The sequence below is a fragment of the Loxodonta africana genome, chromosome 5 (assembly GCF_030014295.1).
Source record: "Loxodonta africana isolate mLoxAfr1 chromosome 5, mLoxAfr1.hap2, whole genome shotgun sequence".
Classification (NCBI taxonomy): domain Eukaryota; kingdom Metazoa; phylum Chordata; class Mammalia; order Proboscidea; family Elephantidae; genus Loxodonta; species Loxodonta africana.
In genome coordinates, this window is record NC_087346.1 from 88,077,839 (window position 1) to 88,149,927 (window position 72,089).

Here is a 72,089-nt window from a genome sequence, read left to right on the forward strand (position 1 = left end):
ACTAATGTTGCCCTATTTTTTCTCCCATGATCTTTGTTGTTTCAGATTTTCAATTTAGGTCTTTGAATCATTCTGAGTTTGTTTGGTGCATGGTGTGAGGTATGGGTCTTGTTTCATTTTTTTGCAGATGGATATCCAGTTATGCTAGCACCATTTGTTAAAAAAGACTGTCTTTTCCCCCATTTAATTGGCTTGGGGCCTTAGTCAAATGTCATCTGCTCATATGTGGATGGATTTTGTCTGGATTCTCAGTTCTGTTCCGTTGGTGTGTGTATCCGTGGTTGCACCAGTACTAGCCTGTTTTGAATACTGTGGCGGTATAACAGATTCTAAAATCAGGTAGAAGGCCACCTCCCACTTTGTTCTTTTTCAGTAATGCTTTACTTATCTGGGGCCTCTTTCCCTTCTATATGGTTATTTGTTTCTCCGTCTCATTAAAGAATGTCACCGGAATTTGGATCAGAATTGCATTAAAACTAAAGATTACTTTTGGTAGAATAGATCTTTTTACAACGTTAAGTCTTCCTATCCATGAGCAAGGTATGTTTTTCCACTTACTTAGGTCTCTTTTGGTCTCTTGAAGAAGTGTTCTGTAATTTTCTTTGTATAAGTCCTTTCCATCTCTGGTAAGATTTATTCCTAAGTATTTTTATCTTCTTGAGGGCTACAGTAAATGGTATTGATTTAGTGATTTCCTCTTCGATGTTCTTTTTATTGGTGTAGAGGAATCCCACTGATTTTTGTATGTTTATATTGTATCCTGATACTCTGCTGAACTATTAGCTTCAGTAGTTTTCTTGAGGATCCCTTACGGTTTTCTGTGTATAAGATCATGTTGTCTGCAAATAGAGATACTTTTACTTCTTCCTTGCCAATCTGGATGCCTTTTCTTTTTCTAGCCAATTGCTCTGGCTAGGACCTCTAGCACAATGTGGAGTAAGAATGGTCATAAAGGGCATCATTGTCTAGTTCCCAATCTCAAGGGGAATGCTTTCAGACTCTCTTCATTTAGGATGATGCTGGCTATCGGCTTTGTATAAATGCCCTTTATTATGTTGAGGAATTTTCCTTCTATTCCTATTGTGCTGAGAGTTTTTATCATGAATGGGTGTTGAACTTTGTTGAATGCCTTTTCTGCATCAACTGATATAATCATGTGATTCTTGTCTTTTATTTATATGATGAATTACATTGTTTTTCTAATGTTGAACCATCCCTGCATACCTGGTATAAATCCCAGTTGGTCATGGTGGGTTATTTTTTTGATATGTTGTTGAATTCTATTGGCTAGAATTTTGTTGAGGATTTTTGCATCTAAGTTCATGAGGGATATAGGTTTGTAATTTTCTTTTTGTGGAGTCTTTACCTGGTTTTGGTATCAGGGGTATGGTGGCTTCATAGAATTGAGTTTGAGAGTATTCCATCCTTTACTATGCTCTGAAATACTTTTAGTAGAAGTGGTGTTAACTCTTCTCTGAAAGTTTGGTAGAACTCTGCAGTGAAGCCATCTGGGCCAGAACTTTTTTTGTTGGGAGTTTTTGATTACCTTTTCAATCTCTTCTTTTGTTATGGGTCTATTTAGTTGTTCTACCTCTGTTTGTGTTAGTTTTGGTAGGTAGTGTGTTTCTAGGAATTCATTCATTTCTTCTAGGTTTTCAAATTTGTTAGAGTACAATTTTTCATAGTAATCTGACATGATTCTTTTAGTTTCAGTTGTGTCTGTTGTAATATTGCCCATCTCATTTTTATTTAGGTTATTTGCATCCTCTCCTGTTTTTCTTTTGTCACTTTGGCCAGTTGTTTATCAATTTTGTTGTTTTTTTTCAAAGAACCAGCTTTTGGTCTTGCTAATTCAATTGTTTTTCTGTTTTCTATTTCATTTACTTCTGCTCTAATTTTTATTATTTGTTTTCTTCTGGTGCCTGAGGGTTTCTTTTGTTGCTCTCTATTTGATCAAGTTGTAGTGATCTTTGTTTTGGCTCTTTCTTCTTTTTGGGTGTGTGCATTTATTGATATAAATTGGGTCTCTGAGCTCTGCTTTTGCTGTGTCCCAAGGGTTCTGGTAGGAAGTGTTTTCATTCTCATTGGATTCTATGAATTTCTTTATTCCATCTTTAATGTCTTGTATAATCCAGGCTTTTTTGAGCAGGGTATTTTTCAGTTTCCAAGTGTTTTCTTTCTTTTCCCTGTTTTTCTGTCATTGATTTCTACTTTTATGGCCTTATGGTCAGAGAAGATGCTTTGTAATATTTCAATGTTTTGGATTCTGCTAAGGCCTGCTTTATGACCTAATATTTGGCCTATTCTAGAGAATGTTCCGTGTGCACTAGAAATTATACTTGGGTGCTTTAGGTGGAGTGTTCTGTACATGTCTGTGCGGTCAATTTCGTTGATTTTGGGATTTAGATCTTGTGTCTTTATTGAGCTTCTATCTGGATGTCCTGTCCTTCACCGAAAGTGGTGTGTTGAAGTCTCCTGTTATTACTGTGGAGCTGTCTATCTCACTTTTCAGTGCTGTTAGTTTATGTATCTTGCAGCCCTGTCACTGGCTGCATATTTAGTATGGTTATATCCCCCTGGTAAATTGTCCCTTGAATCATTAAATGTGTCCTTCCTATATTTTATGGTGGATTTAACTTCAACATCTATTTTGTCAGAAATTAATATTGCCATTCCTGGTCCTTTTTGGTTGTTGTGTATTTTTTCCACCCTTTTGAGTTTTAGTTGATCTGTGTCTTTAAGTCTAAGGTGTGTCTCTTTTAGGCAGCATATACATGAATCGTGTTTTCCAATCCATTCTGCCACCCTCTGTCTCTTTATTGGTGCATTTAGTCCATTTACATTCAGCATAATTATGGACAGGTATGAATTTAATGCTACCATTTTGATGTCTTTTTTTGTGTGGTGTTGAGTTTCTTTCTCCCACTTAATTTTTTTTACTTAGTTTATGTATTCTTTTCCTCATATTCGTTGCTTTTGTTTCTGCTGAGTCTCTGTTTTTTTTATTTTGATGCGTAGAATCATTTGTCTCCTTTGTGGTTACCTTAATATTTACCCCTACTTTTGTAAATTTAAACCTTTTATGTCTTTGTATCGCCTTGTCTTCCTCTGCATATGAAAGATTTATTATTACATTTCTTAGTCCCTCTTTCTTGTTTTAATATTGCCTTCTTTTACATAATAACATCGTTGTTTCCCTGTTTATTTTTTTGCCTCGATTTGTTTTTGCTACTTCCCTGTCGGGGTTGACATCTGATTGTTCTGTCCAGTGTTTTCGTCTTGGGTTGATACCTGATATTATTGATTTTCTAACCAAGAACTCCCTATAGTATTTCTTATAGTTTTGGTTTGGTTTTTATGAATTCCCTAAACTTCTGTTTATCTGGAAATGTCCTAATTTCACCTTCATATTTTGGAGACCGTTTTGCTGGATATATGATTCTTGGCTGGCAATTTTTTTCCTTCAATCCTTTATATAAGGCATCCCATTGCCTTCTTGCCTACATGGTTTCTGCTGAGTAGTCCAAGCTTATTTTTATTGACTTTCCTTTGTAGGTGACTTTTCATTTATCCCTAGCTGCTCTTAAAATTCTCTCTTCATCTTTGGTTTTGGCGAGTTTGATTTATGTGTTTTGGTGACTTTCTTTTAACGTCTTCCTTATGTGGAGTTCAATAAGCATCTTGGGCTAGGTATCTACTCATCTTTCGCAGTATCAGGGAAGTTTTCTGCCAACAAATCTTCAACAATTCTCTCTGTATTTTCTGTCATCCCTCCCTGTTCTGGTACTCCAATCACTCATACGTTATTTCTCTTGTTAGAGTCCCACATGATCCTGAAGTCTTCATTTTTATGAATTCTTTTGTCTTATTTTCTTCCCATATACTGGTGCCAAGTGTTGTCTTCGAGTTGACAAATTCTGACTTCCACTTGCTCAATTCTGCTCCTGTGACTTTCTCTTGTCCACTTATGTAATTTTATTGGTAATCTTCTGAATTTCTGATTGCTACCTATGGACTTTTCCAGCTTATTTTTGATTTTGTTCCTGAATAACCTTTTTAATTCCTTCAACTGCTTTATCTCTGTGTTCCTTGGCTTGTTCTGTGTATTGCCTGATTTCCTTCCTGGTGTCTTGAAGGGATCTGTATATTAATCTTTTGTATTCTGCATCTGGTAATTCCAGAAAGGCACTTTCATCCAGAAGATCCTTTGATTCTTTGAGAGCTTGTTGAGGCAATCATGGTTTATATGTGACTTGATAACTGACTGTTGTCTCCTAGCGATCTATAATTTATTGGATTAGCTTATTTTATACTTTGTTACTGTATCATAGCTTCTTGCTTTGTCTTGTTCTGATATGCCCAAATGGGTTGAGTGAGCTAGATTATTTTCACCTTTCGAGCTCTGCCTCCAGATGGCTAGTGCTGTTATCAGGTAAATCAGTCTAGGAGTCCATTCACTTTTCTTGTTGAATTCACCTCAGGTGTCCTGGTGGCTGATCATCGTGTGGTACAGGTTCTGTCCTATAGTCTTAGAGGGGCGGAGTGATTGATGTAGGTACCAGTATCTGGTTCCAGCAGGTGGTCACACTCTGAACAAGGCGGGGGAATGAGAATCATCTCCCAAGTGTCTCTGTGGAAAGCGTTTCTCTCTTCCCTAGAGTGTACAGGTGGGTGGGTTCCGCAGACAGACTGTGGGCACCTAATGTTTTTGGTTGTAAGGACTGGGAGGTACCAGTTATCCTTGGACCCCTATCATGGGTGGCTGAGTGACCTGAGTGGAGCCAACAGCTCTTAGGCCCCTGACATGGGTAGGTGAGGACCGTTTAATAGGCAGTGGTAAACATCAAACACCAACATCTTCCCTGCACAGCTGAAACAGTTTAGTCTGCCAACAAGGGCCTATTCTCCTGAAATAGGCCCACACAGGTTCATGCGGGAGGAATGGTACTCAAAGTCCACGGACCGTTTATGCCTGAACAGGAGCTGCTTCTGTCTTCAGCTCCCTCGTTTAGTGGAGCTGGCAAATTACCTTTTCCCGCAATTGCAAATTTATTTCTTCTCCAAGGCCAGAGCGATAGCTCTAGGAGCTCAACAGGGCCTATGTGAGGCCCAGGGAAATCAACAGCTTGTGAAGCAGGCTTGGGGGCGGGGGGGGGGGGGGGGCGGTAAAACATTCGGAAGTACTTAGCTTTTGTCAAGTGCCATTGTTCCCTGGTTCCGGAGGTGAGAGTAAGCTGTGTGGCTGTCTGCTTCTCCCTGAGCAAAGTGCAGCCAAATGCTAGTACCAGCCTGCCACAGCCACTCACAGGAATGGTGCCTGAGGGCTCCCAGCATTTTCAGTCCGGTAACTCCTCTCCACTTCTGAACCGTCTCTACCTCCTCCTGCCACTCAGTTCATTTTCTAACTTTGCCTTTAATGTTCAGGGATCCTAGCTTGTCATAAATACACTCATTTCATTTGCTTTTTCGCATCTTTAAGAGGGCTCTCTGGAAGCATTTATTCTGCAGTCCTGGCCCTGCCTTTCAAGTCTCAAGGCTGTTTTTTAAGATTAACTGGGTATTTATCTTAATACCCAGAATACAAAGCATAAGTTGCTGTTTAAGTAACTGGACCCCTTAGGAGAACTCTCCACTTAATGAAGAATCTAGAAGGGTATGTGAATGTTTAAAATTCCCACAGTAAAATTTAGTGCTATTTTAATGTATATTCTATTTTTTCCAACTCATAGCGACCCTATAGGACAGGGTAGAACTGCCCCATAGAGTTTCCAAGGAGTGTCTGGCAGATTCGAACTGCTGGCTTTGGTTAGCAGCCATAGCACTTAACCACTACGCCACCAGGGCACTGGGTTTGGTTTTTTTTTTTTTTTTTTTGGCTTCTATTTTCTCTTCCCCCAAAAAGATAAAGTGGCTTCTTAGGAAAAAGCAAATTGAACATTATTAAATGAAATCTGCATTTTCATTTGCTATTCTAGAATAAACACTAAAGCACACAACCTGGTGTTTTCACAATTATGGACAAGGATGATTATATCTCAGTTCCCCTCTATGGTTCCTGATTAATCTTGAGACATCTTATTAACTCTATAGCCCTCTGTATAAGTGGGTTCCACATCCACAGATTCAACCAAAGCTGGATTGAGAACATTCGGGAAAAAAGTTGCAAAAACCAGAACCTAAATTTGCCACAGACCAAACACTAGAATGATGTGTAGACATCCCCTGCCACAGCCTCCTGCCATTTCAGATCCTCATTTCGCTCATTTATGCACTGTTTGCCTTGCATTTTGCTCACTACTTTTGTTGTGTGCACCCTGTTTCTGTGAAGAAGTGATTCCTAAAAAGCAATTAAGTGGTCAAAGCAATCTCTAAAAGGCTAAGTGTGAGAGTGCTGAAGACAGCGAGAGGAAGGAGTTGAAGGCTTGTAGGGGCTGGCTGGCTAGCTATGTAATGCTTTACAGACTCATGAACTTCAAAATTACAGAACTGGCACTGGCTGATGCCCACGCAGTATCAGTGTTCAGAAAAGAGCTCAAGAAACTCAGAGAAAGACTACCTTCTGGAGTAAGTCAACTGCAATGAAACAACTCTTCGCATGGTATTTACCTTGTATTAGGTTTAAGTAATCTACAGATGATTTAAAGTGCACCAGAAGACGTGCATTAGTTATAAGCAAATACCATGCCATTTTACATAAGCAACTTCAGCATCCATGGATTTTGGTATCCCATGAAGCTCCTGGAACCAATCCCTGTGGATGAGGGATGACTGTAACTGAATGAACAAACAGGATGTTGCATATAGTACAATGGTTTAGTGGAGCTGTTAAGACATCCTAGCTTGAATCTTGGGTGCTACAACTTCAGTATTTGCAATCTTGGGCAAGTTCCTAGCCTTTATGGGCCTCATTCCCCATCTATAAAAACAGGGATGATTGGGATTATATGAGGATGAAGGAAGTCAGTACATGGAAATGCAAGTCCTTGTTATGTACTAAGTACACAACATAATTTATAACTTTACCATTATTTCCAGAAAACAACTTTAATATTACCAAGTTTTATGTAACTGGTCATTTCTTAATAACATTTTTAGTGATTCTTTGTAAACCTTAGATATACTTCAGTTTAACAACTTGAAAAGAACCTTAGATATTAACTTGTCTAACTTATGTATACAAACAAAATGTCAGCAAAAAGACATTTCTATCATCAACTGTTTTTAGTTTGATTAAAGGCAATACTGAAATTAGAACCCAGGTTTTATAACATCCAGTTTAATGCTCTCTCTTCTCTATCAGACTGCATACATCCTCAGGATTTTTTTCTAAAATAGGTAAAAACGAACAAAAAAAAACTATTCATTGGGAATACATGAAAATGCCAAGAGTGCGAAGCCAGTCAAAATATAGTTTAAATATCTTTCAAGAGCAGTGTTCCTGTGTTCCTCATATAGTCCCATAAATATAGATCAAATGTTAAACTGTATGTATCAAGATTTGGTGCTGAGTAAAACTGTAAATATGACATTGTATAGAAACATACACTGTTAAGAGCAGGCAGTCATTCAGATTCTCCCAAATGTTTACAGATTCAACTATATAAAGGCCAAAATTTCAGATATAATTCAAGAAAATGAAAAACAATTCTTTTATCAGCTATGTTTTCTTGGGTGACTCTACTTCTATGCTATAGTTTATCAGGAAGAATTGACAGTTAACTTTAAAATACAGAAACTGACTATAAGAGGGTTGATTTTCTAAGTTTACTACTACTCCCTCCCCCCCACTAGGTATTTTCACAGGTGCTGCTATACCAATTTTTTTAATATGTTGCTGTAAAAAAATTAGTGTAGCACACTTGCAAAAATTATTTGCTGGGAAGGGCGGAACGAAGAGCTTGGTAAGTAAACATAGAAGGTGTATGTTATTTGTGTAAAAATACAGTAATTCTACTGTATTTCATCAGTTCTTACAATAAAAATAGAAATAAGCTTTTAATATCATTAGCTTAGGTTGCCTTAGGACAAAAAGCAAATGGGATTCTTAACATTAACATTCACTTGTCTACTAACACCTAATAAACAAATTTGTAACAAGGCAAAAAAAAATACAACAAAAAGTATCTATCTTTACCAATTTATTTTATACAAAACAGTAGCAATGTAGAATATGGGAATCTTCCGCTGCCACGCACGCAAGTTGTGAATATTCCAAGCCAATGTACAGTTTTTGGAGGGGAAGGCTAAACAATAGCATCAACCATGCTACTGAACTTAAGAATTTTTTATTTTTCAAAAAGGTTTAAAATTAGATAGCAATGTCTTCTTCATATTGCTCTCATCATTGAAGATGGAAGAAAAATAAAAAGTGACGTTATAAGTTTAAAAAAGGGGGAAAGGAAGGGAAAAACCAAGAGGCTGCTACAACACTGCCATATAGTCAAACCATCATACTTCAATATTTGCATACTTGATAGCAGCATTATTTTACTGAACCGTGTGCAACTACATGTAGAAACACATCAAAGCAAAATGTCATGGCAGTTATCAATCAAGATTCAAAAGAAAGAAAACAAACAATAACCTTAGGATGAACACACTATAAGTAGATGAACATATGAAGAATGAATCAATATCTACATTCTTGGACTGTTCCATTCTGCTCCGTGTGTGTCAACTCAATTGTCAACTGTGCATTTTTGGCGGATTTGAGTTTTTCCAGTTCTTAGTAAACTGCATGCTTGGAACAAAGAGGGTCATAATAAATCCTTCTACACAATGAACTTTAAGTAGACAGCTGAAAATAAATTTACTACTTGTAAACACACACCAAAAACAAAAAACAAAAAAAAAGATTTTTTTTTTTTATCTTTAAACAATCAGTGCTTCCAAAAGCGCATTATCTTCGATATCGACCTCTCTCCCCTCGGTCTCTGTCCCGATCACATAATCGCTCTCTTTCTCTTTCTCTATCTCGCCCTCTATCTCGCTCTCTGTCTCTTCTATTATCTCTGGGGCGATCTCGCTCTCGTTCCCGATCTCTTTCACGGGGTCTACTTCTCCGGCCACTGACAACCGCTTGGGTGCGACGAAGGAAATCATCCACCCTCATGTCATAATCATGCTAGAAAAGGGAAGAAACAGTTTGGGCATGTCAAAATTTCCACTGAAATTTGAGTCCCTATACTGTAGTTTTTATTTGACAGACAAATCTAAAGAAATATAGTTATTAATTCACAGAATTATAATTTAGGCACTGCTCAGAAAAAGGATTTTTAATGTCTCAGTAATCAAATACCTATAACAACAGGGCTATTCAAACCTCATAAAAACCATTTCAAGCATAAGGTTTCCTATTTAACTTTTCCATACAGTCCTTTTAACAAGATTATTGTATTAATGCTTTTCTGTAACAGGCTAAACCAACTTTTTTCCATCCTACAATTCTACAAACTAATCTCAATCAACTCTGCCCTCTTAAGGTGAAATTAGGAATTTTTATGTTCAAAATTTTCTTTCAACCTAAACTGCTGTTGATAAATGATTTATGGAATTAGATCGAAATATGAGAAAACAGGAAATCCCGATGGCATAGTGATTAAGTACTGTGGCTACTAACCAAAAAGGCTGGCAGTTCAAATCTACCAGGCACTCCTTGGAAACTCTACGGGGCAGTTCTACTCTGTCCCATAGGGTTGCTATGAGTTGGAACTGACTCAACGGCAACGGGTTTTTTTTTTTTTTTTTTTGGTAAGAAAATATTACTTCAGTAAAAATGCCAAGTCATTTCCACAAAGAGCCAACAATGCATAAAAGACTGAAGAAGACAACGAAGGGAAAGATGAGCAACTGTGAACATGAGTGCAAAGGAAAAGCTAACAATCCCTGCTCCAGTTTAAGCTTTCTATCCTAGGTTCACAACTTTACTTAACTGAATATACTCCTTTTTCAAGTCAGCTTAAATAACTGCAGACATAAGGCTCCGAAACACAATTACATACAATTATATATCACTATTACTTATAATGAATCTATGCATTTTACATAAGCATGAAATACATATACCCAGAAACCTAGTGCCGTCGAGTCAATTCCGAAATATATATACAAACCAAAAAAATTACTATACGAAGGTCCAAGAAATGGTACAGCTTGTCAAAAAGGGTATGCTTAGTAAAAGAATCGTGAAATGAATTCTTATTTTGAAAATCCTATCATTCAAAAAGGCATTTTTAAAAAGCATGGTAACCACTTAGTGAATAGACATCATCACAAACTCTGCATCTCCTTCTTGTGTGACTAACTGGGAAAAGCTAATTTGTAATTACTCAGTTCAGAAGAAAGGCCTGGCGATCCACTTCCAATAAATCAGCCACTGAAACGCTACGGAGCACTGTTCTACTCACACACACGTAGTTCACCATCAGTCAATTCAGTTCTGGTTCACTGACACCTTACGTGTCAGAGTAAAACTGCTCCACATGGTTTCCAATGGAAATAGATCATGAGGACTTTCTACCTAGGCACCTCTGGCTGGACTCAAGCCACCATAATTTTGGTTAGCAGCCCAACAGGTTAACCATTTGCACCACCCAGGGACTGCATCAATCACTTAAAAACCAAAAAAAAAAAAAAAAAAAACCAATGCCATTGAGTCAATTCCGACTCACAAAGACCCTATAAGACAGAACAGAACTGCCCCATAGGTTTACAAGGCTGTAATCTTTACAGAAGTAGACAGCCATATCTTCTCTTGCAGAGCAGCTGGTGGGTCAATCTGCTGAGTCAGCAGCTGAGCAATTAACCAGCGTACCACCAGGGCTCCTTACTAGTCAGTTAAAAACCAAAAACCCATTGCCGTTGAGTTGATTCCAACTCACAGAAGCCCTGTAGGACAGAACAGAACTGCCCCATAAGATTTCTAAGGAGTTGCTGGTAGATTTGAACTGCCAACCTTTTGGTGAGCAGCATAAACTGTTAACCACTGCACTGCCAGGAACCCTATTAGTCAGGATCCTCAAATTGTTTTATTGAATGTTAAATGTCTTAATTTTAAAGCATCAACTTTTTTTTTAATGATAAGGAAATAAATGAAAATGCTTAGAAGTATTTCAAAGATAAGCTAGGAAACTATTACTCTGACCAACCCTCTCAAATATGTGTGCTCTTCATTTAGCAGGAACACAGAGGATGTTTGCCTGGCTCAATGCACACTCAAGCAAAAAAAAAAATAATAATAATAACTTCCAACTTTTACGCTCTACTTTAACAACCAAACTACCTTTCTAAGGCTATTAAACTTATATGCACATGGCTTAAACTTTCAACAAGTGCCAGGAGACAATTTCTACTATTTAAAACAAAAGTACTATTTAAAAAAAAAGAAGCCATTTAATTAATAGTCCCACTAGTATAATGAAGATCAAGAAACCATGAACTAGAGATAGCTGCATCTCTCAACATCAGTTTGTCATATGCTAGCATCATTTTAAGAACCAAAGGCAGAGCAGAGGTCCAACAATTCACTTGGATACCAGTTTCAACAAAAATTGGTAAATATATAAACAAACGAGATTGATACCATATTTGATGACTAACTTAATACGAACCATCTACCCTATGAGAGTTAAAACTGAGAATATATAAAAAGCTTAGAAATACCCATTAGCAGTATTAATTACATAGTTATACACCCTCTCCTCACTTAACAACATGGTTAGGTTCCAAAGACCAGGTCGTTAAGAGAAATTGGTGTTAATGCGAAAATGAAGAACGACCACATTAGATCACAAAATGGAAGATTACTACATCATTACATATACCAAATTATGTCATCACATAACTTCCAAACGACATCATTACATAACTGCCAGGCCACTGAGAACCAGGATCCAGCCGAGCTGACACATAACCTTAACCACCAAAGCCAGCGTTACTCCTGCCTCACACCTTGCGTTCAGTGCTGCCACCTGTACGTCATTTAATGGGCAAAGCAGTTGGATAGATTTTTTAGTGTCATAAATGAGAAATGTCATATAATGGGACGGTCAGTAAGGTGTGATTACAACACACGTACAGAAAGGAAATATACCTAGCATTACCTAAAAGTTATATACAGGAATTATCTAAACTTAAGCCATATGTTTGTGATTTGATCAGCAAAAGGAATATAGTATATTTTAAACAATCCAAAAGGGCATGATGAGCTATTTCAAATAAAAATAAGTTGTAAATTACTCCAAAACAGTCTGCAGTAAGAATATGAAATGCTTCATCAGTCAACATAATCTGGTATTTCCCTCATTTAAATTACCTACAGACTTCTAAATAGTTCCCTCACACCTTTGCCTTCTCATGCACTTACTACTCGTTTATCTCTGTATCTTGCTTCATGTGGTACTGGATGATGTCCTGAGTAAGGGGGATGGGCTTGAGGAGGTGGAGCATGATGCTGATAGTACGCATGATGTGGAGGCTGTTCCATTCCTGGGTAAGGGGGCTAAGAAAAAAAAAGACAGAGAACCATTTCCATAAGAATCTACCAAATACTCTCATAAAGCAACCATTCTTAGGATCGTTCCACCCACAACACCCCCTAAACAAGTAATTTAAGCTGACTAGCCACTCACTTTGATGACATCAAGCATCCTCACATGTCCGACTGCTGAATACATAATGTGTGTAATAACTTAACTTCACATTTTTAGGATTTAACAGGTTTACACTTTTCTACCCATATTACTTAAATACTAATAGAAATAGCAAACACGTTAACACTTACTAAGAGCTAAGCACTGACCTAAACACTTTACATGTCTTATTTCTCACAGTAAACCTATGAAACAGGGAAAAATGAGGAACCAAGTGGTTAAGTAACTTCCTTAAGATAACACTGCTAGCAAAGGGGTGGGCCCAGTATACAACGGCAGACATCCTGGTTCTAGAATCCATGATCTCCACACCACTATGTACTAACCTATACCTTTAAAAAAAAAAAAAAAAGAATTTAATAAACTTTTAAATGTCTTTATAGAGGGGAAATCAAAGATTACTTTAAGTGTCAAGATAATATACTAAATACTTCCATTTTTTAAATTTCATAGACTCTAAAGGAAAGAAATCTTCAAGTTGTATACAGTAGTATACAACTATATACTACCTTAAATAGAGTAAGAGTCAGATAAAGAAACTACATAAAAGCAGTGTTTAAGTTAAAAAATAATAAAAGCTACTTAAACTTCTGAGTTTTATTTCTTGGTAATTAATACTTCATCCATCATCTCCAATACCTTAAAATACACTTTAAGTGACTGAAAGCATTCCCCTTGACAACAGGAACCAGACAAAGATGCCCTTTATCACTTATCTTCTGCATCATTGTGCTGGGAGTCCTAGCTAGAGCAGTAAGGCAAGAAAAAGAAATAAAGAGCATCCAAATTGGTAAGAAGTACAAATATCCCTATTTGCAGGTGATATGATCCTATACACAGAAAACACCAAAGATTCCACAAGAACAGTACTGGAACTAATAGAAGGTTTCAACAAAGTAGCAAGATACAACATCAAAATGGATTCTTTTACTCCAACAAAGAGAACCTTGAAAAGGAAATTCGGAAAACAATACCACTTACTATAGCCCCACAAAAGATAAAATACTTAGGAATAAATCTAACCAGGGTAAAAGACCTACACAGACACACCTCATTTTAATGCACTTTTGCTTAATTGCGCTTTTTAAAAATTGAAGGTTTTTGGCAGCCCTGTGCCGAGCAATTCTATTGGTGCTGCTTTTCCAACAACATGTGCTCACCTGGTGTCTCCGTCACATTTTGGTAATTCTCACAATATTTAAAACTTTTTCATTATTACTGTATCTGTTATGGTGACTTTTGATTCTGATGTTACTACTGTTAATTGTTTTGGGGCGCAAGGAAATATGTCCCTGTAAGATGGCAAACTTAATAAATGTTGTGTGTGTTCTAACTAGTCCATGGACTTGTCATTCCCCTATCTATCCACCTCTCCTCAGGCTTTCCTATTCCCTGAGAGACAACGATGTCGAAACTAAGCCAATTAATAACCCTACGATTGCTTCTAAGTGTTCAAGTGAAGAGTCGCATGTCTCTCATTTTAAATCAAAAGCTGGAAATGATTAATCTAAGTGAGAAAAACATGTCAAAAAATAAGACAGGCTGAAAACTAGGCCTCTTGCACCAAATAGTTAACCAAGTTGTAAATGCAAAGGAAAAATTCTTGAAGGAAATTAAAAGTGCTACTCCAGCGAACACAGAAATGATGAGAAATCAAAACAGCCTTATTCCCGATATGGAGAAAGTTTTAATGGTCTGGATCAAAGATCAAACTAGCCACAAGGTTCCCTTAAGTCAAGCAAGGCCCTAACTCTCTTCAGAATTATGAAGGCTGAGAGGTGAGGAAGCTGCAGAAGGAATGTGACGCTAGCAGATGCTGGTTCATGAGGTTTAAGGAAAGAAGCCGTCTCCATAACATAAAAGTGCAACGTGAAGCAAGTGCTGAAGAAGAAGCTGCAGTGAGTTATCCAGAAGATCTAGCTAAGGTAACTGACGGAGGTGGCTATGCTAAACAACAGAGTTTCAATGTAGACAAAACAGCCTTACACTGGAAGAAGACGCCATCTAGGACTTTCACAGCTAGAGAGGAGAAGTCAATGCCTGGCTTCAAAGCTTCAAATGACAGACTGACTCTCTTGTTAGGGGCAAATACAGCTGGTGACTTTAAGTTGAAGCCAATCCTCATCTGCCATCCCAAAAATCCTAGGCCACTTAAGAATTAGGCTAAATCTACTCTGCCTGTGCTCTATAAATGGAACAACAAAGCCTGGATGACAGCTCATCTGTTTACAACACGGTTTACTGAATATTTCAAGCCTACTGTTGAAACCTATTGTCCAGAAAAAGATTCCTTTCAAAATATTACTGCTCACTGACAATGCATCTGGTCACCCAAGAGCTCTGATGGAGATGTACAAGGAGATTAATGTTTTCATGCCTGTTAACACAACCACCATTCTGTAGCCCATGGATCAAGGAGGAATTTCAAGTCTCATTATTTAAAAAATGCATTTCATAAGGCTATAGCTGCCATAGTGATTCCTCTGATGAATCTGGGCAAAGCAAATTGAACAACTTTTGAAAAGGATTCACTATTCTAGATGCCATTAGGAACATTCATGATTCATAGGAGGTCAAAATATCAACATTAACAGGAGCTTGGAAGAAGGTGACTCCACCCCTCATAGATGATTTTGAAGGGTTCGAGATTTCAGTGGAAGAAGTCTGCAGTTCTGCTGCAAATAGCAAGAGAACTAGAATTAGTAATGGAGCCTGAGGATGTAACTGAATTGCTGCAACCTCGTGATCAAACTTTAACGGATGAGGAGTTGGTTCTTATGGACAAGCAAAGAAAGTGGATTCTTGAGATAGAATCTACTCCTGGTTAAGATGCTGTGAACCTTATTGAAATAACAACAAAGGATTTAGAATATTATGTAAACTTAGTTTTTATTTAAGCAGGGGCAGGGTTTGAGAGGACTGCCTCCAGTTTTGAAAGAAGTACTTACTTTGGTTGAAATGCTAACAAACAGCATTGTATGCTACAGAGAAAGCTTATGTGAAAGGAAGAATTAATATGACAAACTTTATTGTTGTCTTATTTTTAAAAATTGCTACAGCCACCCTAACTTTCAGCAACCACCACCCTGATCCATCAGCAGCCACTAACACTGAAGCAAGACCCTTCACCAGCAAGAAGATTGTGACTTGCTGAAGGTTCAGGTGACAGTTAGCATTTTTTAGCAATAACGTTATTAATATATGTACATCACATTTTTAGACATAATGCTACTGTGCACTTAATATACTATAGTGTAAACGTAACCTTTATATGCACTGGGAAACCAAAAACTTCATGTGACTCTCTTTACTGCAATATTCACTTTACTGCAGTGGTTTGGGATTAAATTCACAGTATCTCTGAGGTATGCCTATACAGAGAAAACTACAAAACGCTACAAGAAACCAAGAGACCTACATAAATGGAAAAACATACTATGCTCATGGATAGGAAGACTCAACATTGTGAAAATGTCAGTACTACCCAAAATGATCTACATATATGAGACACTCCTGATCCGAAATCCAACAACACTCTTTAACAAGATGGAAAAACCGATCACTAACATACGGAAAGAAAAGAGGCCCCAGATAAGTAAAGCATTCTTGAAGAAGAGCCAAGGAGGCCTCACACTACCTGATTTCAGAATCTACCACAAAGCCAAGGTAGTCACAACAGCCTGGTTCTGGTGTAAGGACAGACACATAGACCAATGCAACAGAATTATGAACCAAGATGTAAATCCATCCACCTTTGGACAGCTGACCTTTGACAAAGGGCCACAATCCATTAAATGAGGAAAAGGCAGTCTGCTTAACAACTGCTGCTGGCCAAAACTGGATGTTCATTTGTAAAAAAATATGAAACAAGACCTATACCTCACACCGTAAATAAAAAATAACTCAAAATGGATCAAAGATCTAAATCTAAAACTATAAAGATCTTGGAAGAAACAACAGGGACAAGAGCAGTGGCCCTAATATACGGCATAAATTGAATACCAAACATAACTAAACATGTATAAACAGGAGAAGATGAACTAGCTAAATGAGATCTCCTAAAAAGTTAACAGTTAAACACTTACCAAAAGCTTATGCAAAAGAGTAAAAAAGAGAACCTACAGAGTGGGAAAAAAAAAACCTGGCTACGACATATCATAATCTCTAAAATTTATAGAAAACTTCAGTACCTTAACAACAAAAAAACAATTCCACTGAAAAATGAGCAAAGGATATGAACACTTTACCAAAGACGACACTGAGACAGCTAACACACACATGAAGAAATGCTTGCAACCATGAGCCCTCGGAGAGATGCAAAAGAAAACTGCAATGAGACAGATATCATTTAACGCCAACATTACTGGCACTACTCAAAAGAAAGAGAAAATAACAAATGATGGAAAGGCAGTGGGAATACTGGAAGTATTATACAATGCTAGTGGGAATGTAAAATGGTACAAACACTATGGAAAACACTATGGAATGGCACTTCCTTAAAAAGCTAGAAATAGAATACATGCCGCAGCAATTCCACTCCTTGTTATATACCCTAAAGAATTAAGGGCCGTAACACAAATAGATATATGCACACCGACGTTCAATGCAGCATTATTTATAATAGCAAAACCATGGAAACAACCTAAGTGTCCATCAACAGACGAATGGATTAACAAACTGTAGTACATGCACACAATGGAATACTACGCAGCGATAGAGTAATGACGAATGTGTGACACATCTCACAACGTGGATGAATTTGGAGGATGCTGACCGAAATAAGTCAATCACGAAAGGACAAATATTTTACGACAGACTATTATAAAGGAGTAAAAAAAGGTTCACATACAGAAAAAAAAAGTCCTTTGATGGTCACCATGGATGGGAGTGAGAGGGATGGAAAATTACCAAATAGATAATCAGTGAAGGGAAAGCCAATAAACAATATAGGGGAAGCGAGCGAAACATGAACAAAGCATGGGAGGACACTGAGAGAAAATAAAGAACAGAGGGCAACAAAACTAACTAGTAATTACTACAGCAGAGACAATCCAGCAATGATAGTATTAAAAAACACTAATTTACAAATGGATACATAGGTACATAGGTATGTCAAGAGGTATGTGGGAGGGTATAATGAAACACACCAACTTGCAGATATAGGTTTGGTGGTGGTTATTTCTACATACATAACTGTAGGTGCAGCTTATATATTAATAAAGACAATAGAGCACAGAAGTGCCACAGTCAAGGAGTTAAGGCAACTTCTTAGACATAACCAAACACCTCGTGGGGCAAAGTACCTAGGCTCAAAGGCAAAGGGCCAGAGATTAAGGGGACATTGATGTCAACTGACACAACATAGTTCATAAAGACAAAGTTCTGCAATCTCCTTTGTAAGTAGCGTCTGGGATCGTAAAAGCTTGAGAGGGGCCAACTAACATACAAGCATTGGTCTCTTGCCATCTGGAGCAAAGTAGAGTGCAGAAAACCAAAGACTCAAGGGAGCAATTAGTTCAAAGGACTAATGCACCACATGAACCTATGCAACCTTGAGACCAGAAGAACTAGATGATGCCCAGCTACTACCACCGACCACTCTGACTAGGATCACAACAGAGGGTCCCAGGCAGAGCTGGAGAAAAATTGTCAAACAAAAAATCAAATTCACAATAAAAGCCACACTTACTGATCTGAAAGAGACTGGAGGGATCTCTAGAATATGCCCTAAGATACCTTTGTGAACTGGAACTGAAGCCATTTCCAGAGATCACGTTTCAGAAGAACCAAAGACAGGCCCATAATATAAACGATATCTGAGAGGAACATGTTTCTTAGAACAACCATTATCTGAGATCAAAGGAACAACATTTATCCAAAAGCAAAGATGGGAAGGCAGGAAGGGGTAGAAAATAAGGACAGAGAGAAAACTGGGAACCTAGAATGGAAACAGGGAAAGTGCTAACACATTAGGGGAAGGAAACCAATGTCATGGAACACTTTATGTACAAACTATCGAATGAGAACTTAATTTGCTCTGTAAACTTTCACCTAATGCACAATATATTTTTAAAAAAGGGAGACAAAAGCAAATAAATACACACACTATAAGAACATTGTGCTCTTAAAGAAAGGAAATAGCAATTAGGAAAAATCAGAGTTTAATTAGGCTTAGTTTAAACAGAGACCAATTTACACGTATTAGGGGGCACTATGCTTGTACCTAACAATGACTATGAGGATGGTGTAGGACTGGGCAGTGTTTCATTCTGCGGTACACAGGGCTGCTGAGTCGGAACCAACTTGGCAACACTTAACAACAAATGCTAACCTTTACATGTATTATTTGAAATTATCAGCTCAACAATCCTTATGAGGTTGATACTATTCCATTAAATTGTAAGCACACAAAGGCATAATGTACATTTCTCTCACCACTGTATACCTATAGTAAGCACAGTGCCTTGCACAGAGTAGGTACTAAATACTTGCTTGATAAGCCAAAGCATAAACAAATGCCCAGTAAGTATTACAAATGATAAAAACAAAGCAATATGTAATGAAACTTGTCCAAGGTCAGAGTTGGGAAGAAAAGAGAATACATTTGAACCCAGGCAGTGTGTACTAGTAACCACTACAATAAGCTACTATACTTATCAATAAAGCCTGTCAGCTTATTAATTTTAATATGTATTTTAAGCCTCTCAATAGATAACTGTACTAATCATATACCAAGTTAAGTACCCAAAATACTAGGAACTGCTAACAAAGTTAGGTAACTTGCAAAAATAGAATACAAACCATTCCTTGCCAAGGTGGTGGTGGTCCCATGTTATGAAATTCCCTCACATAATCATTGTAGGACTAAAATGAAAGATGACAATGTCAATATTAAATACAAAACATCCCACAACTACAAAATAGATCAGATCCTGATTTCATCTACATTAAATCTATAAAATGAAATGCTTACCCCATTTAAAAACACATCTCGGCGAACTCCTGAAAATCGTCTGTTGGGAATAAGATTTGTGAAACTAAATTCAGGTAATTCATAAACTAGTTCCAAGAATGTAATTCAAAACCAAGCAAGAGTGAACCCAACTTACCTGTCCACTTCCTGGTATCGTGGATCCTTTAAATACCCTGTTCAAACAGCAAGCATTTTAGTATATCAAATATATAATTTTTTATGATGGCATCAGCAATTAAACCTTCCCTACCACTCAATTCTTTCCATGAAATATTTAAGTGACACTACTGTATTATTTCATTCTCAAATTTCTTCTCAGTTTACATGATAATCTAAATTACCTAAATTTAGGAAGTACCTAAGTTACTTCATACCACAGAATTATAAACTGGTAGAGGGGCTTTAGAAACTCTGGTGGCATAGTGGTTAAATGCTACGGCTGCTAACCAAAGGGTCGGTCGGCAGTTTGAATCTGCCAGGCGCTCCTTGGAAACTCTGTGGGGCAGTTCTACTCTGTCTTATATGGTCACTATGAGTCAGAACTGACTCAACAGCACTGGGTTTGGTTTTTTGGTTTCAGAGAGGCTTTAGTATGCATCTTCTAAGTTCACACCCCTAATCTACCTACACAAAAAATTTATTCATTTTGAACAACAGGAGATAAGGATAAGGACAGGAAGCTATTTAAAAGACACTGCAATGGACTTTCTTAATATAAATGTTTATCTTCCACCTTGAGTACGTACACACAGGCCTTGCTGAGACAACCAGTTTCTAAAAATGCAAATCTGAGGAGGGCATCAAAATTGTACAAATGAAGAGAGATATTTTAAAGGAAAGAACCATGGAGATAAGACAAATATTCTTTTCTCTCCTTCTTTTAGTCAGGACCCAGCAAATTAAAATGTAAAAACAAGTGAGTAGCCCTATTTTTACAGAAAAACTAATTTCACTTTTTAAAAGTCACCCAGTGTGAGATAAAATGAGGTTTATTAAGTCACTTGTTTAACAGTACTGTTAACACTAACGCCAATTTCCAAACTGCCTAAGTTTTATAAGTGTACCACTGACTGTTTTAAATATGTCTTTTCTTATAGTTTGCCAGTAAGATAGGACATGGGCTATTTAAAAAGTTGCCTTTAGATTACAAACCAAATACCTCCCCATTCTTCTCAAAAACGTGAAGTTAGAATTTTTTAGTTAAAATCATATGGCATAATTTCAGTTTCCGATTAAAGCTATATGCCACATAAATTACTAAATGCCACAGGGAATAAAAGGCATAAGAGTATAATAAAGTCATTAGCTTTCTTTAACGTCTATTTAATTTTTAAATACATGTGTAGGTAAGTTTTCATTTTTCTATTACTTATAAATTAGCTATTTCAGATAACAGATTATGATAAGTTATACTGGAATAAATTAGACAATCCTAACAGAGTAGGGACAAACTATCAATAAGACTTCCTAAGGTTTAAATATTCATGTCCTAAAGTTTCTCACTTCTAAAAGTTAAGGAGTATGACAGAAGTGTATGTATTTTTTTAAAATAATTTTAAGTGAAATATCTGCAGGATTATAAAATATTAACCTGGTCTCTGGTGAAACTCAGGGGGATAGTCAATCCTTGGTTTCTTTCTGCTGTTATGAATATCATACTCTTCTGGTCGACGCCTACACAAATTAGACACATTAGAAATTAAACTAAAAACAGCTGGGAGAACAAAAAACAAAGCAAGAGTTTTTGACAGAAACAAGTACAGAGGATAGCTCATCATTTCCTTTAAAAAATGTCTTAATTTTTGGTGAGCACATAATCTTAAAATTCATAAATTTTAATTCCTCCAAATTACTACAGACCAAACCTTAAATATATTGCTTGAAGTAGTATTACTCCACAATCTCATGCTATAATGAGATGCGTAGAAAGAGCCACCTGCTCAAAACATGCAAATCACATTTTAGTATATTCTGAACATAAATAATGAGTCACGTTTAAACTAAATATTCAGTTTAACAGAACATTTTCCGAAATAGTATCTCTGCTCAGGTGTAAAAGAAAGGAAAAAAAAAAAAAAAACCTACCATCATTATACAATGAAGTAACTGAATTCTATGTATTTAAAACTTTTAAAGTCATCTTCAGATAAATCTAAACAAAACTAAGAAATTCTTTAAAATTTTCTTCTGCTTGCACAAAATTATACTTTTCACATAATTATACATAAAATTTGATACTTATTAAAAGCAAATTTACATGAAATTTTTCAAAACCTTTATACTTTGAAAAACTAATTTCTACAATTAATAACATTTAGGAATTAAGGATTTTTTTTTTTCCCAAAGTAAAATTGGCTTTTAAATACTGCCAAGTAATAGGGTCAGTCTTAACAGTTCATAAAACTAGTTCGAAGCGTATTCTTTAGAAGGTGAAATTTTACTGTCTGCAGAGGGTTGCTCTTTACTGTCTTCCAAAAATCTCGATGGTTGTTTTAAGACATCATTAAATACACTTCATTTTACTTAGCATTTAGTAAAGAGCTAAACAAAATTTTTAAAAATCAAGTTTTTAGTACTAAATATATCTTTTTACCTTTAATGCCAAATAAAAACTCTAAAATAACCTGACATCACTAGGTTTTCAGCTAGTTTTCTAAATACTGTTTTTAACAACACAGCTGTTTTATTTAGTCAAACTGCAAAGTTAAGTGAAATAACACCAAGCCCCCCAACAGAATAAAAGCAGTTGTATCTACAATTAAGACTAAGAAAATTAAAAGCTGGTTTAAAACATAAACATACCGCTTTCTTGTAGTTTGGGTAGTGCATTTACGACCGGTATAAAACATGATAGTAACAGTTCATATAGTAGTCCAACTACTGACTTTAAGCTGTAAGCCACATACATAAATGGAGGCCCTGGCAGGCTTGAGAGAAGGTGTAGTGGTGTATAAGTATAGTTTGCAGTCCATTGCAAAACTGAGGTAAAAACTTCATTTGTATATACTGTATTGCACTGGAAACCTCTTAGCTTAAAACTTCAAAAGACATCTTGGTGCTCAGTCCTTTTAGGCCAAAAATAAGGGGGCTCTGCCAGGTTTCCTCCTACCTACTCCACATTGTCCTTTTTAAGCTCAAAGAAATGGGGGCTCTTGTTGGATAATCTGTACCTACCACAGGATGTTTCCACCAAAAGGAAACTTAACCAAAGGTTTCATCCCATCAACCACACTTCCAACAGTCTTTAGCAGAATATTTTAGATTTAGCTGTATGCAAATCTATACAGGGAAAGGTGTTGGGTAGAAGGGCTTAAATCAGTCCTTTGCAAAGACTTCTCCAATTCTGTAACAAGTTAAACCCCCTTTTCCTGGAAAATGCTGTTTAGTTCATAAGGTAGTGATCAACAACAATGGCGATCCTCTAACAAACACTTTTAAGTCCACAGGTACTGCCAGCATCTGGAAAAGTTGTTAACAGACACAGCAACAGCCCTTCTTTTTGGTTTGTTGCCGGGTCTCCCAGGGCCACTTGATTCCCTTTGGAAAGAACCTATTGTTTTCAGAAGCTCAGCAAGATGTGTGAATTCAGTGGGCACATGTTAGAGAATATTTGGCAATGGGGTTAACACATCACGGTGGTAAAATTTGAAACAGTCCCAATAATGCTCCTCTTGAATATCAAAATAACTTAAAATATTTTATCCTCTAAAATGAGGCGTCATCTTCTGAAAAATTATAAGTGATCCTTTATAAAAGTCCCATATCTCATAAGGATTATCCAGAGACACACCTGAAAGAAAAGGCTTTTTACAAAATATTAACAATTTTTGCAAACAAAGACTTCCTCCTTGTCCTTTCTAGCCTGTTCTTAGTAAAAAATGCCTACCCTCATTTCAATTGTATTATCAGAATATTATCTAAACTGGCTATCACTCTTTAGCAAATACTTTTTTCTGCATAAGGAAAGATCCCCATTTTCCTCTTGAAAAATGACAGAGACCAAGGTGACCATGTGAAATCCTCAATGAAGCCACAAACTAGTCCATGCAGCTTGATTTGAGGATTTTCTTTTTCTTCTTTACCGCAGGACAAACTTTTGACGAATCATATTCCTCCATCATGTTATTCTGATACATGTGCCTATTATCAGTCCAAAGAACGTTTCTAACCTTCCCACATCCCGGACTGGTTCTCGACGGGATGGACGTCCTCTTGAGCGGGGTTGAGAATGCATTCTTCTCTTGTGACGCATTTTATGAATGACCTGATACAAGTCAATACTTTCATCAGGTGGAAACAGAAGACAAAGCTGGGTTCCACATTCAAGTTCAATTTCCTGGAATATGAAAGTAACAATTTACAAGCTGACAATAGGAGAACCTTTCAACAGACTTGCATTTTCCTGATGTAAAACACCAAAAACAGACTGGCCAGAGGCTTCCTTCCCGAGACTGATGATCAGATGGGATTCCATTTGTAAATCTTTCAGGTTTATGAAATCTTTCAAAAGCGTTTCATGTATTTATATAAAGGATAAAATTTGAAAGTATGGAATCTCTAAAGTTAGATTCACAAACGCAGTTGCTTAAAACCCTGTGACAATCACATTCTGCAAACAAAGGAGCATTTCTTTGTCCAAAATAAAAAAACACTAAGACAAAGTCATCCATCTTAATATGATGGTAGAAAAATACGTATATTAATTTCCATGAAAATACTTTTATGTGGCATATAATTTTTTTTTTTTTTTTGCTAAATACACTGAAATACACTAACCCATGCTGGGCTTTTTATGATGAGCTTTTATTTTCAATTACGAGCAATGAACACAATATTACTTCTAGTTCAGAACCGTGTGGAAACTACAGAGGACAAAGGTTTGGGTTTACATTAAATCAATTTAATTTGTAGACTTGAAAACCTGAGCATAAATACTTAAATCTTCTTTTCATAAAGCTTCCTTCTATTCAGAAAACATCAAGAAAGATGTTAAATGGCGTTTCTAAAATGTATCATGCAAGGTACTGAATCTGCTCAACAGTGACAACATAACAAAAAACCACTTAAAAGCAGACCAATGCTCTTAAAAATTTTCTCTTCACTTGTATTAAAGTAAGTACCATACAAAGCTACCTACACTTCAACATCAATGGAGGTCTCATTAATCAGCTGTAATCACAGTAAATATGAGTTCTAGATGAATATTTTCCCTTAATCTTTCATATAAATTCTTTCAGAAAAGGTTTTAAAATGTCCTTCAATAAAGATCTCTAAATGGGTCAATTAAATATATGTGTTTTTTAAAGAAGTAATTAAAATGACAAACCTGTCCATCACGTCCGATCTTTACTGGCTTATGTTCATTCCAAGGATTGGTGAGATGAGCCGACTTAGTGAAGGGTAATTCACGCCTAAATACAAAGTAGTATCACTTACATTCCTTTGCAGAATCTTGCAGTAAGGACTTTGTACTACTTCAGTAATGGATACCTATGCTAATTATGGCTTAAATGAAACTAAAATGTAAAAAATCAATTAGACTGGTAGAGCTTATACCCTAGAGACAAAATGCCTTCCAAGAAGTTCTTACCACATACTCTACCATATTCTAAAAAAAAAAAAAAAAGCGGTATGATACAGTGCTTAAGAGCACAGGGTTTGGAAACAGACAGTTCTAGGTTTTAAGTCCCAGCTTGCTCTCTCTCCCCCACCCCCCAACTTCTTTGAGCCGAAGTTTCTTTCATTTTATCAACCAGAATATTCCCAACCATTTCCTAGTTGTTTTTAGTTTGTAAATAATGACTTATTTAAATGTTAAGCACAGGCCTTCTATCAGTGCACCCAAAAAATTGTAGTAATTATTTCTGGATCAACAAGCTGAACCTTAACGCCTAATAACAAATGAAAATGGAAGGGTTCCCCATCCTTGGTTCAGACTTGCTTTCTCAGATTCAACTGTCCTCCCCTATATTCAATAAAGTAATAGTCCCCACCATCCATGGAATGGCTTTTGAGTTGTACGATACAAATGTGTATTTATAAAATTATATATTTGTGTGCTTTAATTATGCCTTCAATTTACTACTTACTGGCCATACTACAGGACAGAATCTATATAATTTAAACACTGACTCAATTTCATCAGTTAAAATGAGAGAAATAGTACAAAATGGTCTCACCAAACTTAAAAAAGGTAATCTATGCTTTTATAGTTCTGTATCAACACAAAGAAAAACTCATTGCTGTCGAGTCGATTCTGACTCATAGTGACCCTACAGGACAGAGTAGAACTGCCCCATAGAGTTTCCAAGGAACGCCTGGTGGATTCGAACTGCTGGCCTTTTTTGGTTAGCAGCTGTAGCACTTAACCACTATGCTACCAGGGTTTCCATCAACACAAAGAGTACAAAGATAAATATTTGTTGGTTGTCATGGAATGATCAGAAATTAACAGTATTCAATGATTTTATCTATGTATAAAACAAGTACATAATACCAAATTAATAAATAGTGACCAGCTTTGATTAAATATTTATTGTACCTACTATACAAATGAAAACTGCTGGCTCAAAGGACATACAGAGTAGAGTAACACAAAAAGTAGCAGCTTGCATGCCCACCCTTTCTTCCATACCAGCAAAGAATAAGCATACATATTTTATAAGAGAGTGGGCGACATCAACAGAATACTTTTTTCCCCCCATGAGGAAGTGGTGGGTGACATCTATTTTAAAGAAAGTAATCTGAAAATGCTTCTTAGATGTGGCATATGAGCTGAGCCTGAAAGAAAAATGACTCAGGTGAAACCACATACTAAGAGGTAAGGCAGGGTTTTATCTGAAGAAAAGAGAAGGGCTTGAGCAAAGGCACAATGGAGAAAGAAAACATAACCAAGTAATTCAGTCCAGTGGACGAGCTACATAACCATTTTTTCTAACTTTATTTTCTTTAAGGTGACTATTAAATGTTCGGATTTTACATAATTTTTTTTAAAATCTCAGAAAAAAATCGGACATAGAATTATGTCCAAAGGTAAATTAACATGGCAGCAAGCTTTGGGGTGGTGGTGGTGAGACACGTGTATGGAGGATGAGAGTAGTGAGTGATGTAAATGCCCACTAGGTATTGCTAAAGAACTTGTATTCTTTGTCTCATACACATCTTACTTCACATCAAAAGTGCTTCAAAAGAGTATATACATATCTTTCCCTCTTTCCAGGTGTCAGAGATAAAAAGACTATTATTAGGTAACTTTTTTAGTACCCTATGGGAAACCCTGGTGGCGTAGTGGGGTTAAGTGCTACGGCTGCTAACCAAAAGGTCGGCAGTTCGAATCTGCCAGACGCTCCTTGGAAAATCTATAGGGCAGTTCTACCCTGTCCTATAGGGTCGCTATGAGTTGGAATTGCCTCAATGGCAGTGTGTTTGGTTTTGATTCGGTAGTGCCCTACGAAAAACTAGAATAAATTCATACCAAAAGCTTAGAACACCCAGAAACAGAGCTAGTTAACATTCCTTTGCATTTTGTATAATACTTTTAACCTTGGTTTCATGGCACATCCCAGTTAACTGGCCTAATAACATGTTTAGGCCTTCTGTTCTACCTCCTAGTTCATTATGTAGTACCATGAATCTTCAAAGCTTGTAAGCGGCCGTCTAAGGCACAACTGGTCTCTGTTTAGTTGGAACAACAAACCTGTTGCCGTCAAGTCGATTCTGGGTCATAGCGACCCTACAGGACAGAGTAGAACTGCCCCACTGGGTTGTTGGATTCAAACTGCCAACCTTTTGGTTAGCAGCCACAGCTCTTAAGAAGGATATGGAATGGGTGGCTAATTAACTCCATGAACCACTGCCTTCTTTGCCATGAAACCAGAATAAAGGAATAGTTCCTGGTTACCATTATTGAACATTCTGATTAAAGATTCTATAGAGAAAATCCTATCAAAATGGGAAAATATAGAACAAATGTTCAAATTCTCACAGACTCCAAACTTCTGGAGCCATGGATGCTGGATAAACCCCCATAACTATTGCCCTGAGATAATCTTTAAACCTTAAACCAAAAATATCCTCTGAAGTCTTCTTAAAACCAAACAATAGTTTAGCTTAACTAGTAAATGTCTACCTTGAGCACTGTGCTCTTTCAAGATCTATCTATATGGAATCAAACTGACAACAGCAACTCAAAAGAGTAGGTAGGAAATGTAGGGGGCTTTGAGTTTACATTAGCAAAGGAGGAACAATTCAGAAAATCAGAGTGAGAATGATTACACAACTTGAAGACTGTAATCAATGTCACTAAATTGTACATATGGGAACTGTTGAATTGGTGTATGTTCTGCTGCGTATATTCTCAACAAAAGCAAAATAAATAAAAATTTTTTTAAAGTTGCTATAAAAAGAAAAAAAATACTTTTTAAAGTTTTCCTTTAATTTGCCAGTCAAAGACCAGTTACACAAAAATAACAAATGAGTATCTACTGTCACTAAGCTACAAGATCACAAACTATTACAGAATAAAATTACCACTAATTTAAATATGTGGACCAGGCAATGTTTCATTACGCTGTGCACAGGGTTGCTATGAGTTGGAACCTACTCAACAGCACCTAACAACAACAACAATTTAACTATTAGTAATGGAATACTCAAGATCCAAAATAAAGGTACACGCCCAGCTGGCTGAGTCATTTGGGGTTAAGGTTCTTTGTTCTTATTGGCTCTAACTAGATTCATGAGGTATGTACCCGCTGTGGCTCAGGAGTTACCTAAGAGTCAGAATAAATTAAAAGAAACTGCAAGTCCTTCATTTATGGTGCTCATCCTTACTGTATCCTGTCCTTTTAGGATCTCAATTATAGAACTGCTATCCTAACAATTACCTTTTGAGCAGATGTGTTATGAAGAAGCCTACAGATGGCTATCTTACTAAGGGTCCTATAGACCATGGGAGGGACTCTCTGACCTAAGCGGCTCACTAAATGGGGCAAATTTAACAAACATAAAACTGCAGATGTGTTTATGTTCTGAATAATCATTTGGGTATGAAAGTTTACCGAATAATGGAGAGATCCTGTAAGGAAAAAGGAATGGGTAATTTGACACAGAAGTGAAAAGGGTTAACTAAGAAACAATGAATTTAATTCTAGATGAATAACACTTCACAGATTATAGCCTTACTTTAACTTAGTAATTCCAGGTGGCAACTTAAATAAGTGAATTTTCATGCATCCTCTCCTACCTGCTAATATAAATCTTATCTGATCTCAAACTTCAGTGGGCCTACAAAATACCTAAGATTCAACATGTCTAGGGTAGGTCTCAGGAATCTGCATTTTTAATACTCACTATTGATGCAAGAGATGCAGGGGCTACACCTAAATAAACTTAAGTCTAAAAGAAAAAAAAAAAACTTAAGTCTAGTTGTTATTAAATCCAAAGGATGTTTAACATACCTAAAAATATATACATATATTTATTAAAGCTAAATCCCTTTAATTCTGAAAGCAAAAAGAAGTTTTCATTTTATACAGAAAACTCAAAAGTTCAAGTGATTTACCAAAGGAAATATCAATTCAATAAATATTACATGTCCTCTGGAACTGCTAAGTATTTTAAAATTACTCTTGAATAAGACTTATGAGTATTTAAGAAAAATTAAAAGTACAGTTTTTTACTTACAAAAATTCTTTCTAGGTTCTATATAACTTAAAACTTACTTTAAAATAATAAAAGCACTTTATGATCCCAAATTTTATACCCAACATTGGCTGTATAGCCTCTCTGGGTTTTTATCTCTGCTATACACACTTCAAACAGGTAGTAACACGATTGAAAAACAAATGAAGAGGAATAAGACTGAATAATCTGTGAGTAAACTAAGTTCATCTTTTAAAACTAAGAAACAACTTTTCATATCAATAACTGAAAATGAAGCCTAATAGAAGAAGTAACATTCAAAACAAGATTGTACCATTTAGCCATAAAGAGAAATGGAATTCTGATACATGCTACAACATGGATGAACCCTGAATACATTATGCTACATAAAATAAAGACGCATAAAGACAAATACTGTATGGTCCCACCTGTATGAAATATCTAGAATAGGCGAATGTATAGAGACAAAAATTTATTAGGAGTTATAAAGGACTGCGGGGAGTTATTGCTGAGAATGTATGGAGTTTCTGTTTGAGGTGATGTAAAGCTTTTGGAAATGTATAGTGGTGACAGTACCCATGAGGTATTTGCTCATGGTGAGAGGGCACGGTTGGTAAACAAATGCAGAAGGTGCAAATTATTTGCATAAACTACAGTAATTGATGTCACTGAATTGTACACTTAAAAATGGATAAAATGGTAAGCTTTTTGTTATATTTTTTCCACAAAAAAATAAAAATAAAAAAAAAAAAAAAGATCTACTGCAACTAATTTAAAATGAATAATTACATTCTCTCCTGTTTCCAAGGCAGTATTACCTCCAAATATTTTCCAACAATACTACAAATGTTTTTTTTTTAGTTATAAAACCTAATGCTGACAAACCTATCCTTTGGCCTTTATAATGTTATAATAATAATAAATAAAAATGTCTATCTCTCTGCTAAAAAGTAATCTTCACCTTGGTTCCCCTAATAAGCCGTCACCAGATTTTTAAATTTTATGAATATATATTCTAAATAACTCTAAGCTTATTTTTAAAAACTCTGGGGGCGATGAGATTGGGGAGGTATAGCCTACAATCTCACCACTCCAACATTAGCATTCCAACATAATTTATTACACTGAATACGTCTTTCCATGTTGTTACACAATTATTTCTGCATATTAGATAAACCATAATTAGTATTTGAGAACATATAGCTTTTTGCTACTCTATTAACAATCAATCTAACACACTATTAACACTGTTATCGTTGCCCATATATCTTCATATTACTTCACTGGCCTATGGTAAGGGTTTAAGTGCTTAGTCTGGCCCACATTACTACTTATCTTTGTTTTTTTTTCTCTTTTAGTAACCATCTGTTTCATAAAAAAAAAAAAAGGTGGCTCCCTATCCCACCTATATACATATATACACACACACGCACACACACAAACCCTCCTCTCCATGGTCTCTGTACATTAAAGTGTGTGATTTACCTGCAAATCCAGTCAATTTTAAAGACTCCTCCCAGCATTTTAGCATTCATTCCTGCTGGAAGCACCCAGTGTATAGGAGATCCTCCATGATGCGATTCCGAAGAAAGTCTCGCAAACCCTAAGAGAATGAAACCACAACATAATATATACATGCCAATATAATGTTTTCATATGTCAAAATTATTAGGAGATCCTCCACAATGTGATTCTGAAGAAAATCTTGCTAACCCTAAGAGAATCAAGATCTCAACATAATATATAAAAAAACAGATGTCAATAAAATCAACGTTTTTATATGTCAAAATTATTTTTATTATTCTTACCCTGGAATTTTCCACTCTCTCTTACAGAAAATATTAAGATAACACTCCTTGCAGATCTGAATGCAGCATTTAATTTCTTCTCATTTACAGGTAGCGTGGACCATACACCCTACACAAAAATATGTAAAGATCACAAACTGAAGTTAACTGCAAAACACATGTTTCTAATTATATCTGTAAAAGAGTGAGGCTACTGATTTTGGTATATTTTAAATTCAAATAAGCCATAATGTCTTATTTATTAATTATCAAAATAATGCAGTATTAATTTATAAAAAGCTCAGGAGAGATATGGAGAAAATCTTCAGTCTTAATAAAATTAGAACAAGAAAACACATCATGGGTTGAATTTTCTGGCGTAGAATTCTATGTAATAAAACCATTCACCTAAAATTATTTTAAAATCACAATCACTGACTGGTAAATACATTCTGTTTAAAGGTGAATCACAAATTGTACAACATGTCTTCCTGAAAAACTGTACCTAATCAAGTAATTAAAAATTACTGTATTTGTAAATCCAAAAGAATTTTTCAAGATTCTACCATTTCTCAGTTTTTCTATTTAAGCTCAAATTTTATTCACCAATAGTTTGAAGAAACCTGTGTTTTACCTTTTCAAGTACTGATGGAATGGTTATTTAGTAATTTCTGAAGCATTTTAATGAAATTTCCCTTCATGGAAGTCAAAAATAGATAAAATGGGGAGGGGTAAGGCAGAACTCTGATTCAGTTTAAATCCATCTGTTCATTCAAACTAGGGTCTTTTCATTCATATTAAGTGATTAGTTAGTTCTGCCTAAACCGTGCTCCAGCTGAAGAACAGAAAAATATACCATTAAATAGACTATCTGGAGACCTGGTGGAGCAGTGGCTAAGAGCAACGGCTACAAACCAAAAGGTCGGCAGTTTGACTCCACTAGGTACTTCCTGGAAACCTTATGAGGCAGTTCTGCTCTGTCCTATAGGGTTGCTATCAGTTGGATTCGACTCAACGGCAACGGGTTTCATTTTGGTTTAGGTAGGCTATTTAGTATATTGTCCATACAGCTTTATAGATAATCCTTGACCTAAATTAGAAAAACAGTATGGATATTGAAAGAAATATAATAAAATGTTTAACTTTAGTTTTAATTTTCTGTAAATCAGTAGAAACTATACAGAAACTCATTTTAAACCTAGAAAAGATATTTAGTTGGTTTAACACACAGATGCATTTTTGTACCAGAAACAAACAGAAAAATTAATAACATACAATATCCTACAGCAACTGGGCATATTCTCTTTGAAAAGTCTAGGGTGGATCTTTAAGATAACTCTTCCCTTTTCTTCTAAACAAAATAAACTTTCCATACAGGAATGATTTCTTTTCAAAAGAATCGCAAGGGTAGGAGATATAATCCAAGTTATTAGTAAATTTCACAGGGCTCCAACAAGAATTCATTTCTTGTAAGGCCTGTTGGATAATTTTTCTTTCTAAACACAACAAAAACTGAACAGACATTTAGGTGGATAACAAGTTTGATGGGTAAAATATCATGAATCTGTTCTTTTCCTTAATTTTAATTAAAAAAATAAAATAAACATCTGATGGTTAAAAAAGACTCTGAAGCATAGAAGTATACATACAAGATCAGTTAACAAAAGAAACTTTAAAAAAGATGTTAACACCATGTTATTAGAAACTGAATAAAGATAAAAACACAAAAATCAATAGAAACACATTTTCTATGGTGTAAAATTATATCATCTTGACTATCAAGTATTCTGATTTCTAAAATCACCTTTGAAAGATTTAAAGAAAACTCAAACAATTGACCATTAAATGGTTAACTAACCAGCCACAAACCAGATCCTAAACAGCAACCTGGCTACTGATCTCTACAGCTTTCATGAAAATTACAGTATCTTTATACCATGTATCGTATACTACTCAAGATAACTTAGTCCAACTTCCCACTAAAAAATTTTAGGATTAAGTTAATTTCAACAGAAATGATGCTAATACCTTAGCTTTGGCAAGAGACACATTCTCATGGTTGTTACTCTTTATGAGGAAAAATCTTGCATCCTGAAGGACATATTTGAGTTTACTGGTTTGATCTGAAAAAAAAGAAATCCAAATTGATTAGGCCACTATCACACAAAGGGGTACAGATTGTACTAACTAAAATTAGCCCTCCATAACCCAGCTAAAATTTTAAAACTCACAATCACCCATTCGACCTAGAAAGCAAAGCCACAACACGTAAAAATGCAAAGCTAAGAAAAGACACCAACACTCTGCAAGAAGGTAAATCTAATCTAGTGATGTTCCGATATATCCATATTCAAGTACGAAAATGCCTAAAAGCTTTACAGAATTCTTTTATTAGATTCCTTTAAAGATTTGTGAAAGACCATTATGCTACTTAAAAATGTATCAATCATACATTGTGTCTTCACACTGAATTCCAGGATAACTGAACTATCCTGAAATGTCTGCTGTTCTAAAAGATATGCAATTAGAAGTAGTCATGGAGCTCTCTATGTAAGACTGCATTACTTTTTCTCCCCTTAATGCAATATATCGGAACATTACTACATTAAAACCATTAATGGAAAACCAATAAGGCAAAATTATGACTTTATGCAGCATGCAATGAAAACAATTTCAAATTTAAATGATACCTTTTCGGACAGCACGAACGGAAGATGATAATTTCTCATGCTTCTTTTCTGAACCTGTATTTAGCCAAAGTACATTTGTTCAGATTGAGCTTTAATAGAGATAAGACAAAATTTCTACAGTCTTGTCACATATAATTCTCATTCAAGACAAATTATTCTTCCTGGCGCACCCACACACACAATAAAATACTTCTCAATGTGTACGAGTGTTTTGCTTTTTGGGTTGTTTGGATTTTTTTTTTTTTAATATATATATTTGAACAGTTTCCCACTCAGAAAACTAGTCACTGAATCATCATCTTCCAAGAAAAAAAAAAGTGAAAATTCCACTTAAGCAGTAACAGAACAGTATTAAAATAATAAGAAAAAGCTTAGTTTCCTCTAGAATTACTACATTGAACATGCCAAAAATCAATACTAATGGACATCAACAAGTTCACACTAAGCTAGTCTTCACACACCTTCTACAGATTGCACTTGAGTCAGTCAGATAATAAAAACAATGAGAATACCTGCATATGACTCTGATGCAGAGCTTCCACTTCTATCAAAAACAATTGGAGATATGCCTCTAGCTCTCTTCCTTTCCTTCTTTTTCTCATCTAAAAGGAATCCAAACAAGATTAAAAAAAAAAAACACACACATAGAAATTAACACAGGTACTCAAACTAGAACAGATCATTACTTGTCTGGTTTTTGTACAGCCCTTAAGTACTACTCATTGCTTATCTTCTTGACCCCTCAATTTCCTCTGAAGAATGTGTTCCATTTCACATTCTTTCTGTTCTAAAATTAAGAACATTTTGTTGTTTCTCACACCAACTTCAATCCAAAAACACATGCCTGTGACTAAAAACTCACGGACTTAATTGCTCTATACACAAACTACCAGTTGCCATCAAGTCAGTTCCAACTCAGAGACCCCGCATGTCAGAGTAGAGCTGCATTCCACAAGGTTTCAATGGCTGAAGTAGGTCACCAGGCCTTTCTTCCAAGGTGTCTCTGGGTGGACTCTGGCCTCGAACCTCCAACATTTCAATTAGCAGCCCAGAGCATTAACCACGTGAACTACCCAGAGACTCTGTATATACAGTGAAATCTGCGATGGCCAGAACTCACCAGGGCTTGTTTTCCTGGGTCGCACAAATATTCGGCCTTTGACAGGGTGCAGTCTTACCACTTTTCTACTGCTCTGTTAGTGGAAAATATTTGAGTTTTCCTTCTCTGGCACGTTTCCGCCTTACACAGGTTCTGGCTTTCACAGGTTTTACTGTATAAAGGAGATCTTGAATAAAGGATTCCAAGAAGAAAGAACTATCTGCAACGTAATTACTGTTTTTCTTTTAATAAAAATGTACTATGTCCCTTCTATGCATCAGGCACCACTGTACTCTTTTTTTTTTTTTATATAATTATACAATCATTTCCCATCACAATATGAACATTCCAAATCTCATTCTGTGTTAATTTCTATATTGGGCTTTAAAATATTGGATAAACCCCAGAACTCAAAGCTTTTCTACTGGTGAAAATATACTAAAATAAATTAGTGATTCCCTTCAGATTGCCATTGCTTTCTTTTGTCTCTTCAATGCCATTCTCTTGATCATTTCCTTCCTGGATTACTGCTCTTATTTCAAATTAAAATTTAAAATTTATCCCTAAAATTTCAATGACAATCTACGTATTTCCACAAGAAAGCTAGAAATCTTAAATAGACAGAAACGGTTTGGTTTATCCATCATGTAAGGGCCATTTCAAGCCTAATTTGGCACTTTGTGTACGGGGGGGGGTATACATCTAAAAGGGAGTGAATGATGTTCTCCTATCTCTGTTTATTACTACCGTAATTCTATCATGATATGTTCCTTTGGGAAACCCCGGTCGTGTAGTGGTTAAAGTGCTACGGCTGCTAACCAAGAGGTCAGCAGTTCAAATCTGCCAGGTGCTCCTTGGAAACTCTATTGGGCAGTTCTACTCTGTTCTATCGGGTCGCTATGAGTCGGAATCGACTTGATGGGAGTGGGTTTGGTTTGGGTTTTATGTTCCTTTATCCTTCACCTGGGAGATAAAAGGCATATGAAGAGAGAAAATACCCGTACTTACTTTTATAAAAACGATGGAAAGCCGAAAGATAACAATCAATGATCATGCTTATACAACATCCCACTATATAATAACAACTAAAACTATTTAAAAAGCTTTAAATAAATTATCTCACTTAATCTTCACAATGAGTCCATACAATAAGTAATTATTTTCATTTACAAATAAGGAAACTTCAGCTTAGAGGGATGGCTAGACAACTTGGCCAGGGTCACAAAGTTCCTGGGTTGCAGAATCTAGCTGCAAATGCAGGCCCTCTGACTTAAGAATACAAGCCTCTATTCTTACAGAGCAACTGGAAAAGATATTTGACTACTACTCTTGAAAAGGGATTCTATGTCTAAACAGTTTAACAATGGAAAACTCTAAGTACATTTTAAGTTCCTTTAAGTTTAAGCATCTTTTCCTTTTGCAATGTATTAAACTGCTTTTCCATATACGTGTAACAGAAAGCTTGCAAATGACCTCGATTTCTGTAACTTAGGCCTGTAAGGGAGGAGGAAAGCAGCATACATTGGCACAACTACAAAACCAAGCCTATTTAAAGCTAGAACCATGGGTCCATAATGATATTTAAAATAGCTGGCTATCAAGAAAAAATACCCGGCTTTCAAAAACTTTAAAATTTTCCCCTGAAGGGCAAACCACGAGATCCCAAGTGAATAGACTGAAGCCTTTTACTACAAAATGACTGGGGATCTCACCAAAATAGAGAGGAGCAGGTTTTGTCAACTCCCAAATGTTTTCCTCATACACGTTTTGTTCACTGACTACACATTTCTATTTAGTGCCTGACACACAGCAGAAACTGATTAGTTGAATCAACGAATATAACAGAACTGAAAATAAAACCTTGTTAAATTTTTTCCTTTATTTCTTTCCGGAGTTCTGACATGTTTATTTTTCTTTCTGGGATGTTATTTCATGAATTTAAGCATTTTATGAATTATCAGACTGAAGATAATACAATCTCTTGTTACTGTTTGAAGAGAATATTTTATGATTCACAATACTAAAAGAATCACCAAGGTAATGCAGGAAAAATAACCGGAGTAGAAGATTCTACCCAACTGTTTAATGTTAAACCTAGTATTAAAAAAAAAAGAGAAAACACCATTATAATTTTTTTGTGTAAGTAAATCCCACTGCTCCTAAGTTTCTCTATCCGCTCCCTCTCCCCACTATTACTCTCATGTCAAAGGAACAATACAATGCTTTATCAAACACTAAACTGTACCACTTTTGTAAGGAAGTTTCTAAACATTCTGAGGTAAAATAAAATGGTGTCTAGAAAATTCATGGCACAAAACTAAACTGTGACCCCCTGTACTTAAAAACTGACATCTCCTAAGCAAGGAGTTCCAAATCCAATCCATTTTTCTTTCATGCATTATAAAAAGAACTACTTCAAAGAAAAATTAATAATTTCCTGTATACTAAATAGAGAGTATCTAAAGCATACTTCACATAAACCCTTAGTAGGAAAAGAAGGGTTCCAGGCATTTTACTTAAAACAATAAACTTCTATTAACAAAGTTTTAATACCTTTTTTTTTTAACTATAGGCTACCTTTCAATTTAAAATGTCTTCTCCACAAAAATAAAGTACTATCAACTCCCTTTCTATAGTATCAGCATCATCTGGGATGCTTGTGAAAAGTGCAGATTATCTTGGGCTCTCCTCATTTAGATAAGTCTCCCCCTTTTTTAACTTAGATAAGCCAAATATTCAAGTCTGAGAAACACTGTTCCTAACAGAGATACTAAAGATTCCTACAACAAAATGTTCCCTACCCCAGTGGGTAGTTTCACACATTCTCCACAATAAATCAACACTCATTCATTTTACCAATGCCATTTTTGGTCCCTATCCACCATTATAAATTATTAAAAAAAAAAAATTCCATCCATTTGCAAAAAGCATGATGAGAAAATATAATTAAAGATTCCCCAAGTTTCTACACCAAGCCCAACTATTCATCCATTCAGTTTAACTCTTAAACCGTCTTTAAAAATCTATCAAATACTCCTGAAGTCCTACCTTTCAGACCAAGATTAGACAGGCCTATAAAACAAACAATAACACAAGTGAGGGATGTGTTTCTTGGTTCAATCACATATAAGAGACCAAATGGGCAACACCTGCTGAAAAACAAAGACAAAAAAGCAGGAAGGGACAGGAAAACTGGATGAACGGATGGAGAGAACCCAGAGTGGAAAGGGAAAGGGGGAGAGTTCTGACACACTGTAGGGATTGCAACCAATGTCACAAAACAATTTGTGTATAAAGTTTTGAATGATAAACTAATTTGCGCTGTAAACTTTCATCTAAAACACAATAAAATTAACGAAAAAAAAAAAACTATCAAAGCTCCCAAACCAGGAACTCTATAGAGGAAAAGCTTCAGTTGCCAATAACTAGAACACAGCTGGCCACTTACTTTATATCAAAAACATGATTTGCTAACAATACACTGTTAAATGATAAAACTTTATAATAAAACTAAGTATCCCATACATCAAAAGAATATGATTTTCTTGTATTCCAATATATAGTACATTCTGCTTATGGGGCAAATCTGGTAGCCTAAGACAGCCATACCAGTATAATCTCAGGGGTCTTTAAGTACCCTAATCCCTCTTTGCTTATACCCTGTGAATTTCCCCCAAGAGGGACCCTCAGTTTAGTGACTACAACTTCCTGCTATTTCTATGCTTTCACCTCATGGATCAAATAGGGATAAAGTGGTAGGACATGTGGTATTGAAGAAATGACCCAAGATGATTCTTACCCAATCTCTCCACAAGAATTTTACATTCTTCTTTTCCATTCTGTATCTTTACACCCCAGCCCTCTGTAGACCCTGTCTCGGGTCAACCCAAAAACAAAGAATTAAAAGTATGTGCTCTCAAGAGAGAAAGAAAGAAAGAAATGTGTTTTGATTTTATCCTCACATGATGGAAACCTAGAGGCATTTTACTACGGAAACACAGTAATATAGTGGGCAGGTTCCACCTGAATACACTTCAAGTACATCAGTATTAAAACAAGCATTTGTCAACTGGTATGAAACTCTTTTATGAAACTCTAAGACCTTAAAACATTACAACCTGAAATAGATTTCCTTATAGGGAAACAAAGTATTAGACTTGTATTCATTTACAACACACTCCGTAGCTGGGAAATGTCTTTACTAAGGTATGTAAACTTTACTTAAAATTACTCAAATGTATTTATAACACCCAACAACAAATAACTACAGAAGATTACAGAACAATCACATTAACATCCTCCAATTTCCTCAAAAAGTTTGTAACTTAATTTAAGCATTCTCAAGAATAAAATCAATTAAAAAAAAAAAAAAAAAGACAATTTTTTACATACAAAAAGTAGTACCTGATCCCTCTGTGCCTGAACCAGATCTGACAGATCCATCTGTGAAGGAAACAGACTCAGAATCTGAGTCGCTAGCCTCACTTCGAGTGTCATAATCATTGCCCTCCTCCTTCTGGTCTCTCTCATCCTGTTCATACTCTTCTTCTTCTTCCTCCTCCTCCTCCTCTTCCTCCTCCTCCTCTCCATCTTCATCCACCTCTTCATCTTCCTCCGCATCTTCTTCTACCTCTTCATCGTCCTCCACATCTTCTTCCACTCCTTCCTCTTCATTCTCAGTGTTGTTCCCCTGCTCATCAGAAGAACCACTGCTGCCAGTCTCATGGTCGGAACCATACTCTTCAGAGTTCACTTCTTCCTTAGAAGACTGGCTGGATCTGCTTGCGCGTCTATCCACATCAAGCCCGATTCTCTGATGTTTAAAGAAAAAGGGAATCAACAGTCATATTTAACAGACAAGGTCAGGGTGAATAAATAGCTCTAAAACGAATTGCTTTCTGTTTTATATCTGCAATATTTACTACCTCAGAATCATCTGGTGTTGGGGATTTGGCCCTCCTTTCAGGATCCCTTTTCCGGAGACAAGTCTTCTCAGGTTGACTCTTATAAGGTTCTCTGGAGGCACTGCTTGACAAACGGATCTTCCGATCAGCATCCAGACGCTTGTTTCTTTCAGATCTTTGATATTCCTCATTTTTATACTCTGTGATAGGCTTTCCTTTTGTACTAACTATTCTTTTGTTACTGCTAATAGATGAGCTCAGTGGCTTTGAAATCAACTGTCTTGAATGAACAGAAGGCTTTTGTCGTTTGGTGTCAGTAGATTCCATTCGGTCACTTTTTCTTTTTGATCCTTAAAGATATGATTTAAAAAGACATAAAACTGTTTGTAGTATTCTATTTATCTCACAAAAAGATCAACAGATGATATATATCAGGGAGAAAAAAGTTTCATTTCTTTAAAATGTCTTTTGAAACACTTGTATTCCAAAGTTAATCTAAAAGAAAACATAGCTTTCAAATATACGGGATAAACTCATGTATTTGAGAAGTTTCATATGGAAAAGTATACAACAGTTTGTTATACTGACTGTCCTTTTGGTGTCAACTGCCTCAAGGAACAAATACAAAAGCTAGTCATTTTCTTCAGAAATTCTCTTTTATTTAACTACCATTACTTTAGCAAAATAATAGTAACTTTATATACCCTTTTTCTCGTTTTTATCTTGTTCACTTTCTGGGTTATACAGTTCATCATCCTGTTCTGGTACTTCAGTCAAAATATCATCAAGAACATTAAGCTCTCCATCTGAAAACAAAAAAATTAATAGGGAGAAATCAGTATTATTAAGCGTTTATTTTTGAGTACGTAGTGTGTTGAGGCCATGGAAGTATGAGAGCATTAACACTCAAGGAGCTTATATTTCAGATTAAGACCCAACACTCATAAAACAATGCAAAAGAAGTCAGCACAGAGCTCTGGTCTACAAAGTCAGGAATATGTACCCCACGGGGTTATCAAGGCTGTGTACTCCCCACAAAATACTTACTGATTACCAAGGGAAATACTTTATCAACTTTCCAGTGGCAAAATCTGACAGACATCGGTTTACATAATTAAACTTAATATCATCAGTAATGGGAAAAATCAGTATCACAAGCCTCGTGGTGACACCCTGAGAATAAAAATGCTTGTGTGGTACCACTGAGGAAAACTCAAAATTTCAACGCAATCATGAGGAAATATCAGATAAACTCAAATGAAGCAGTATTCCAAAAATAACTAACCTGTATGTTGCAAGAATGTCAAATTTCCAAGGAAATACAAAAAACTAAAGGAAATATTCCAGGTTAAAGGATATAAAAAGACATGCAAGTGAATATAGGAGAGGATCTAGGATAACTGGGAAAATTGGTGAGATCTGAACAAATTATAGTATGCAGCAACATTAATTTCCAAATTTTGATAGTACTGTGGTTAAGGAAATCAAAGTCCTTGTTTTTTAGGACACAAATACTCAAGTATTTAGGGGTAAAGGGGCATCATGTTTGCAACTGTCAAACGGTTCAGGGGGAAAAGGTGTGTATGTATTTGCGTGCATGTGTGTGCACACGTATGCACATACATATATTGAGAAACACAAATGTGATAAAATGTTAATATTTGGGGAATATGATGGAAAGGTAAGAGGAAATTCTTTGTACTATTGTACCTTTTCTGTGTATCTGAAAGTATGTCAATATAAAAAAGTTAAAAAGAAAAAAATTATTGATGTGATACACAACCACAACAGTTTGCAGGTCACTGGTATGGACTACAGAAGTATAACTTACTTCTGAGAAGAGAACTGACTATACTGACATATTCGATGATCATGAAAACTGTGAACTCAGCTTTGTCCCCCAACCCTCACCCTCTGCCACATCCAACACTGCAAAATAAATCTTTGAAATATATGCAAATAATTACCACTTTAAACTGATTTTTTGGCAATGCACTAAAGCTAAATGGTAAATGTTTTGAACACTAAGTATTCTGGCATCAAAAGTATCTTTCAACTTTAAGGTATGGCAAGGGAAAAGTGCAAAGTCATGAAAACTGATGAGACAGCAAAACTATGGTTATGGCAAAACATTCTTAAAAGGTAATATGAACTAGCAGACTAATTTCAAAGTAGTGCACCAGAAAGCTCTGTACCTCCAACATTACAAAATTTTTAATTTGCTAAAATATTGAAAGTCAGCCATAACATACTCTTTTGATGGTCTACATATTAATACTATAAATAATCCATGACATCAATAAACTGTGGTCTGATCACGATCATATAAATCAGAGGTAGGCAAACTAAGCCCTGTAGGCCAAATTCCACTGATGACTTTTTTTTTTGGTATGGCCTATAAGAATTTTATATTTGTAAGAGTTGTTTAAAAAAAAAAAAAAAGAATGACAGAGAACTTGTGTGGTCCACAAAGCCCTTTACAAAAAAAGTTTGCCAACGCCTCATAAACTATCACATTTTAAGTTACTTTCCTACATCACTGAAACTACATACATATTTACTAAAATATGACGATACAGGGAAAAGAGATTTGCTTTAGGAGGTGAGGAATCCAGGTCACCACCAAGTAGCTAGGTATCTTTGGGAAAGTCTGAGTCTTTCTGAGCTCTGGTTTCATCACCTCTGATATTTAGAATACAAAAATCAGTGGGGTTTGGGAAGGGAAAAGAAGTGATTTGAATCTCCTGATGAGTTTTTCAACCTACAAGCCTTTCCTAACATCATCAGATTCTAATAAACCCTCCCCAACCCTTTTGTGAATGGCTAGGCTACATGATACACAAAATCTGGTTCAGAACACAAAACAAAATCCTTTCTTCAATAAAACAAGCACACGTTCCAATAGCTACTGTTGCATAATACACCACCCCATGGTGCTGGAGTGCAACTAGGGTCTCTCATGTGTTTGCAATCACATGGTGGCTTGGGCTGGAATCATCTGAAGGCTTGCTTATCCACATGTCTGGGGGATGCCTGAGTGGAGAAGACTCAAAACAGCTGAGGTTTTTGGGCATTTTCTCTCAAACTCCCTCTCTACGGTCACTCTCCACCATGGCAGCTTTATGGCAGTCAGGCCTCTCTTACGTGGTGGTTCGGGGCTCTAAAGGATTATGACCCAAGAGAAAAACAGGTCAGGGGAAAGCCCTGCTAACACTACTATCAAGACTACCGCCAACACTAAACCATGGCACTTTATTCACACAGTCAATCACAAAAACCCACCCAGGTTCAGGAGCAAGAGACAAAGACTCCCTCTATTGATGAGAGAGGTATCAAGTACTTGGTGGATGTACTCAGGATTTTAGTTATAAATGTAGGGCATATTCTTTAAAAGCTGGTTTTAAAAGGTCAGTGTGAAAGCTTACACTATTGAGTTGCAAGGCCAACTTAAGCTGCTGCTTCTCACCAATTCCTTCATGGCTAGGAAAAGTATATTTTGTGTATTTTAACTCATTTTTCCAACTTAGGATGAATTAGTTGTAAAGAAAGGAAACATTTTAATACTCTCTGAAGCCACTGCTGTTAAAGACTAATCATCACTGGCACGTGATTTTGCAAAGAAAGAATTATCTCGTTAAGGGATGAAGTAATACCCACTAGTTCACTAGGGTGACTTTCTTCGAACTGCCTTAATAGTTTTAAATCACTTTTTCTTTGCACTGAAATACAATATTGATAGTCTGTATGAATAGAGATTTGTATACAATTACTTCATAGTGCTTTTACAGCAGCACCCTAAGAAAATTAACAGTAAAATGAACAAAGTTCAGTGAAGGTCAGGTTAAGAAAAGTTTCATGAACATACAACTCATGTACTACAAGAATAATCCTAAGGCATTATTTCTGTAGAATACAGCACTTCACATTAAAACATCTTTTTTTTGTAAGTCTATACAGAGAACTATACACAGACATTTTAAGACCTCTACACTTTTGTGTTCCAAAATTAAGATACCACAATGAGATAAATTTTTCAATGTGTCGGGGCAATGAATTAGCTCAAATGAAACATAAAATGCTTCACTAAAAGGTTATTTCCAATTAGAGCTACAACATATATCCACCCAAAAGTTGCACACTAGCAGCATGTAGGCTGGTTGAATCCAGCCCTCAGATGTGCTATTTTTGAAAACTCCAAGGATTTAAAGTAAAAATCTAGACCCTAAACTTCAGAGTTTTTTTTTGTTGTTTGCCTGGCTTTTCTTTTTTTTTTTTTTAAAAGAAATCTTTGATAATTATGGGCCCATATACCCCACACTCAAACCCACAATCATCGAGAGTATATCTGCCCCATAGGGTTTCCAAGGCTGCAATATTTACAGAAGCAGACTCAAACATCTTTCTCACAAGGAGTGGTTGGTGTGTTCGAACCGCCAACCTTTCAGTTAGCAGCCAACTGCTTTAACCATGGCACCACCAGGGCTCCTTTATGAGCCCATATTCTTGCCTAAAAACAACTAGCTGGAGCAGTCTTGATCCTCTACAAAGACAAAGAGAGTACCCTATGCCCAGGTTTTGCATGACAATCTGGGTTTACAGCTGGTGACTGAAATCAGTGTTCTTTACTAATAGTGCCTAGACAGAGACCATGCTTTTTTTTTTTTTTAATACTTACCTTTTGTATTAAACAAGTACTTTACCTACCTGACCCTGCACACAACCTCTGAATAACACCAATAGTAAATAACTAAAAGGCTCATTTCAGTAAACACTGATGCACAGAAACACTACAACAAACTCCACTTTTCGTATGTAGGACACTTTGTGAGTTAAAAATTGAACTCTGAAGGGGACATTGTTGTTGTTAGGTGATGTCCACTCAGTTCCGACTCAAAGCAACCCTATAGGACAGAGTAGAACTGACCCACAGGGTTTCCAAGGAGCGCCTAGAGGATTTGAACTGCCAACCTTTTGGTTAGCAGCCAAACTCTTAACCACTATGCCACCAGTGCTCCATCTAAGGGGAATAATCCTACTCAATTTTAATGGATTATTACCTTGACAGAATGCAAGCACAGCGTTGTCAGATCTTCCAAATTTTCAAGAAGAATCCCAAATCCAGATTTTTATTTGGAATTTCTAACTTCTAAATATCACCCTAACTAAAAAATAAAAGACAAAAAGCAGGCAGCCTGTGGAAGTCCAACGACCTGTGAATGCTCTGATTCATATTATTTTATGCATATGCACTGCATTAGTACCACAAGCACAATCTTAGCTATCTGAAATTGTTAGCAAACTGAGTTTTCAGATAAAGGTATAGATTCCCAGAGATACAGGAAGTCAAACAACTAAAAAAAAAGGAGCACTGTTTTTACAGCCTGCTCAAAAACTCTAAAATATTAGAAGTAACGGGGCTAGTTTTTCATTGTTTGTTCAGGATTTTTGTTTTAGATAAACATGGGAACTTAAAAATCCAAATGGCTTTCAAAGTAGTTTAACCTAGGAAGGTTATGTACATAACAAGAGTTCCAAATTGAATTTGAAGCCCACAGAACTTAAGCGACTTGATTAAAATCTCAGAACTCTGAATTCAGTACTTCTTCCACTATACCATAATTATACCCCTGAAGTTCCAGGCCCAGGAAGGCCGCAAACTCCAGGAATTATCAGTACTGTATAAAAAATTAACCTTTATAAGGGACACAGTCCATTTTCTTACTTCAGGAGCTTCTAGGTCCAAAAATACAAAGTGCTGCTACTTATTTCAGAGGCCAGGATCAGACTAAGGCCTCTTATATTTAAATTAAAAGAACTGGGAGGTTAAATATACCAGATTTTGTTTTCCAACACAAGACATCAAAAGTACACTGTATCTTTTTAATTCATTCAATATAGTTTCAGTGGAACGTGGCAATACAGCAAAATTTCCTGGAACCTCTCTTCTCTGTTATCTTGCAAAGCACTCAGTTATTTTTTTGTCATTCAAAATTGTCTTCCCTCTAAAGCTCAGAGACCTCGATTTCCTATCCCATCCAAACCTCCTGTCTTCCAAAAAACAGTTGAGGTCTAAGAACAGCATGTTTAATTTTCCACCCTACTGCTATTACAAACATAAAATTTCCCTTTTATAAAAAAGATGATAAAACAAACATGGTGGAATCTCAATTACAAACTTAGATACTCCATGCTTTAGAGAGCACTAACTAAAGTGGACCAGGAAAGTCAACTTTATCCCAAGAGCTTACTATAGTGAGGGCTACAGTATGTATACATACTCGTGTGTCTGTACGTACAAAACTTAAAGGGAAACTATTGGCTTTGGATATCACACAGAAAATGTCACATAATAATTAGTCAGTTATTGTTGGTTTTGACTCATAATGACCCTATGTACAACAGAGCAAAACACGGCCCGGTCCTGCACCATTCTCACAATCATTGCTATGCCTGAACCCACTGTTGTAGCCACCGTGTCAATTCATCTCCACTGAGGGTCAGTTATTAATAAAGTCCAATAATGAAGTAAATAATGCTTATTCAAAGCATTAAGATACAACTTCTACACACCAGGAACTTGGTGAAGAAGACAACACACTCCTGGCCCTCACCGAGCTTCCAGTCTGGTCGTTTGGAAAATATGTTACTTCTGAAAGTAGTAACTCTCTAGACATTATTTTGAGTAGATTAAACTTTTATTAACTTCTTCACAGAAAACTTGATAAGGGTTTAGAAATAAAATTGTTTATTTATTACACAGCTAATATTCAAAGTCCTATAACCCAAGAATCTATTACCTAAAGTCTTTGAACTGTTTCGTTATCAATATAATAGCAAATTCCTGCAACTTAAAATCATCTACCTATCAAGAGCTTACATTATTTACGGAACCACTTAGAAGGGATCTAATGGTTTGTGACATGTCTAAGATCCTTAGAGTTTTTCTTTATAATCTCTTAATATTTCATAAAAAATAACTAACGACAATGACGTACTTAGATTCCCACTATTTCTCACTCAAGTATAAGAGACAGAGGAGTCAAGTATTGATTCCAATTCTGATTTTGATTCTTTGGTGTGTGGCAATGATCAAGTAAATGAGAACTCTCTACTGAGCTTCCTTATTTGTAAAGTAGGTTATTCCAGAACTCTTCCCATTTCAAATTTAAATAAACAATCCTGGCAGAAGTTGGGCAACTGACTAACTTACTAATATGTGATATCACTACCTTCCAGCAATAGTTATTAAGTTTGCATATTTGGACTGCAATTTCATCGCTAAACCCATTTCTGAAATCAAAGATTTTTAAAACACCATCTGCCTTCCCTCCTCAGTGTGCATTACTGTACCTATTAACAGTTTATAAGTCTGTCCACCTTAACAGACAAAGAATGCTTGATGAGTACTGAGTTTTACTCATCTCGTATTTGGTTTATCTTACCCTACCACAACCACTGCCCACTCCCATTTACACCCATAAATTGTATTCAGCTCATAAATCGTATTCTCACACATTAAATGTTGACTGAATTCTTACTGACTAAAATCACCTACTTTAATAATGGATTCTTCTAGTAATTGAAAACAGTCTCCATCACTTACCATGCAATCTTATTTTCACATTTCTTCTTGGTTTTTAAATTTCACCAACAAAGGGAGTGTGAATTTTTAAAAGATTTAGCTTAAAATAAAGTGCCACAACCTAATCAATGGAGTATTTTAAGACAGGGGCAATATTTTAATCATATTTCCACCAACTCCACTACCCAAGCGGCCAGCAGTACCAGCAGTCATTCAATGAGTATCAGTTAAATGAATGAATAAGTCTAGCACAGAGAACTGCAAAACAATAATCTCCAAGAGCAACTTTTGGATTTCATGGAATACAGCAAAATAAAATAACAAAGAACCTAAATAAATTGAAGACAGACACAAAGTATCAGGGTTGCCAACTTTTACCTTACTAGAAAGATTGATAAGAAATTAAATACCATCTACATATATCTACAATTCATAGAATGGCACTGACACTTCACTTCTAATGAGGATCAACTCTCTGCTTTACTTTTCTCTTTTCAATCTCCAATCTAAGATATTTGTTATATGAATTTACATCTATCATCTTTCCTAGTATAACATAAAGAGAGAACACTGGAAAGATACTGTGGACAAGTTTATAAAATCTGCTAAAGGAATTTAGTCTTTGATTGAAGAATCGGATTTGAGAACAAGACAAACAATAAATCAGTGTTCTGTAAAGATAACTCTGCAGCAGTGGACAAGGCATGTGCTAGGGATGAGCAAAATAAGTCAGGAAGCCAAGCAGAGACATTTGTAGTTATCCAGGCATGGAGAGATTCAAGACTGAGCAAGGGTGCCAAAACAGAAAGATACAGGGCAGAAACTATGATTTTATGAACTGTTATATGTGGGCACTGCTCATTAACTCATTTAATCCCATGACTACCTGCCCTAATATCCCCATTTTATAGGCAAAAAAAATTATGGCTCACAAAAACTAGGTAATTTGCTCTAGGTTCCAACTAGGACTTGAATCAAGATTTGCCTGACTCCAACATCCTTATTCTTTTGATCACGAACTATTCATATTTTAAAATAACGGAATCTCTAAAGAGCCATGTGAAAGGAAAGAGCCTTACAGGAGATTTCATATATACAGAAAAGAGAAGTATTACTGTCATTTTATCCTATCTAGCAAAAATATACAAAATGTTATTATGCATACACTGTAGGGGGACACTTGGAAAGATGATCTGATTTGGTCTGGAGAGTAAGTCAGTTTTTGTTTTTGATATGTATTTGAAGGAAGGCAAACACACTATAGTCAAAGGCAAAAAAAAAAAAAACACCCAGATTCAAGGAGTGAGATTATTTACTGCACAAGGAAAACAGGGGCAGAGAAACAAAGACAGCATTCAGATAAGTAAATAAACTATCTTTGACAACTCAGAGACTGCACTTTAGGAACCATTTACTGTTACATGATCACTGAAGCACGAAGACTTTCCTAATGTAGGAACAAGAAAAATCAAAGTGGATCACAGGCCTAATACAACTGACTCTGAAGTCAATTTTTAAAAGCCCCCACACCAAATAATTAGCCACACAATAGACACAGACCACCACCTGTACCACATTTTCATCAATTATAACCTTTCCAAGACTATCATAGTAATCTTAAAAGTTGAAAAAGACCTTAAGGTTACCAACTAATCCAGACCCGTCTCCAAACAGGTATTGATTCAGGATCTACATTAACACTTTCAGGGTCTGGGAGCTCGGTATATCAAAAAAAATTCCATTCTGGCAGTATCAGTTCTTCCTATATTTCACTGAAATTTTATTCCCCGAATTCTCCATAACTTCCACCCATTTGTTCCTAACTGTGCCCTCTCAGAGCTACGCACAATGTGTTTCTATCAAAGTAATGTCCAGGATTTCCTGACCAGCCCTAATCCTAATTATCTTTTTTAAAAAACCCTATTTCCCAAAATAAGCGCTCGAAGAACAGAACGTGCAGTTCATGCCACTCTGCTTATTTAACAGAACACCCAAAAGTTAGTTGTAGATACTTCTCAGGATTAATAATCCACTTGTACGACTTCTTATACGTGCTCATTTACTAAACTACCGGTTTTGATCATAGCATAAGGGATTTTCGAAATTCAGCCTAACAGAAAGCGTTGTTCTGAATCTACGCATTATATCCGCATAATCCTACCAGGAAATAAACCTAGAGGCCTGCAACTTCTAATAGGCCAGCTAAATCTCCTTCAGCCCCTCCCAGGACAGCTAAATAGAAAATGAAGAGGGGAATCTGGATCAAAGAAAACCCCTAGGCGGGATGGGAAGTTAGGCCACACGAAGACCGAGGACGAAAGGTTAGCCCAGTATCTGGGTGCGGCGACTGGTTCCGCGCGAGGCAGGTTAACCTCCCCAACCCCCACCTCCGCCCCGCAACGACCAAGGCCCCATCTTCCCACTCCCGAGTCCCGCCTCCGCCCGTCACCTTTCTCCTCACTAACCTTTCTCCTCCCGGCTGTCGGCCGCCATTGCTCCCCTCCTGTTTCCGCTGCTGCTGCCGCCGCCACCGCCGCTTCGACGCGACTCGCGCGGGCGCCGCAGCCGCGGCAACAGTAGCACGGGCCCGTCCGTCAGTCCGTCCGCCGGGCCGCGCGCTTCGCACCTTGGCCTCTCCCACTCACCCTTCTCGACTCACCCTTTTTCTCCCCTTTCCCCCTTTCTCCTCTCACGCCAGGCTCCTGCGGCCTAGACCCAGCCTTCCCGATAGGGCTTGGGGACGGGAGGGGGAAAAGAGGAGGGAAAGGAAACAGATGGCGACGGCGGGCGGCGCTAAAATGGAGCCTGCTTCCTGCGTGAAACAATCCCGCTCCCGAAATGCCCTTCGCTGTTTACGCTTCGTTCCTGTCTGAGAACGTCACAGTGCGGAGAGGGGCGGAGCGGCGAGACGGGGAAGGGAAGTAGCGGGACGTCACCACGTCGCCCCGCCCCCCGCAGCCCCGTCGTCTTCTTAAAGAGTTTTATTGCGGGGGCTTAGGTTAGCCAGGTTGAGGGCCGTGTTCATTGCTCAGTTGCGTAGTTTCTCAACCGAAACGCATAGTGGAGGCTGTGGCGCTGTAACGTGTCCGTTTTGTCGTCCCAAATCGTCCCGCAGTACTCCCAATTTAGTGCTGGAAATCAGAATCCTGTTTAGAACAAGTCCAGGCTGGCTCCTCTGAAGCCACCACTTTTTCTGTGTATGAGATGTTTTTCTTAAGGCCCCCAGGTTTACCCAAAGGCATCGCAGGGAATGCAGCTCTCTTGCCAAAAAATCATAGTTTTTGTTTGTTTTTAAATTGGGGGAAGAAATTATACTGTATTTTAATATAACTTTGTTAATGCACATAACAAATTTGTATTAATCATTTACGCTCTGAGGTACACAGTTGATTAAACAGACCATTGAGGAATTGAAACTACAAAAGTGGCTGAAAATTACATAGCTACATAATGTAGTAAAATCTATGAAAGAAATTATGAGTTCAAAGGAGTGAAAATATAATTTGGCTTCACTGCAAAGTAAGTTCACAAGGTAAAGAAAATTTGAAAAAGAGGTAACATTATGATATAATGACTAATACCATGTTCAGAGTCCTTGGGTGTTGAACACAGTTAAGTACTCAACTACTAAGTAAAAGATTGGTGGTTCAAACCCACCCAGAGGTACCCTGGAAGAAAGGCCTGGCTATCTACTTCCAGAAGGTCACAGCTTTGAAAACCCTGTGGACAGGGGTTCTGATCTGATACACATGGAGTCACCGTGAGTCGGAATCATCTAGACTAACTGCTTCCAAAAACCACTGGTTCAGCTTGGTTTAGTTTCACGTTCACAAAAGGACAAGCAGTCCACAGTTTGTTATTACTTGATGCCCAATATAAAGAATTATGACCAATCTAAGGGAACAGTGGTGGTTCAGTGGTAGAATTCTTGCCTTCCAGGCAGGAGACAGGTTTGATTCCTGGCCAATGCACCTCACGTGCAGACATCACCTGCCTGTCAATAGAGGCTTGTGTGTCGACATGATACGGAACAGGTTTCAGAGGAGCTTCCAGACTAAGATGGACAAGGAAGAAAGGCATGCTGATCTGCTTCCAAATATCAGCCAATGGATTACAATGATCTGATCCTGTTCTGCACTAGGTTACCATGAGTTGGGGGCCGACCCAATGGTAGCTAACAACAATCTTTCGTATCCTTGTAAATGAGAATTGAAAACTTATTCTCAAAGAGTTACTGTAATGTTTTCCAAGGATTAGAAAAATTCAATTAAGTGTTCAATGTTGTTATTGTTAGATACCGTCCAGTTGGTTCTGACTCAGTGACCTTTTGTACAACTGAACGAAACACTGCCAGCTCTTGTGCCATCCTCACAATCTTTGCTATGCTTGAGTTCATTGTTGCAGCCACTGTGTCCATCTATCTCCTTGAGGGTCTTCCTCTTTTTCGCTGACCCTCTACTTTACCAAGCATGATGTCCTTCTCCAGGGATTGGTCCCTCCTGATAATGTGTCCAAAGTACATGCCTGAGATGAAGTCTTAATCATTGTCAACTTCAAGGAGTGCTCTGGCTGTATTTCTTCCAAGACAGACTTGTTCATTCTGGCAGTACATGGTATATTCAATATTCATTGCCAATACTGTAATTCAAAGACATTAATTCTTCTTCAGTCTTCCTTATTCATAGTGCAGCTTTCACATGCATATGAGGCAAATGAAAATATCATGGCTTTTTTTTGGGGTCAGGCGCACCTTAACCCTCAGGACAACATCTTTGCTTTTCAACACTTTAAAGAGGGCAAATTTGCCCAATGCAATCGTAGTTTGATTTCTTGACTTCTTCTATGGTTGTTGATTGTGGATCCAAGTAAAATAATATCCTTGGCAGCTTCAATCTTTTCTTCGTTTATCATGATGCTGCTTATTGATTCAGTTGTGGGATTTTTGTTTTCTTTAAGTTTGGGTGTAATCCATACTGACCTTTGATCTTCATCACTAAATACTTCAAGTCCTCTTCGCTTTCTGCAGCTAGGTTGTGTCATCTGCATATCAGAGGTGTTGAATCTTCCTCCAATCCTCAAACAAATAGTGCTGGAACAATTAGATATCCACTGGAAATAAATGACCATGAACTCTACCTAACACCATATGCAAAAATTAATTCAAAATGGATCATAAACCTAAATATAAAAGAACAACTATAAAGCTTCTACAACAAAAGATGAGAGAAAATCTTCAACACTTTAAAGTAGGCGAAGATTTCTTATATAAGATGTAAAAATCATTAACCATAAAATAAATTGATAAAATTGGATTTCATTAAAGTTAAAAGCATTATCTCAATCAATCAATCAAATAATAAGGGAAGTCACTGACTGGGAAAACATATTCACAAAACATTTGTCTGACAAAGGATTTCTAGAATATAAATAAAGGTCCTGCACCTCAATATTAAGAAAACAAACATTCCATTTTAAAAGAAATAGCCAAAATAGTTAAACAGGTATTTTAACCACAGAAGATACGTAAATAGGCAATTACCATGTGACAACAATGCTCAACATCATCAGGAATTTAAACCACAATGAAGTGATTAAAGAAGATTAGAAATACCAAATGTTGGCAAGAATATGGAGCAATTGGAATGCTCATCTATTGCTGGTGGGAATGTAAAATTGTACGACCACTTTGGAAAATTGTTTGGCAGCTACGTATGAAGCTAACATACACTTGTCATGTTGTTGTTGTTAGGTGTCATTGAATCATTTCTGATTCATAGCAACCCTATCAAGAACAGGATGAAATACCGCCCGTCCTGCGCTATCCTCACAATCGTTGCTGTGCTTGGCCTTTGCCGTGGTAACTCTTAGGAAGTAAACTCTCTTAATTCATAGCTAGCCCCTGCATCCCTTCAGAGTTACACAGGAATTTCTAGACCTCTTCCACACAATGGAAAACCAAGGGACACTCTCTTAGGCTCTATCGGCCTAAACATGTTGTTGTTGCTGTTACATGCCATGATTAAAAAAAACTCAAACCAGTTGCCTTTGATTCCATTCTGACTCGTAGTGACTATATGTGTACAGAGTAAAACTGCTCCATAGGGTTTTCAAAGCTGTGACCTTTCAGAAGCAGATCACTAGGCCTTTCTTCCCAGGCAATTCTGGGAAGTAGTTGAGTGCTTAACTGTCTGCACCAGCCAGGGACTCCCATATTGATGATTACTGTTGTTGTTAGGTGCCATCAAGGTGGTTCTGACTTATACCCACCCTATATACAACGGAACGAAACACTGCCTGGTCCTGTGCCATCCTCACAACCATTGCTATGCTTGAGCCCATCATTGCATCCACTGTGTCAATTTTTCTCATTGAGTGTCTTCCTTTCTTTTACTGACCCTCTACTTTACCAAGCATGATGTCCTTCTGCAAGGACTGATCTCTCCTGAAAACATGTCCAAAGTACATGAGATGAAATCTCACCATTCTTGCTTCTAAGGAACATTCTGGCTGACGATTACTACTACATATGAATTGTTTTTGCAGAGTCACCATTAATCGTAGTTTGATGATAAACCTGAAGAAGGCTAAGATCATGTACCAGTATAATGCTACATTACTTTCACTAAGCTGCATGAACTAAGTGACAGTCTTAAGAAATTTGCTTTTTCCCGTTTTATTCCCTTTGCAATCACTTTGGGTACAATGTCTAATATCTCTGACTTTTTTTTTAATGACTTGGCTAAAACAAGTTCTGTACATATATATTTAGGCTCAGTTATCTACCTCACAAATGGATGTGTGACTTGGTCTTCAGAAAGACAGGATGAGTGCATGGCTGCACGTTTAGAAGAAAGTAACAAATCATGTGGACGAAGGGGCATTAGCATCATTTTTGCACACAGAAAATAGCATGCTTTATAGATGCAAGCAATGATGTCAGTGATCCAGTACTAAAGAAAAAGTGTTTTATTCCTTTAGAGGGAAAATAACATATCAGTCAGTTCCCAATCAATTGTGTCTATTATACAAAGTATCTAATATGTATAGTATCTACTGGAAACCCTGATGGTGTAGTGATTAAGTGCTACAGCTGCTAACCAAAAGGTCTGCAATTCCAATCCACCAAATGCTCCTTGGAAACTCTATGGGGCAGTTCTACTCTGTCCTATAGGGTCACTATGAATCAGAATTGACTCTACAGGAACAGGTTTGGTTTGGTTTTATAGTATGTATCTATTATACAAGAGTCTCATGACTGCAAATTTTAATATTTGATAATGCAAAATTTTAGTAAGGAAGTGAAAAAACAAAATTTTCATAACTGAGCAACTTTTACATCTATGTATACATCCTAAAAAAAAAAAGGATGTGCATAGTGGTATAGTAAATGTCAACCAGAAATCACCACAACCAGTTTAGCCCAGCCAATTTAGACATTTATTGAGTAGTGACTGTGTGCCATGTCTGCTGTGTCTGCCTATGTTTTACCTCAGTTAATCCACATAACAACCTTATGAATTATTACTTTTATCATTATTTTACTGAGAAAGTAAGTTTCTTTTGGAGCCCTGGATGGTGCAAACAATTAACAAACTTGGCTGCTAAATGAAAGGTTGGAGATTGAAGTCCACTCAGAGGCATCTCAGAGGAAAGGCCTGGTGATTTACTTCCAGAAAATCATCTACTGAAAACTCTATGGAGCACAGTTCTACTCTGACACACACAGGGTTGCATGAGTCAGAATCTACTAGACAGTGACTGCTTTTTCTAATCCTCTTTTGAGTAAATTCTCAGCCTTTTAGGGTTTTCCCTGTTTTCCTTTTTTCTTGGTAACATCTTGGCACAGGTGTGTGCTAGATATCTCTGACCCCTCCAGTCCATTTTCCACACTTCTTTACCCTGCTGTGTATGCTAGGAGGATGACCCATATAGGTGAAGCAACTGAGTCTCTTCCCTTGATTTGGTTGAGTCCAGACAATGGGAGGCATCAGTAGGAGATCCGAGGGTAGGAAGAGAGTAATGATCAAACTATTTCCCTGGCTCCTTCCCTGCAGAGTTAACAGAGGTTGGTGCTGTCCCTCTATCCGTGGCCCCCATTCCTGGCAAGTGACCCTCTCTGTAAGGAGCCCTGGTTGAGCAAAGGTTAAGCTCTCAGCCCCTAACCAAATGTTGGCGGTTTTAACCCACCCAGTGGCTCCAGGGCAAAAAGACCCAGGGATCTGCTCCCTTGAAGATTACAACCTAGAAAACACTATGGGGCAGTTCTACTCTGTCACAAGGGTCACGATGAGTCGGAATCAACTCAATGGCTATGCGTTTGGTTCGAGTTTAACCCTCTCTATTCAGTTATTGCTATGAGTCAGCATCAACTTGATGGCAACGGGTTTGGTTTTTGATTTTTTATACAGTTATCTCACTCAGGTTCTAGTAACTCTGCCCTTTTCTTGCCCCTTCAGGCCTGAGGCAGTAAGGCACTATCCCTTATAGTGAAACTGCCAACACCTTTGTAAACAGTACCTTTATTAAACTCTCCTATAGGTTATCCTTGGACCTCTGGTAGCTCCAAAAACCAAAACCAAACCCAGTGCCATCTAGTCGATTCCAACTCATAGCGACCCTATAGAACAGAGAAGAACTGCCCCATAGAGTTTCCAAGGAGCGCCTGGCAGGTTTGAACTGCTGAACATTTGGCAGCCGTAACACCTAACCACTATACCACCAGGGTTTCCCTCTGGTGGCTCAGAGGTTAAGAACTTGGCTGCTAACCAAAAGATTGGCAGTTCAAATCCATCAGCCACCTTCTATGTCCTATAGGGCTGCTATGAATCTATGGCTATGAGTCAGAACCGACTCGACAGCAACAGGTTTGTTTTTTTGTATAGGTTATCCTAGGATTCCTGGTGGTGCAGTGGTTAAGTGCTCAGCTGATAACTGAAAGGTCAGCGGTTCGAACCCATCAGCTGCTCTGTGGGAGAAAGATGTTATGTTAGTTTTTTTCTAATAGGTCATCCAGTTTGAGAATGCCATCTGTTTTCTGAAGGGAGCCTGACTCATGGAAAGCAAAAAATCACAGAACATGATTTACAAGCTGAGAAAAGGGTCTGATCTAAGTGCTGTCTTTCCCTCCTAGAACCTAATGACTTCTGTCGAGTGCATCTTGCCTTCCTCGGTTTTCGGGCTTCAGTCTCTGTTTTGGAGTATATGTGGCTGCTGTAACTTGAGGTTTGTTCTTTTGACCAGGCAATGTATGACGATTTCTTTTAGGGCCCATGACCAACCATCTCCTCCTACTGACTACACTCTCACCTTAGCTCTTGCTGGTCCTGTGGATCCTTATGTGCATGGTCCATTTGGCCCCCAATTTTGGCCTTTGCCATGGTGACTCCCAGGAAGCAAACTCACTCAATTCATAGCTACCTCCTGCATTCCTCCAGAGTTACATAGGAATTTCTAGACCTGTTCTACACAGTGAAAAACCAAGGGATACCCTACAAGGCTCTATCTGCCTAAACATGTTGTTACATGCCATTAAGTCAGTTCCAACTTATAGCACCCCATGTACAACAGAATGAAATACTGCCCAATCCTGCGTCATCCTCACAACCATTGTCATGCTTGAGCCCGTCATTTGTAGGCATTGTGTCAATCCATCTCATTGAGCATCTTCCTCTCTTTTGCTGGCTCTCTACTTTACAAAGCATGATGTCCTTCTCCAGGAACTGGTCTCTCCTGATAATACGTCCAAGGTATATGAGAAGAAGTCTTGCCATCCTCACTGCTAAGGAGCATTCTGGCTATACCTTTTCCAAGACAGATTTGTCCGTTTTTCCAGCAGTCCATGGCATATTCAATATTCTTTGCCAACACCATAATTCAAAGGCATGAATTCTTTGGTATTCCTTATTCATTGTCCAGGTTTTGCACACATATTCCAAACCAAATCTGTTGCTGTCAAGTCGATTCTGACTCATAGCGATCCTATAGGATGGCGTAGAACTGCTTCATAGGGTTCCCAAGGAGCACCTGGTGGATTTGAACTGCCAACCTTTTTGGTTAGCTGCCATAGCTCTTAACCACTCTTCCCCCTTTGCTGATAGAGAATCCAGTAGCGCTGCAAGGTACAACTTAGGAAACAAAATCAAAAACTATAGAAAGAACAATTATGAACTCTAAAGCTTTTGTGTACATGATTTTTGCCTCCTTAATCATAACCCCCCCCCCCAAAAAAAACAAACCCATTGCCATCGTGTGTATTTCGATTCATAGTGACTCTATTGGACAGAGTAGAACTGCCCCACAGGATTTCCAAGAAGCAGCTGGTGGATTTGAACTGCTGACCTTTTGGTTAGCAGCCAAGCTCTTAACCATTGTGCCACCAGAGCTCCTCCTTAACCATAAAAAACCAAAAACCAAACCCAGTGCCGTCGAGTCAATTCCGACTCATAGCGACCCTATAGGGGTTACAAAAAGCAAACAAACACAGCAGCAACAACTATTAAATAGGGAAATATTGGCCTTTAATTCAGGGTGAACAAACAAAGGGAGAGCTGGGGAGATAGTGAGGTTTTCAGTAGCCAATCTTAAGAAAAAAAGGATTCTAAGAGATGCTATGCAGGGGGAGCACTCCAGAGAGAAGAATCAAGTAAACTGCAGTCCTTGGGACTTGTGGTGAAGAAGAAAGGAAACCCTTGGGAGCCAACTCAGACCTCAAAAACGTTGGGCTAGGTCTTAACTCTGTGATTCCCGCAAAACAGCTGCAAAATATTATAATCTGTCATACACCATCCAAGTGTTTAGGAGCTAGGACTTGGGATTTGGATTTGCATTTAAACATAGATCTACTACCCAGGAGCTATTTAACCTTTGAGTAAGCGTAACATAGACGTTCAGAGCCTTGTCTCCAGAGTCAGAGATGTAGCTGGAATCCCTGCTCTGAAACACGGTAAATTGTTTAATCTCTCTGAACTTCATTTCCTTTCCCTAAGGCAGGGATAATACAATGGTTGTTATATCTACCTCATTAAATGATGTAGGTGGAGCACTTAGCACTAATCTGCATGCAATTAACCTTCAATAAAAGTTAACCTATAAAGTGTTTTTTAGGAAACATGGGAAAGAAATTTTTAGAAATCTTTTGGAAAAGTAGAAATGTGTGACCTTTGTTTTATTCTCTTAGTGCTAAGGTGATAGCTGCTCAAGAAATATTTATTGAACGAAAAATAAATTTTAAAAAAGGTTTTTTTGATTGTTGCTTGAGATTCTAACTTCAAAATCTAAATTGAGCACTGGCCTATTACATTGAGGATACAGGCAATATATGGGTGAGCAGCTTATATATATTTGTGTATGTTGGGAGGATTCAGAAAGCTAGGGATGAGGGAAACAGATTGTCTTGGTTATTTAGTGCTTCTATAACAGAAATATCACGAATGGATGGCTTTAACGAGCAGAAATTTATTGTCTCACAGTTTAGAAGGTTAGTCCAAATTCCGGGTGCTGGCTTTCAGGGAACTCTTTCTCTCTCTCTGGCTCTGAAAGAAGGTCCTTGTCTCTTCTGAGCTTCTGGTCCTGGGCAATCTTCATGTGGCTTGGCATGTCTCTTCCTCATCTCTGCTCTGCTAGCTTGTTTAATCTCTTTTATATCTCAAAACGGATTGACTCGAGATACACCCTTACTAATCTTGCCTCAGCATAACAAAGAGTATAAATGTGCTCCATAGGGTTGTCAAGGCTGTGATCTTTTGGAAGCAGATCACCAGGCCTTTCTTCTGAAGTGCCTCAGGGTAGGTTGGAACTGCCAACTTTTTGGCTACTAGCTGGAAGTCACCACCCAGGGACTCCAAAACTTGATTAGAATATTGAAAATTATAAAAGAAACAATTCTCTTAGAATCATTTGTGCTGTTCTTAGCTTGAAGGAAGTTATCTCCTAGTACATGTTCCTGAGTGGTGCAAGTGGTTTGTGATCAGTGGCTACCTAAAGGCTGGCAGTTCAAACCCATCCAGCAGCTCTGTGGAAAGAAGGCCTGGCGATCTGCTTCCGTAAAGATTACAGCCAAGAAAACCGTAAGGAGTAGTTCTACTCTGTAAGACGTGAAGTTACCTTGAGTCAGAATGAATTGACAGCAACTTTTTCTTTTTTCCTTTTTCCATTTTCTAGTGCAGTATAAATAGTAGATAGTAAAGGGTGTTTTCTGATAATGACTCCTTTAGCCAATGGTAAGCTAGTAAATGTTTAACAACTGGCTCTACAGAAAGAAAAAACCTTATTTTTAGTGTTTGCTAATTTCTGTGGTATAAATACTCCCACCATGACTAATCTCAGGTAACCAACATGACATCACTGAACATGGAGTTGGGAGAAGTGTGTGTAGTAAAGTAACACACTGATTATCTGTATATCCACTGTACACAAAAAAATAGACGTAAATGTAAATAATCTCAAGAGCATAGATAATATCAAAATTTAGTTGAAAGAATTAGGAAGTGATGAGTGTTAAGGTGTTAATTTTATTTTTAATATAATTTCCTTAGCTGTAATTTTATATGATTTTTTAAACATCCCTGTTTAAAAAATTTTATGAAAATTGGCTCTTGCAAATTGGCATAAGCTGGCTCTAGCATACCACTATCCTTACCTACCCCTCAGGTACACAGCTCTCAGTAACCATATTTGTATGATGTTATAGTACATCCTGGACACAACTGATTGGAGCCCTGGTGGTGCAGTGGTTAAGAGCTATGGCTGGTAACAAAAGGGTCAGCAGTTTGAATCTACCAGCTGTTCCCTGGAAACCCTATGGGGCAGTTCTACTCTGTCCTGTAGGGTTGCTATGAGCCAGAATCAACTCCACAGCAATCAGTTTGGTTTTTGGGGACACAACTGATAAGAGTAAATACGGATAGGAATAGGCCCCAAGTCACTTCCCTTAGAATTTGGAAATGGACATGAACTGGGAATCATTCTCTCTGAGTAGCTGAAACGATAATTAACGTTTGAATACTGGAAACTAAGAGCAGTAAATTTTGATTCATTGTGGACTAAGTAGAGAGATTGACCTTCCAGTATAGAAGGATAAAGACATGCAAAAGGAAAAGCAGAAATGGGCAAAAACTCATCCTAGTTGTCTGATAGCATTCTAGTTTTCAGCTGAAGTTCTTCCTTAGCTCTGACTGCATTCTATTCTTATACTCGGACAGATAATTTTACTTCCTTATAATAATTTTTCATTTCTCTTAAAGTGATTTGAATTGGTTTTTGTTATTTAAAAACAAAAAGATGAACACAGAGGAAAAATGAAATACCAGAATCAGTTCAATAATAATTGTATAATACAAACTGAGAAATGTTCAGTTGCTCTATAGCTTACAGACCAAAACAGGAAACTTTGCCCTAACTCTGTTAATGAAGAATAAACATCAGGATAAATATTTGAAATCTCTTTTCTGACAACAACAACAAAAAAAAATCACAATTTAAGAAGACTCTACCTTCTCTTTAGGTTTCTACTGCAATGCATTTTTGGATCAAACTGTCTCCCTTAAGCAAGCTCATCCACCCTCATGACTTTAATCACCATCTATACAGCCATGATTACTTAAGCCTAGTGTTCTCAACTGATATCAATTGCTTGCTTGATGTCTTCTTTTGGATAGCTCAATTTTAAAAAGCTCAACACTAATCTCTTGATCTATCCTCACCCTCACTGTCCACCAGTTTACTTACGCTAAGGATCTGGGAATCATCCTAAAATTGACCTTCACTTGCAATCCGTGGAAGGGGGGAGGAAGGGAAAGATACAGACAAGGGATAATTTATGCTTCTGGGTGACAAGTGTTACAACAGGAATAACATAGAAAAGCCAGTTGCCATCTAGCCGATTTTGACTCATAGTGAACTCATGTGTATAAGAGTAGAACTGTGCTCCAGAGGGCTTTCAGTGGCTGGTCTTTTGGAAGTAGATCATAAGACCTTTCTTCTGAGACAACTCTGGGATGAACTGTAGTCTCCGACCTTTTGGTTAGCAGATGACTGCATTAACCATGTTAACCATTTGCACCATAGGGGAATCACTCTATTAATAATTATTCGTGAAACTTTATTCATGTATTCTTCCTTTCTTGAATGAGCTTTTTCTACTTACTGCCTGAGAAAAACACTATTTACGTGCAGGTTTCAGCTCCTTCTGCATTTCTTTTAGGAATCCTTCCTCGACAACCCCTCCCTTACAGAATTAGGTGCCCCTTTTGTGTCCCCACTACATTTGTACGCCTCCATTACAGATATACTTGTTGCTGTATGCCGTTGAGTTGATTCCGACTCTTGGTGACCCCATGTGACAGAGGAGAAACGCCCCTAGTATTCCCTAGGCTGTGATGTTTACAGCAGCAGATCACCCGGTCTTTTCTCCAGAGGAGCTGCAAGGTGGGTTCAAACTGCCAATGTTTCGGTTAGCAGCAGAGTGCTTAACCATTGGCAGATGTGGATACAGTTTTGAGCTGTCCTCCCAGACTCAAAAAGGCTGTTTGGGCAGGGAGAAAAACTCTTCAATGCATGCTGCGTGATGCACTGTAGGCAAGGGACTCAAAGGGACTTCCTGGCACCAATACCCCCTGGCTAGATATGCTTAGTTAGGTGGACTAAAAAACTCTGCTATACATGCTTCTACCTAGCATTGTAGCCGAGGGACTCAGAAGTTCCTCCCCCAGCCATTTATATACCCCAAAGCCTATGTGACACTGTACGTGGAGCGTAATGTAGATTTTCCCACCAGACCACCCCAGCAGAAGGGATGGTCAGACATATGGGAACCTAGCTTGGAATTGTATCTATTTTACCCTGCTGGAGACCTGGTTGCTCAGTAGCTAAGAGCTCGGCTGCTAACCAAAAGGTCGGCAGTTCAAATCCACCAGCCACTCCTTGGAAATGCTATAGGGCAGTTCTAATCTGTCCTACAGGGCCGCTATGAGTTGGAATCTACTCGACAGCAATGGGTTTTTTGGTTTGGCAAACATCAGGCCTCAGAGGCTGGGGAGTGGTGGACTGTTGCCAAGGCTACTGCATCATGCCCCCTTCCCGTCCTTTCCTTTGACGGGTGCTCAGTCAGAGGCTCCCAATTCATTTGCATGTCTAAGTGGAAACACTGGTAGCATAGTGGTTAAATGCTACAGCTGCTAACTAAAAGGTTGGCAGTTCAAATCCACCTTGGAAACTCAATGAGTCAGTTCTGCTCTGCTCTATTGGGTTGCTATGAGTCGGAATCAGAATTGACTCAATGGCAATGGGTTTAAGTGTTGCCTAGCTGGTTTAGAAAAACAAAGAAACCTCGATTGCTCAAGAACTCCAGTGGCTATCTTCAGGAACTGGAGTCAAAAGGCCAAATTAAGTTCTTTTTCCCACATTATCTTTAAGGTTCTTTCTTGCTCTAACCAAAAAACCAAACCCATTGCCTTCCAGCCAATTTCAACTCATTGGACAGAGCAGAACTGCCCCATAGGGTTTCCAAGGAACGACTAGTAGATTCAAACTGCCAACCTTTTGGTTAGCAGCCAAGCTCTTAACCACTGTACCATCAGGGCTGTTTTCTTGCTCTGATTTTCTATTATTCTAATCAGTGGTACGGATAGAATTATAATTACATATCATGGGTTGGAATCAACTCGACAGCAATGGGGTGTCTTTTTTTTTTTTTTCTCATTTTGATTGGTGTGTTATGGGAAGTGGCTGAAAAATTAAGTCACAAATAATTGTGAAACTTTTCTTATGAAGGTAAATGCTGCTGGTATAATACAGAAGTCCCCAGGCTGCAGAAAATTACACTGCAGCTTGCCTGGGTGGCCTCGCCATTTCCAGTTTCATTGCTTAGCTGGCCTCATAATCCGCATCAGAATTGCAGCTTCTTTGCTCCGCCAGCCTCACCATTTTCAGAACCATTGCTTGGTAATGTGCACCAGAATTGCAGTTCCTTTGCTCTGCTGCCTTGACCATTGCTTGGCAATCTGTGTTAGAATTGCAGTTCTTTTGCTTGACCCGCTTGGTATGATTTAGTGTTGCTGTCATAACTTGTATGAACTCCCTACTTGTAATACCTTTAAAAGTAACTATTTTCCTTGCTCAAGAGCGAAGCCGTCTTGGAGGCAGCAGCCCCAATTATTTCCTTCCTTGCGCAATGAAATAAAAGGCACCTTTACCTTCTCCCACCTCAGTTTCTCATTTATTGGCCAATACCAGTCATACCGAGCAAAACCTGGGGTTTCCACCTGGTAACATTTCATTGCTGTGGAGTTGGCTCTGATTCATGGTGACCTTATGTATAACAGAATAAAATGTTGCCAGGTCCCCTGCCATCTTCATGATCTTTGATATGTTCGAGCCCATTGTTGCAGCTATTGTGTGAAGCCATCTCACTGAAGGTTTCCCTCATTTTTGCTGACCCTCTACTTTACCAAACATGAGGTCCTTTTTTAGCGATTGTTCTTTGCAGATGATGAGCCAAAAGTAAGCAAGACAAACTCTGACCATTCTTGCTTCTAACATTCTGGCTATACTTCCTCCAAGGCTCATTTGTCTGTTCTTCTGGCGGTCCACGGTATATTCAACATTCTTTACCAACGCCACAATCCAAATCGTCAGTTCTTCTGTTTTCCTTTGTCATTGTCCAGTTTTCATGTGTATGTGAGGCGATTAAAAAGACCATGGCTTGAGTCAGGCCTTAGTCATCCAAGTGACATCTTTCCTTTTTAATACTTTAAGAGGTTTTTTGTAGCACAAATTTTTCCAACCAATGTCATTTGGTTTCTTGACTGCTGCTCCCATCGTATTGATTGTCGAGTCAAGTAGAATTAAATCCTTGACAACTTCAATTTCTTTGCCATATACCATGATGTTTTTATCAGACCAGTTGTGAGAACTTTCATTTTATGTTCAAGTGTAATCCATATTGAAGGCTATAGTCTTTGACCTTCATCAGTAAGTGCTCCAAGGTAAATAGGAAACTTCTTATTTGGGTAAATTTGGACTTAAATTGCGCCTTTTCTGAAGCAGCTTCCGGGCTAAGTTTTCAGGAATATTATAGAAATTCTGTGGGTTATCTGAGGTGCACAGATGTGCAGCCACTGATTTTGTGCATGAGTAACTGTGCATGTCTCTGCAACACATGAGAAAGACCTCAATACAAGCGTGTGCCTATAAATTAATGTTACCATGTAAACTGACTCATTTGACTGGAATAATCAGTTCACATGCCAGTGCAATTCTTGTTGTTGTTGGGTGCTATTGAGACAGTTCTGACTTACAGTGATCCTAAGCACAACAGAATGAAACACTGCCTGGTCATGTGTCATCCTCACAATCATTGCTATGCTTGAGCTCACTGTTGCAGCCACTGTGTCAATCCATCTGGTTGAGGGTCTTCATCCTTTTTGCTGACCTTCTACTTTACCAAGCATGGTGTCCTTCTCCAGCGATCGGTCCCTCCTGATAACATGTCCAAAGTATGTGAGACAAAGTCTCACCATCCTTGTTTCTATGGAGCATTTTGGCTGTACTATTTCCAAGGCAGATTTTGTTTGTTCTTCTGGCAGTCCATTGTATATTCAATATTCTTTGCCAACACCACAAGTCAAAGGCGTTAATTCTTCTTTGGTCTTCCTTATTCATTGTCCAGCTTTTGCATGCATATGATGGGATTGAAAATACCATGGCTTGGGTCAGGTGCACCTTAGTCTTCAAGGTGACATCTTTGCTTTTCAACACTTTAAACAGGTCCTTTGCAGCAGGTTTGCCCCAATGCAATGATTCCTTTGATTTCTTGACTGCTGCTTCCATGGGTGTTGGTTGTGGATCCAAGTAAAACGAAATCCTTGACAACTTCAATGTTTTCTTCATTTATCATGATGTTGCTTATTGGTCCAGTTGTGAGGATTTTTGTTTCTCTAAATTGAGGTATAGTCTTTGATCTTCCTTAGTAAGGGCTTCAAGTCCTTTTCACTTTCAACAAGCAAGCTTGTGTCATCTCCATATTGCAGGTCGTTAATGAGTTCTCCAGTCCTGATACCCCATTCTCTTTCAAATAGCCCAGCTTCTCGGATTATTTGCTCAGCATACAGATTGAGTAAGTAGAGTGAAAGGATACAACCCTGACGCACACCTTTCCTGACTTTAAATCACACAGTATCCCCTTGTTCTGTTCAAAAGACTGCCTCTTGATCTAAGTACAGGTTCAAAGGTACAGTACAAAGAGAGGAAGAGTGAAGGCATTTAAAAGCTGAGTAGTTAAATTTGCACTTAGTTAATCTTTGCATTTGTTTTTCAAGGGCTACCTAACCCTTGAAAAAAAGGAAAAACAAGGCAGAAAACAGACTAAGGATTGGAATTACTGTAGAGGACACTGTGTAAGATTTCTGTGGGAGATCTAGTCTGATTCCTGTTTTCCCCATATCGAACCTTAATTTCGACCAAAATTTAAGCCTGACTGAACTTTCTCATGTCCTTCCCTCCCTGCCTTCCTGAATTTTATCTCACAAATATTTGTTGGACAACTATTACATGCCAGGCTCTGTGCAAAGCATTATTTTTTATGGCATAATAAAAAGTTTGAACTTGATCCTCTTGATCAGGGGCTCTTAAACAACACTGTGCACAAGAATGACAAGGAAAATTGGTTGAAAATGCAGATTCCTGGCCTTTACCCCAAAGATCAGATTCAGAGGCCTGTGATAGGCCCAGGAATTTGACATTTTAACATGCATATCGAGTAATTCAAGGGAATGACATGATCTAATTTGCATTTAAAAGTAACTCTGTAAGCCTCCATGAGGTTAATAGAACAACTAGTGCTTAGGTTTTCCAGCAGCCCAACTTTAAATTTTTATCTATCTCTCTTTAAGAGCTCTGGAATCAGGCTCTCTGAATCCAGGTTCTGCTGTTTAGGAGCTATGTTGTGTTGGTCAAGTTAACCTCTTTTTACCTCTGTATTCTCATTTCTGAGGGGGCATGGGGATCAGAATATCCTACCACAGAGGGTTACTGTGCAAATTTAACAAGTGTTAAACACGAGTTATCTGGCACATCATAAACGCTCAAAAAAATGGTAGCTATCATTATTATTGTTGGTATAGTTTTGCCATGGCCCCACTTTTTAGAGGGAAAAGGGATAGGACATAAAGTTTTGTCCACAATGAGCGGTCGGGCTCTTGGGGCACAACTAGATGACTGCTTTGAAAGGGAGGGCTCTTCTGACTGCTTGTGTTATTTTCCCTGCCCCAGAAATGACTGTGTTAATAAAAATAGTCATAATAAAATGACTTTATTTTAAATTTTTCATGTGTTGTGGGTTGAATTGTGTCACCTAAAAAGATACGTTAAAGTCCTAACCTCAATATAACCCAAAACCAAACCCATTGCCACTGAGTCAATTCTAACTCATAGTGACCCTATAGGACAGAGTAGAACTGCTCCACAGAGTTTCCAAGGAGCGCCTAGTGGATTTGAACTGCCGACCTTTGGGTTAGCAGCTGTAGCACTTAACCACTACACCGCCAGGGTTTCTAACCTCAATATAAAAAAAAATAGAGAAACAAAAATTCTCACAACTGGACCAATAAGCAACATCATGATAAACAAAGAAAATATTGAAGTTGTCAAGGATTTTCTTTTACTTGGATCCATAATCAACACCCATGGAAGTGGCAGTCAAGAAACCAAAAGATGCATTGCATTGGGCAAAGCTGCTGCAAAGGACCTCTTTAAGGTGTTGATAAGCAAAGATGTCACTGTCTTAGCCTTCTAGCACTGCCATAACAGAAATACCACAACTGGATGGCTTTAACAAAGAGAAATTTATTACCTAGGATAGTGACCTTATTTGGAAACAGGCTCTTTTCAGATTGCAGATGTAATCAATTAAGAAAATTAGATTAAGGAGGGCCCTAAATCCAATGACTAATGTCCTTATAAGCAGACAGATTTAGAGACATAGACATGGAGAAGAGAGGAAGCAAACACAAATGCAGAGGGAAGGGGCCATGTGAGAAGCAAAGTTAGAGTGATAAAGCTGCAAGACAAGGAATGCCAAGGAAGAACCAGAAGTAGAAAGAGCTAAGGAAGGTTCTCCCTTAGAGCCTTCAGAGGGAACATGGCCTTACCAACACCCTGAGTTTTAACTTCCAGCCTTAACAACTGTAAGAGAATACATTTCTGTTGTTTTAAGCCACCTAGTTTGTGGTGATTTGTTACAGCAGCTCTAGGATATTAAGACATCATGCATTTATCTGGGTGAAAGGTACTGCTATTATTACTGTCCTGAAATTCTATCTCCTTGCTTATTTTTAAAGTACCAAAGTTGTATCTAGCCTAGAGAAGGAAATAGCTTCTGCTCTTGACAAAGATGTCATTAATAGAAATAAGGAACATCTAGACAAACCAAGGTTGTTAAGAAAGATAAGGAGTTCGTTTTGGGTAAAAAATTTCACCAACATACACAGAGGGTCTGCCACTGTTAAATGTTAAACTTAAATGCATTTAAATTAAATGAGGTAGGGACTGTTACAATCCCGATTTTTAAAGATGAAGAAACTGAAGCTTGAGTTAATTTGGCCAGATGCAAATATGGGAAAGAATTTAGATTTGAACTCAAAATATTTGATCTTAAATCCCATGGTGTTAGCCTGTATAACAAACTGCTTTCCAGCCACACGGTGGTTTAGGCTTCTGAAAAATATTAGAGTGGCTGTGGCATCCTGAGAATACTAAGGAGGACAACAAAGGCCAAGTCACACGATTAGCTCTGAACTCTGCATAGTCCAGTGCATGCTTCTTTCCAAAACTCTAAAATCTTGAGGAAAAAAAAAAAGGAACATTTTCAAAAACTGTCTTGTACTCCTTTCTCTTAATGACTGACCTACCTTTGATCTACACTACATATTCTTTATTCCAGTATTATTTATCCCATAGGTATCCGGAAACATACGCAAAACATACTAGTGTGTTCTCAGATCTACTAAAGTGTTTTCCAAGGCTTCAAACTGGTTCTTCCTGGTTCAGTCATGGCCAAGGAAGCAACACTGGAACAGACCCGAGTTTTAAAAATTTTGGGTGAACCAGAACAATAACCAGAATGGGAAAAATTACGGGTTGCAAGGGCAATGTACGTATTGCATAGCAATCAAATCTCTTGCCCTTTGGATTTTCAGTGGAGGTGGAAACAGCCATGTCCCATTCCAAGATGGCAGTGGGAACGGATATCGCTCTCCACAGTCCTGCCAATAATCGAACCTCACCCATCAGGCTCCTAAAAGTGCTCACTACAGCTCTTCTGAGATTCCCATTCCAGGGCTTCGATCCATAATTTTTCTCAGTTCGGTTATTGTTTCAGTTCACCTAAATTTTAAAAATTTGGGTTTCTCCTGGTTTCACTTTGTTGGCCATGACTTAATCAGTTTGAAGTCCTGGTGTTTTCAAATGAAAATGTAAGGACTGAATAGCCTTGTGTAATGGAGGTAGAAAAAAAAATTAAAACTAAAATTGTGCTTTTTCTACTAAGGAAGTCTCTATGTGGCTTAAATAGTTAAGCACTTGACTACTATGAAAGGTAGGTGGTTCGAATCTACACAGAGGCACCTCAGAAGAAAGGCCTAGCAATCTGCTTCTGAAAGGTCACAACCTTGACAACCCTACAGAGCACAGTTATACTCTCAAACACATGGAGTGGCCAAGAGTTGGAACTGACTCCACTGGCAACTGGTTGCTACCTTCTAAGAAAGGTTGTATAATTCACATCATAGGGAAAAGACACCTCTGTACTGTTTCCTTCCCCTCTCATAAAGAATAGGGACAGCAAGACCATTAAACTAATTGTCTAGAAAAAAAATCTAAGCACTCTCCCACTTTTTCTCTCATTCTGAAGAATTGGCTGAGCAATTGCTACCACGAATGTAAGGCTTCTGCATTTATATCAAATAGTGTTTGAGCAAAATTCGTTTGAATTTTAAAGGGCAGGCTACTCTACCTGATAGCTGGATTACAATTAAAAACAAATGCTTTTGAGTGAAACTAAGGTATAGCAACAGAATTGTGGCTAAGCCAAGAAGTGGAAAATTCTACTCGTCATTCATGTTAAAAAATCATATTTATTTTTCCCCTACAACTACATTGAATCACGTTTGTTTGCCTTAAACCACACCAAACCCAGTGCTGTCCAGTCGATTCTGACTCATAGCGACCCTATAGGACAGAGTAGAACTGCCCCACAGAGTTTCCAAGGAGCACCTGGTGGATTTGAACTGCCAACCCTTTCATTAGCAGCTGTAGCACTTAACCACTATGCCACCAGGGTTTCCTTGTTTGCCTTAAAAGACATAAAACCAAAAATACCCACTGCCTTGGAATCTGATTCCAACTCATAGCAAGCCTATACGACAGAATAGAACTGCCCTATGGGGTTCCCAACTGTAAATCTTTATGGAAGCAGACTGCCACATCTTTCTCCCCCAGAGCAGCTGGTGGGTTCCAACCTCGACCTTTGATCAGCAGCGGAGCGCTTTAACCACTGTGCCACCAGGGCTCCTTTTAAAAAAAAGACTTAGTCTCTTTAATGAAACAGTTTTTGGCATAATGTAACTGATAAACTACAAATCAGTGAAAAATGAATTAAGCCAGTAAAAAAAGTCACAGAATTTACTCTTGTAACTTTAAAAATTGGCAATGTGATTTTTAAATTGATGTGTATAGGTTCAGTTGTAGACCACCGCACTCTATCTAGTTTAAGCAGAAAGTCATTTACTACTGGTTTTAATTAAATGGCTTACAAACTTTTCAGAATTGTTGGAGGAGTAAGCACTAAGTGAGCTTCCAGGAACAACTTCCACACTCTAAAATCACAAAGCCACACCCGCATCTGAGAGCTACCACTGCCACTAAGGAGCCGCCAAACCCCGAGCTTGGCGTCCGGAGCAACGCAGCCTCTACCTGCGTCCGCAGACCACGGCTGCCCCGCCCTGTGCCACGGATCCTGTGTATCTGACTGGTGGAGCTTAAACCCTTCGGCAACTAGAACTGCAAGGGCGCCTGGGAAACGTAGTTTTTTACCTTCCAAACCTAAAAGCTACAGAAAGCACGTTGGAAGTAATGTATTACAATTTATTTAGCCATTCCTTGAATTTAAAGTCTTTAGGTTGTTTAAATATTTTTTCTCTTCCATAAATAAATAGAATAAATTTCTAGGGATGGAATTTCTGAGTCAAACGGTATTAATACTTTTTAAATTTTTTATAATTATTGCAACATTGTCCTTTTGAATGTTTATCTAGTTCATACTCCTTCCAGTTCATCTTTGCTCCACATTGTCATTCACAATTAATACATTTGCTTGTAATTTAAAAAATATTATTTTAAACTTTGTATTTCTTTTGCTGCTGAATTTAAACATTTTAATTCTCACCGTACCTGAATTACAATCAGTCTTTAGAATACCTGTTTCCTTCGTCTTTCTCGGCAATGCATTTATAAATTATCTCATACGGTGGGAAATTTAGCATGATTGTTTTGTTCATCTACGTGTAATTATCACTGGCTAAATAAGTAACTTAAAGATCTAGTGACCCCTTACCGTAGCCCTATATGGTTACATAGACCATCCTCTTTAGTGACTAGGTCTTTCAAGGAAATACCAAGGTAACTTTCTTTCTCACTGTCTCCAGAATTAAATTTAGATGAAACGTGTAGGCTTAACTTAAAAGCAAGGTTATCTAACTTGATTATCATGAACTCACTTTATATCCAAATGCTATATTTTTAATATATAATGTAATTTTATAATGTCTGTTGGTTATTTGTGCATAGGACCAGGCTCTGAATGTCTGGCCACTTCAGGCAAATGTTATGGAAAAACGGAAGGTCTGTGACTCAGAGTTGTCAGAAAGGCCCAAACACATAGTGAAATCTTCATCATTGCTGTTCTTCTGCTTGCTGGAATCTGCTGGTGTTATCACTAACCTTCCCTGATTTGATAAGGATGAATGAATTCCTGGAGAACCCCCAAGCTGTTAGGACAACAGCTCCCTCCTCATTTTCTTCTAGCAGGCAGCATGTATACAGCACCCAGTCTGAAATGGTGAGAACTTTGTGTCTTTTACTGTCCTGGGGCTAAGGAAGAGCCTGTTGGCATAGTGGTTAAGAGCTTGGCTGCTAACCAAAATGTTGCAGTTCAAATCCACCAGCTGCTCCTTGGAAACCCTGTGGGGCAGTTCTGCTCTGTCTTATAGGATAGCTGAATCCAAACTGACTCCATGGCAACAGGGTTTTGGGGGGGCGGGGTAGGAGGCTAAAGATCTTCCTTTTTCTTCCTAAGTAAGTATAGCGAAGTTCAGAGGAGTCATTAAAACAAGAGCTTATTTTACTCATATTTGGTGATTTAGAAGGAAAAGCACTTTATTCTAAATTCACCTTTGAAATGAGAATATTAATTTTTAACCAGATTAGGAAAAGATCCCTTATATACACATACTTAATCAGTTATAGCTGAAGGATGACTAGTTTGACCGCAAGATCATAACCTATCATCATTCTCCACCTAGTGGCAAGATGGGCTAACTGAAAGCAAGTTCCTGTAAGGAACACTCTGACACTTCAGTGTTGGGAAGCTCCTGGGTGGTGCAAATGACTAATATGCTTGGCCGTTAACTGAAAAGTTGGAGATTCAAGTCCACCCAGAGGTACCTCGGAAGAAAGTGCTGCTGATTTGCT

At 37.6% G+C, this 72,089-nt stretch overlaps 1 protein-coding gene across 4 annotated transcripts; it reads right to left on the reverse strand.

Moving 5' to 3' along the window:
* Positions 1-8,123: 8,123 nt before the first annotated feature.
* Positions 8,124-50,195, reverse strand: YTHDC1 (YTH N6-methyladenosine RNA binding protein C1). Of its 4 annotated transcripts, none has more exons than XM_003415905.4 (17): positions 49,814-50,195; positions 40,471-40,572; positions 39,788-40,116; positions 39,267-39,675; positions 34,276-34,365; positions 33,764-33,817; positions 33,102-33,196; positions 31,095-31,203; positions 30,772-30,889; positions 24,950-25,034; positions 23,793-23,959; positions 21,215-21,297; positions 19,760-19,796; positions 19,624-19,663; positions 19,452-19,514; positions 12,365-12,499; positions 8,124-9,124 (listed from the first exon to the last, which is right to left on the reverse strand). In XM_003415905.4, the coding sequence occupies exons 1-17, from the start codon at positions 49,839-49,841 to the stop codon at positions 8,900-8,902; spliced, it is 2,169 nt and encodes a 722-aa protein (XP_003415953.1). In that variant the 5' UTR covers positions 49,842-50,195; the 3' UTR covers positions 8,124-8,899. The 4 variants fall into 4 exon arrangements, with proteins under 4 accessions (XP_003415953.1, XP_010594011.1, XP_003415954.1 ...); XM_010595709.3 differs by having other exon boundaries at positions 19,624-19,687; XM_003415906.4 differs by lacking the exon at positions 33,764-33,817.
* Between the last annotated feature and the right edge of the window lie 21,894 nt (positions 50,196-72,089).

Excerpts from the sequence above, each read along its gene's own strand:
- YTHDC1 (XM_010595709.3), bottom strand. The coding sequence starts at position 49,841 with ATGGCGGCCGACAGCCGGGAGGAGAAAG. Across the intron at positions 34,366-39,266 it reads TTCAGGCACAGAGGGATCAG|ATGAGAAAAAGAAGGAAAGG; the intron begins GTACTACTTTTT and ends GATTCCTTTTAG. Across the intron at positions 21,298-23,792 it reads CCAGTCCGGGATGTGGGAAG|GCGTCGACCAGAAGAGTATG; the intron begins GTTAGAAACGTT and ends TAATTTGTGTAG.